Genomic DNA, 72,089 nt, shown 5'->3' with positions numbered 1-72,089 from the left:
AAGTGAACACATATCTGAGGAAACGACAAAAACACTAGAGAAAGACCTCCAATCTGTAGTGGAATGGGGACAAAAATGGATGGTCACATTCAATGCTGCCAAGACTAAGCTTGTTTCCTTCAATAATTACAAGAAACCTTCTCAACCACCAATAGCTATGGCTAAAGATACATTAACTGAAAGCATTTCTTTTAAACTCCTCGGCCTAATGTTCACAGGGAATATGAGTTGGAACATATGCATTGAGAGCATTGCCAAGGCCGTTGCAAAGAAGGTGGGCTCTCTCTACCATGCTAGAAAGCTACTTACACCTAAAAATATCTTGTATCTCTACAAAGCCATCATTCGCCCATGTATGGAATACTGTTGTCATATCTGGGTTAGTGCATCTGCTACTAGTCTCTCATTCCTGGATAGGATTCAAAACCTGATAGGTCTTAAACTGTCATCAAAGGTCCAACCTCTGTTCCATCGACAAAATGTTGCATCCCTCTGCTTGTTCTACAAGTATTTTAATGATGAATGCTCCGATGAACTACAAGCCCTTGTACTCCTTAGATGTAAATACCTCCGACAAACCCGACAAGAAGCAAAGTCTCACCCCTACATAGTTTCTTCCCAAGAATTGCTAGACTTTGGAAATCCCTTCTAGATTCCTGCTTTCCCAACTGTACTGACATGCAGAAGTTCAAGTGTAATGTGAATAGACATCTTGCCGCTCAACTCCTTACATAGTATTCATGCAACTTATGTCCCCGATAGTAGCTCCCTACATAAATGTGACACTGTGCCTTGTTTGGGGTGAAAATGGAGAAAAAAAAAATTTCAGTTACCCCAGATTTGAAACTTGATAGCACCTTAGTAATGGTGAGGAATTCCAAAGAAATCCGAACACAAAAGGAAGAAAAGGTAGACAACATTGACGAGGTACAAACTAAAACAGAAATTTTTGAAACATTAAAACTAACAGAAAAGACTACATTATTGTGGATGGTATCTACAAAAAAGGACAAGCTTGTAAAATATATAACTGCCTCAACAATTTTGTTGTATATATAGCAAGATCAAAATAAGCAATTCTTCAGAAATACAGCATGATAACGTGGAATATTCAACTCAATTTAAAGATTTGTGCTAGCCACCTGAAAGTTAAAACAGGCAGAAAAGTTGACACTATGATAATAAACTACCAAAATATATACAAATTTTCCTAATGGGCCGCCTTTAACACCTGCAGTTGGAATATGACAGATTATCGAGGGAAGGAAAATTTGGTATTTTTACAACACATTCAATTTTTTTTAAGTATGTATTTGAGGTACTAAATGGTCACAACATAAAAAAATTTACTGCCTAGAGATGTTGCCTATTTCATGTGCATGATTAATATGTCCAAACAATATTCAACCAAGACACCTGCTTTGGAGACGAACGTGTGAAAATTTATCTAAGAGAAGGTGCAAAGCCATACTACGACATGATAAGAAAACAAATATTCCGTATTATTTCTAATATTCAGACTACTGTTCTCATCTTGAGTGTTATTTTCACAATGTTTCAGTCGATGTGTAACATAGAGCAGATGGCTACATGCAAATACCGCGCCGTGAGTGAAATGACATCACGTTAAGAAGACTATCAAAAGGAGAGAGCATGTTCGAGAAAACAATCATGTTAGAGACGTTGATAACGTTCAAGAGCACGTTTGAGAAAACAATCACATGAGAGATATCACAACCATAATGAGGAATGACACGTGGCAGGAGAATGAGGTAATGAGAAGCTATGTGTGGTGGGAGATTAAGGAAATAAAGATCGCTGTACAACAAAAACATCTTTCCTATTCTTTGTCTACTTTGCGACCGGGGCTACAACGTGTTGGGTAACCTGACAGATGTGACCATTGGCCTTCTTCAGTTATATATTATCGAACTCGGGAAATTTTCTCTCAAACTCAGGAACCTGCACAGATTTTTGAATAGAACTGTTTATTTAATCCATGTAGGTAGAATGCTTTCATTCCATGACTGAATAGAAGTAGTACGTAATTTGCAATTGTAGAATTGAAGAAGGTCGGAGGTTACATCGACAGAAACATTGTGAAAATAGCAATTAAGATAAAAATAGTATTGGCATTATTTGGATTATTCAGTCTATCAAATAATCCAAATTATCAATCCTCATCTCAAAAATTGAAAATCATAAAACGAATACTGTTTCACTTTTACCAAAAGTTAGAATTGAACAGAAATATCTAGAAAGCAAGAATATAAAGGGAAAAATTCTTTCAACTATTAACTGGCGCATGCAAATTGTTTCAGAAAAAAAAAAATGGTTACGTCTCAACAAATGTAGAGAACAGGCTGAAGAATCAGTTTCGTGACCAAGAATATCGCCCAAAACTTGACGATGGTTCATCTCAGCATCCTTCTGGTAATAAGGGTTGTTGAAACATCAAACTCTTTTTTTAAAGGATGAGTTATCGTTAGGCTCGATGCAAAGAGGTGTACCTTCCCAGATATTACCTCCTCTTTCAAGGGGTGCTTTTTTTCTTATTATTGCAGATCGTCCGAGATGCCACAACCAGTAGTCTTGAGTGGAAAGTCATTCTTGTAATTGAAAAATGATGCAAAAAATGGATAACAAAAGGAATAACAATCGTAGAAAAAATAAAATTATCCAGCTGCAAATATTAAATATCCCAAGCAAAAATTAGCAATCCAGTCAGAGAAGTTTTTAATCATAAAGAATTTCAGGTACAGAATGGTAGTATTAACTCAGTCAAGGTTAACAGTCTTCCTCCTCTCATGTCACAACGAAAAGCTATGACTGAAAAATTCAAGGAGATTCAGTATATTTAATATCGCGATTTTGGTACCTGATTATTTTGTTTTTATCACCCTTTGCTATTGTCCAAATTCTTGTGATCATACTCAGTACAATTTTTTTTTTTTTTTTTTTTTTTACATAGGCGTCACCGCTTATCAAGGCCCAGATGCCACTCGAGGATAAGGGATGAAAAGCGTCACTGGGACAATATCATAGTAATCATTAGTAGTGGAAATTTGGTAATATCTAGAAAGCAAGAATATAAAGGGAAAAAGTCTTTCAACTATTAACTGGCGCATGCAAATTGTTTCAGCAAAAAAAAAAATGGTCTCAACAAATGTAGAGAACGGGCTGAAGAATCAGTGGAGCAGCTCATCAAGAACTTGTTTACATTGGATTTGAAGATGACCATATTGTAGTCAGCTGGAAAGCAGGCAAATGGAAGGCAGTTCTAAGAAAGAAACTTTGTTCATGGAATCTACGTTTAGGTTTAGGCACAGATAAAGAGTAGGGGAAATTATTGATAGTGTTTTCAGCTAGACGGGTGTTTCTTATGGAAGTTTGGCGAGGTGGGACCATAGCGTGGAGCTCAGACGAGCACTTGCCATAAAAATAACAATAAAGCAGAGACAGCCTTGCAACATCTCTTCTGTGAGAAAGAGGTTGCAGGTAAGAGAAAAGGGCATTCCCTACTAGGCTACGAAGTCTATTTTGAACTCTATCAAGGCAGGATAAGGTCTTTCTATCAGCTTCTGCCCAGATGTGGCAACAGTACTCCATCTTTGGACGTACCTGGCTATTATATAAGAGGTAGAGAATTGCATCAGTAATGAGATATCTACTGGATTGATAAAAGGATCCTACCATTTTTCCAGTGACCTTGACAATGGATTTGATATATGTGTTCCATTTCAGATCAGGAGTAAAGATCAAGCCCAGAAGCTTGTTAAAACATGAAGCCTCCCCAAGATGAGAGCCATTCATTTCAATTGATGCTAGATGGAGATCAGAGTGTTGATGATTTAAAGATAGAAGTTTGGTTTTAGATGGATTAAATGTAACCAGTCACCTCTTTCCCCATTCTACCACATGCTCAAGATCAGAGAAGAGAGAATCAGAGAGAACTTGGCCGTTTACGGTCTTTGATGTTCTACCATAGCTGGTAGTGTCATCAGCATAAATGTCTACGAATGATGTAAGGATGTGATTTGGAAGATCATTGATGAAGATCAGGAAGAGAGTTGAGCCCATGATGGACCCCTGAGCGACTCCAGCATTAATACTGTGAACTTCTGATTTCTGCCCATCAACCACTACTCTTATGAACCTATCAGAGAGAAATGACAATAATTGAGAAAACATTTCCAGCTATACAGTAGCTGGAGATCTTGTGAAGTAAACCTTTATGCCATACCCTATCAAACAACTTTGATATGTCAAGATCAATTGCCTTAGAAAGGAAGCCCCTGTCGAGAGATTGGCTAATCCTATGAGATATAACTGTAAGCACATCTGCTGTAGATCTAGCAGAATGGAAACCATATTGCATGTCATTAAGAAGATTATTTTTGCTGCGATAGTTGACTCCTTCTTTATTTAAAGCAGATTCAAGTAAAAAAATGTTGTAACAAAGATGTGGGTATGTGGAACACATTCGATTTGGTTTTAGACAATAAAAATAGCCGCTAAGGGGTCAAATTGAAAAAAAAACTCGGAACTTGACAGGCGTAAGTTGAATTAAAGTGCTATTCTATGCATGTGCAAATATACATTTATATATTTAACAACGTTACTTTTTACCTATTTAATGCATATAGGTGTAGTTTAGAGTGTAACAAATAAGATTGGAGAGTTATATGTTTTAGTTTCGATTCTAGCTGATGACATTCAAGTCACATTTCATTTGTTTTTTTTGTTTTTTTTTACTTTTGAAATCACTACTATACATTGGATAATCGATAGAGAATTGACACTATAATAATAAATATGAAATCTGCATGAATTAAAAAATCATAATCAAGCGTATATTATGACATGGCAACACCGAGCAGCCTGCTAGTATATCGAATCTTTCATTGCATCCTCTCATTACAGAATCGAAAAATCTCAATTACAAAATAATAGAAAATATGGCATTGTATAATTTCCAATCCAATCTTATAAAAGCGGTGATAAGCAGATCATGACATGGTCGTGAACAAAAGTCAAACTTAATATTAAGTGTGGTCATAATGGTACGCCACATAGACGCTCATGACTTATTGATCAAACTGATGAGTTTCCTATGTGAAGTCATTAGTCAAACAAATGGTTTGCTCTGCTCATCACATATGTTTTGATAAGATTAGATTGGCCATGTTGATATGTCATTTTCCATTATTTCTTTCCATTTTGTAATCTATCTATATACAGGTTGGAACAATAAAATTGTCACCAAAACTACAATTTATTTTAAAACTTTGATTGAAAAAATCGATTCAGGTAACTTGATTTACTTGATTATGTAGTAGAGCTGACATCTATTCAATGTAGCCGCTTTCAACCTCAATCACTACCTTGATACATGGCACTAAACTGGGAGCATGCCTTTTCCACAAGCGTTAGCACAGGAGCTCAGTGAATATTCAGTGAATGGCGGTGATCAGGCTGGCTTTGATGTTGTAGGCGGTCATGATGGTGATGTTCTCAAAAGCGGGTTCAGGTCGGGGAGGAGGAGGTCAGTGAGAGAAAGGTATAAAGTTATAGCACTCTTTCTGAAGCCAAGCCTGAGTCTCTGTTGCCAGGATCTGCCAGCGGCCACCTGATTGCATCACATGCTTCAACATACCCTGGTAAACTTTGGTGTTGACTTTCAAGCCAACTTCAAAGATGTGAGGTGGCATGATGTGACCCTCACTTGAAACCACACCAAAGACCATAAGCGTGGCTGAAAACTTTCTTTTCATCACCCTGAGCACACCCCTGTTATTCGTAGCAATCTAGCAATGCATTTTGAGGGTGCTGGCAATGGTCCTGTTGTCATAACTTTGATTGGTAGAGAGCATGAATTGTACACTGTATCACTTTCAGACATGATAGAAAGTTGCTATCGCTCTTGGGATTAGTACACACCTGGCCAACTAATAGATGGTCTGCAACAAAAAAAGAAAGCCAATTTTTATCAAACAGAACTGAATCATGTCGTCTTTTCTAGTGCGAAAATTTTATCATTCCACCCTGTAATTATAAAATTCTGTGGACTATCCGGACTTGCTTGATTGGGTGATTCCATTTTTTAAAAAAGGGATGACAAGTCATTTTTTTTTTTTTTTTATATATATATATATATATATATATATATATATATATATATATATATATATATATATAACATGTCATCCCTTATATATATATATATATATATATATATATATATATATATATATATATATATATATAAAGCTGAACATGTGCGTGTGCGTGTGTGTCTAGTCACGAATAGGCTCCTATATGGTTGACTATTTTAAAAAACTGATTACATATAATGATACAAGATGTATCGAGACACAGGAATGGTTTGATCTGGCAGAACAGTGGTTCATAAAAATTGTGGGGTCTGCGTTTGCACCTGGCCCCCAAAGTATGGAAATAAAAAATGAAAAAAAAAACATTTACAAGGGTTTTTGATATAGATGTAGATAAGAATATTTTGATAAGTATGTTTCAACTTAAATAGGGATGGTATAATAAAATTGTGCAGTCTGCGTTCATATCTATTTGCATAAGTATACTTTGATAATTATGTTTCAGTTTGAAGAAATATGGTATAATAAAATTATTGGGTGTTTGTTCGCGCATGACCTCCATAGAATGTAAATATGTTACAAAGTTTAACAAGGTTTTTTAAAAGAGGTGAGGGTCCACAATAACACCTTAACTTTAATCTTAATTCACGTTAGCTTTTATTTATTTTTTTTAGTTGAATCATATTGTGTCGAATAAATTCACGTTCTTGTTAAAGTGAAAGACAAAAAAAAGTCGGAACTTTAGGCAATTCTCGACACAAATTTTGTATAATTCTGTTTTTTCCTTCTCCACTTGCACATGGGACTCTTTCGAAAATAGATAAATAATAAAAAATAAGAACGTTACTTGCTATCGTGTCAAAAGAAGGAAAAAATCCTGCTCAAGTGATTACGTGTCTTTTTTAAACATTTACATAACCTTTTTATTTTTATTTATATATCTGTTTAAGCTTTTTTTTTTGTCAGTGTACTAGAAGGAATTCAGTTGATTACAACCCTTTCTGTGTATTCTTTACGGCACAATACTACACCATTCAATACTGTAAAACTGACGGGTACTTCTGCTAGTATATATATATATTTCGATTCTAGCAGATAGCACCCAAATCATACATTTTTTTTTTACTTTTGATCTCAGCACTATATATTAGGTTCAATATAATAGCCGATTAAGAGTTGTCTTTACAATAATATACGCATAATCTACATAAATTAAAATATCATATTTAAGTATATCTTACAGCCGGGTAATGCCAGGTCGTATGCTAGTTTTCTATATTATTACATATATTTGCCATTATTGAATAACTTCTCTATTTTTTCATTACAAAAAGTTTTCTTTAGGCAGTCTTGCAACTCTTGCTTACTTTATTTTGTTCTCTAGTTCTCTATGAGAGATGTGTCTGATAAACTGGGAATAATCAGTTTTCTATCTATTTAATGCTTATCATTGACTAATTTTTGATCTCAAAATAGTATTTTTGTTTTTAGCTCCTTACATCAAGTGGCTTCATTGCCTTGTCTTGAGCGATTTTCATAAAAAAAGGACGTTTCCAAAGTTACAAGCAGTGTTCATTTCATTATGTTAACAATGGAGTATTAGTGTGACATTATTATTGCATGTGTGTATGTAAAAACGCAGACTGAATTATCATTAAAGAAATTAGGATTTAAATTTGTTTTGGAAAATGAAACCAAAATATGGCATAGACATAAGAGTGAGTCCTCTATGAGATATATTTGGACCAATTAAAATTCAGCAAAAGTATTTCATCTCAGGAGCTGATCCTTGTGGTATTTGCATATGAGTCAAACACTTCTAATTTTAGTCTAATCAAAGATTAAAATATGTCAACACTAGAATCTGAGTGATCAATTTATGGACTTAACCCCTCATAAATTTAAACAGGTGATTCTCAAGATTATTTTGTGAAATTTAACTTCATTTTCAATCATCTATCACTCCAGAAGATGTCTCACTCCAGACATAATCCTCTACCTGTATAAGAGCCAAATACATCCTAAAATAAAGTGTTGTTGCCATATCTGGGGAGGAGCTCCTTGGAGCATCCTATCCTGCCTTGACAGAGTTCAAAACTGGCTTCAAAAGCTAGTAGGTGATGCTCTTTTCTTCTCTCTCTGACCTTTTTCTAACAGAAGAGACATTGCGAGTATCTCTGCTCTATCATTATTTTCATGGAAAGTGCTCTACTGAATTTCAATCTATGCCTGCATCCTACAAAACGTTGTTAACAAACACTCATCTAGCTACAACCACTGTCAACAATTCCACCCCACTCTATATCTATGCATACATCTAAACGTAGACTCCATGAACAAAGCTTCTTTCCTATAACTGCCCGCCGATAGAACTCTGTACAACAGGCCTGCTTCCCAGCTGACTAACACATGGTCGTCTCCAATGCCAATGATGTAAACAAGTTTTTGGTAAGCTGTCTCCTTAAATAATCAAATTCTACCCAATTTTCACCACTGCAGATTACTACACTGTTGTCTCATTGACTACCTTGCACTTTTTAACCCTTATCCTCGAGTGGCCTCCAGGCTTTTATAAATGGTGACCTTGTAAAAAAATCGATAATAAAAAAATGATTTAAATGAAGTGGCATGATTTATGATGCAGTATTTCACCTTGTTTTGTTTTAGATGATATTTTTCATATATTCTTAAAGAAAAAGTAAAGTAATCGACTTACGTTTGTCACATGTTGAAACTGTGCACGCGCGTGCGCGCACACACACACACATGTACAGAATTTTTAATGGAATCCTTTATTTAAAATGTGGATAGCATGCTCTTGTTCTAGGAATGTGGGTAGCATGCTCTTGTTCTCTCAGCCATGAGCGAGTATTAATTGTATTCTTAGTATCATCCATAATGAAGATTGAACCTTCAAACTCCAGAAGAATATCACTTAGATTATTATTTAGCACTTTTATTTGTTGCATTATGATAAGATATACCTGAAGGAACCATTATGATAATAACATCCTATATGAGAATGTATTTATTTTCATTAAAAATACAAAAAATACGAAAAAAGATGAGAACAATAGTCCGAATAATCAAAATTATCAAAATAATTCAAATTATCAATGCTCATCTAAAAAAAAAACACAAAATAAAATCATGCATGTTCTGTTGTAAATAATGACAATACGAGGAGTACATAATCATTTAACAGAGTCAATGATAGAGAATCTATATAAAATCTAAAAGTGCATTCTTATGTAAAATTTATCAAGTAGAAGTATTTTCTAATCTCTAAGTGCACTCCTAAGGTGTGATGCATGGAGGGCTTTCTTGTCGTCTTTCAACTCATCGTTATGACTAGACAGAGTGAGCACATCAATCCTATGATCCAAACCTTGGACATCAATTACTATCAATCGTGACAGTCTGGAACTCTACCTTCTGACCTAACAAATCTGCTACTGCAAGGAGAACAGCACATATGCATGGGCTACCTATGATTATGAGACAACAAAAAATAAACAGAATGCATAAAAATGTCAATTTTATATATATATATATATATATATATATATATATATATATATAAGAACAAGTAATCAATAAAACATGTTAAAAAACACTGAAAAAGAGTTAAAAAACATATTTAATTTTAAAAAGGAAACACTAAATAAATGGATAGTCTTTAATCCGCAGAGTTTCAAAGAAATACTTTCCTTCTCATCAGAGGGTAGGATTTAGCAAAATGCGGGATCGAATTTTGCTTGCAAATGTATTAAATGAAACTACAAGTAAGTCATAGATCTTATTTGATAACAAAAAGTGAAGCAGAGGGAATAGGATGAATAAAAAAGTGATTTCACGTGAATGGACAGTCTGATGAAAGGTAAAATATCCAGTGACGGTAAAATCCAAAGATGCAGAATCCAAGAAAGTTAGTTAAATTTCCATTTCGACAAGTAAAATCCAAGGGAACTGCGTAATTGGAAGATGATCCAAAGTAATCTAAAAGGCAGAAATCTGTGGAATAATTCACAAATAGGTACAATGAAATGGGAAAGTATTCCAATATATTATTAAAAGAAAGATAAAATGTGCGTAAAAAAGAAATGGAACAAATATACAGCTCGACTGTCGAGGCAAGATTGAATTAAGGAAAATGGGTGAAGAAGAAAGAAAAAGAAGGGAGAAAAAAAATGTTGAATGGTGATTGGAATAATTTTAAAATAGAAAAACCAATGTCAAAATAACCCAGACAAGATAACGTTAAAGGTGCCAAAATTTTAAGCAAAAATGAGGTTAACTGAAATTTACAAGTTATTATTTAAGAATTGAATTATCAGCAGAAATTTTTGAAGGACAACCAAATGAAATAAGAAGAAATATAAAATAAATACGTACATATGTAAATACATACATATATATGAATACATACAATTACAGACACACACACACACACACACACACACACATATATATATATATATATATATATATATATATATATATATATATATATATATATATATATATATATATATACAACAAACACACCCACATACACACACATACATACATATAAGTAAATAGATGAATAAATAAATAAATAAAAAGATTTTTTTTAAAAATTAAAGGGGAGAGAGAGGCCGGTATCTGCAAAATTCCGGATAAAGCAAGTAAGTATGTAAGTATGCAAGTAAGTATGTAAGTAAATGCATATAGTAAAGTATAAGTAAACATACATGCAAAATATAAAAGTGTTGGTAGATTAATATATTGATAGATAGGAATATTTGAACGCTAAAAACGGAAATTACAGATGAAAAACCGGCCAAACAAGGAAGAAAGAAAAAAGAATTTAAGTTGTAAAATATTAAGAAATTATGTACAGAAAACGATAATGTTATAGAAAAGAATATATATCTGAAAGATTAAATTAATGGCTATGTAATTTCAAATTTACCATAATTGAATTTGGACTTATGTTTGCAGAAAGAGATCAGTTCGTTTTTAGAGTTTATGATATTGCTACTTTGAGGGGAAGTAATTATAGTTATAGCTTCGGTTGTGCATGACTTAGAGCCTTATCTTCTATTTGGTTTTATCGAGCTTTTACATCTGGTTGAGATTACTTTATAAATATTAATTCTTTAATATTTATAATTTACTTTAGTTTTGCCATCTTGGATCATTTTGGTAAACTTAACTGCAATTCTTATTTTATATATATATATATATATATATATATATATATATATATATATATAGATATATATATAAGTGACCTTGTGGGGGGTGCGTGTGCAGAACGGTTTCTACCAAACTACTCTATTAATATTCGATCTACAGACTTGAAACTTGATATATTGAGGACTAGCAGGGTGCCCGGTGTTGCCTGGTCGTAAAATATACATGAATATTATATTTTAATTCATACAGAAACTGAGACATGTGCATGTGAGTATTGTTTTTTTTACAAAATAGTTTACTTCTTGTAAGTAAAAAAAAAAATGACTCAGGCTGAGATTGAAATCAAAACCTAAAGATAGTGAGTTAAGTATGACAACTATTAGGCCGGCCTGACACGATCTTTAAGATTTGTTTTCAAATTGTGTTTATTTTTAACATAATGAATCTGTCATGTGAACCATTCACGCATGCACATTCGTAAAACAGTTAGCAAATAGAAAGAAAAAGCCTGACAACCCTCTGTACCATTTAAATCCCTTAGCAGTCTTTTCTCCGGACAAAAACTGATTATAAAGTTTTTACATGTCTGAATATCCTATATATCAAATTTCAAGTCTGTAGTTAAAAAATCCGTTTAGTGTATAGATTGAGAAGTGTCTTCTTACACACACACACATGCACACATTCTTATTTTTATAGATATAGAGATTGGGACCTGTGGAACAAATTCGATTTGGGTTTTATCCTGTAAAAATATCTGCCAAGGGGTCAAAATTGAAAACTTGAAACTTGGCAGGCGTAAGTCGACATAAAGTGCTCTCCCATGCATGCACAAATATACATTCATACTTTAAACTGCATTAATTTTTGAAGTTTTGATATCCATCTGTCCATATGTCATATGGTAGTGAATACTGCTGGAGATCTAAATATTTTGTTTTCGATTCTAGCTGATGGCATCTAAGTCACTTTTTTTTCTTTTTAACTTTTGAAATAATTACTATATATTGGGTACAATATAAGAATCAATAGAGGATTGATTCTATAATAATAAATGCGAAACCTGCATAAATTAAAATAAAATATCATATTAAGCACATTTTATGACCGTGCAACACTAGACGGTGTGCTAGTATATATATATATATATATATATATAACTACTTCATTTACTCACATAAAATTAATATACGAAAGTATAGATTTATGCGTAAACTTTAAGTATTTACTTCAAAAGTGCTCAATACGTAGGTAGAGCTAGTTAGTAATTTATAAAATATATATGGCGATTAAGCTTAATCGCCATATATATTTTTTAAATTACTATATATATATATATATATATATTCTTTATTCTATTACTATATATTCTTTATTCTATTACTATATATATATATATATATTCTTTATTTGTTTTTACATAAGCAGTAATATGTTGCTACACAGCCATGAGCAGGTTTCGGTCAGCTAGGTACTAGTAACAAGAAACCTCGTCAGGCGATACAGCTTATATGAAAGCAAAGTTTTCACTCTCAGATTACCTCTGAAGGAAGAAATGTAGGTAAATTTTTTATCACATAGTTTTCCTTAAAAGGGAAATGGATTCCATATTGTCCATTAAAACGTGTTTTTTCTCAACATCTGAAGAGAGGCCGTTCTTGTGAATATTTTCAAACGATATAAGGTTTGAAATTGTCTGAATGGTCGCAAAACAATTGTAATGAACAATGAAAATGCACTATTTGTTGCTATCAATCCAATGTTTACTGTCTTGATTTTGTTAAAACAATATATATATATATATATATATATATATATATATATATATATATATATATATATATATATATATATATATATATATATATATAGCGTGTCAGGAGGTAATGAAAAAATCCAATAAAGTGCTCGATCGTGGATGTGAGAACTGAAGATACAATATTTATTACGACACTATATATACATATTTCAAAGTCGTACCATTAGTTTCATTACACCGAATCAACCATAAGAGGTTGGAAATAGTCAGCGTAAATTCATCAGCGACAATTGAAAAACTGAAAACAATACGAAGTCAACAAACAGAGAAAAATAACGTTAAACGAGCGTTTAAGACTCAGAGTTTCAAAGTTTAAAAACATAACGTAAATATCGACGCCAATAGATTATGAATATGGAAGCGCACGTGTATATGAGTGTGTGTGTGTTTGTGTGTGTGTGTGTGTGTGTGTGTGTGTGTGTGTGTGTGTGTGTGTGTGTGTGTGTGAGAGAGAGAGAGAGAGAGAGAGAGGGAGTGTGTGTGTGTGTGTGTGTGTGCGTGCGCCCACGCGTGTGTATATATGTATGTTTTGCGGGGGGGGCATGGAAAAACCTCTCTGAAAGGTCTTGTTTAAACGAACACGTAACTCCATATAAATAAGGGTATGACAATTAATAAATGTATAATGAAATAAAGCATGAATATATTAATTTAAACATAATTTAGGATGAAATTAAAATAAAAAGTAAAGATAAAATATAAAATACTAGCGGGGGTACCCGGCGTTGCCCGAGTGTTTGTTTCCGGGACGGGGGGGGGGAGTTTAAAAAAATGTTATGGTAGGTAAGTAGGAAGGATCAAACCCAGAGTCATGAGTAAAAGTAGGAAAATAAAGTGTGAAAAAAAAACAAAAAAACATCTGCAACGTTAACAGTTCGGCCACCAAGAAAAGTCCATTCCAGTTGTTTCGGAAAAAAAAAAAAAAAAAAAACGACTACGGTAGGTCGGTGCGAACGTGAAAATATAATGTGAATTGTCCAGCACGCTAACCACTACGCCACAGATCACTGCAGCTTAGTTTAGTGATTTTAAATAAGTTCACATGAAAGAACTACGAAGCCAAACCGGTGTTCTCTTCTCAACTGTTCCTTGTGAACGATCCCCAAACGGTGTTAAGTGGTGGCAGGGGGAGGAGGAATTTATTAGAGAGAAAATATTTTACCACTTCCATTGATCTTAACCGATTTTGGCCGTGACTTCTCAGCAGAAAAAGTATAGAAATCTAAGATTATCGAGGAATTTGAGAAATAATAAGCCTATAACACACCTCAGATATTGTTCTGCCGTTTGTGCATATTATATTTGCATGAAATATCTTGATTTTTAATCCTATTAATGTCAAAATCCCACGAAAAAAAATGAGTTAATTTTATTTATATAGAAGAGAAGATAAATAATAAAAAAATATAAATAAATAATAATAAATAAATAAAACTTTAAAAGAATTATTTTTTTTTTTAATTATTAAATTTTAAATTTAAGGGAGAAATTTAAGATAATTTTTAAATAATTTATATAATAGTAAATGACACTTAAGGACTATCAGCACATATAAATATATACATATATACACATACACACACACACACACATACAGACATATATATATATATATATATATATATATATATATATATATATATATATATATACATTCATACACATACATATATACATACACACACATATACATACATGCACACACATATATACACATATAATAATAATAATAATAATAATAATAATAATAATAATAATAATAATAATAACAACAACAATAATAACAATAATGATAAAAAATAATAATATTGATAATATCGATGATAATATATTAAGTAACAAATAAAGAAATAAAAATATTAAGGTAAAAAAGGTAATAAAGTAAAAATAAAAATCAAGTAAAAATAATATTATTATCACTAATATTAATATAGTAACAATAGTTATAACAATATTATAAAGAATAAATGTACGTATAAATAAATTAGGGTGGAGGGAGAAGGAATGGATTGATTTCAAGGTAAAAGGGTACTGAAAAAACGTAAAAGAAAGGGGGTAAAATTACGTAGTCTGGTAAGAGAACTGGAAAGGTTGCGAGGGCCGGTGGGAGGGGGAGTAACAGCTTCATAAAGGGTTATCCTTATTATCAGGGGGGGGGGGTCCTAATATGGTTAAGGAGAGGAGGTTAGGTAGCAAAGAAGGCTTAGATATGACTTAGAAGAGGGTTGGTTTGGAGTTTAGAGTGAGAGGTGAATGCGGTATTTAGGTGTCTTTGTGTTAATTAGGCGTCTTTGTGTTAAGGTTAAGTTATGCTGTTGTTAGGCCATTTGGCAAGGAGGAATTTCCTTTTGTGGGGACATTGTCTGAAGATCTCATTTTTAATGTTCATACAGGCTATGGATACCCATCCATAGCCTGTATGAACATTAAAAATGAGATCTTCAGACAATGTCCCCACAAAAGGAAATTCCTCCTTGCCAAATGGCCTAACAACTTATTGATAGCCTGGAGCATCCTATATTTTTCGGTGGTGCAGGTCTTGGAGGTTGGGTCATAAGATTTTTTAGCATCAATGATCGACCATTTTATTTTATATGAGGTGTTAGATTCTTTAAGTGACCAAATCTTGGTGGCTAAAGATGCATCAAATCTCTTTTCAGGGTATTTGAAGGTGGAGCTGTGTGCATACAGTCTCTGATTGAAGGTACCCTGAGTCATTCCAATGTAAATTTCTTCTTTACCTGGGTTATTTTCAGGAATGACTTTGGCTTGGTAAACAATAGATTTGATTGTGCAGCCTTCTCCCAAAGGACAGGTATCTCCTCCCCTGCATGAGCAGCGGGGGTTAGTGGGGGGTTAGTAGAGATTGGGGGTTTAGATGTCAGGATAGAGCCGACTGAAGGACAGCAGGAATAGCTAGTTTTGATAGTGCTTCTGTTAAAGATCTTATGGAGTTTGTTGGTGGGGCGAAAATGTTTATCTATTAGAAGGAGAAATTGTCTACCAGTATTGTACTTGACATTGAGGAAGAATGTTCCTGGATCTATTGGGTCTGCGCTGTCTGGTGGGTGGATTGGGTATATATGCGATATCTTCCTGATATCCACTTTCTCGGAGGGCCCTGTTGTGATATGGTGCAGCTTGCTGGAAAATCTCTCGACTGGATGAAAGGTTGGAGATTCTTCTGCTGATGCTGGGGACAAGGTTCTGGAACACACGGAGTGGGTGGAACGATTTTGATTGTGATTTAATTGTGATTTTCCATGTCTCACTGACTTTAGCAAATAAGGTGTGAACCATTATAACTATTTGCTAATATTTTCTCCTCTGAAGAGGTGGTAGACATCGAAATTCTATAGGATAAGGAGTTAAAATATTTTTAATGTATTCTTTGTCTTACATAGAATAATAAAAAATTTTTAGTCTGAAACTCAAACATTTTATGTTATAAATTTTTCAATTCATTGAATGACTAAAATTTAATTTATTTGCTCTGTCTTGTATATCGAGCAATTCTTATTTAGGCGGGATAATACTTATAGAATATTATTGCCAGTAATATCTTGTAAATCTTATAATCACAGGTTTCCATACCAGCTGATTGTTAGATAATTTTATTCTGAAGTATATATATATATATATATATATATATATATATATATATATATATATATATATATATATATATATATTGAATAAATGACAAAAGTCTAAATTCCAAAGTTCATGATGTTGACCATCTTACAATTTATTCCTTTAATTCAGTTGACATTCACACTTGTTGACAGCATCTGTTTCGTAGCACAAAATCATTCACTTAATTATTATATCAGTCAATGAATCTATTTTGTACTTGACTCATCAGAAGAAATTACAATTACCAATCCACCAAAAGGAAATAAAATGCGATTTCTACATTCAAAATGGCGTAATGTAAGCAAATAATAAGTTAATTGCAGCTTCTCTTCCAATTAGATACTGTCAAGAAGTGTAAATGTCAACTGAATTAAAGGAATAAATTATAAGATGGTCAATATCATGAAATTTGGAATATAGGCGTTTGTCATTTATTCATTATATGCTTTGTAATTACATTGAGCTTCTTAAATAAGGATTAGTATATATAAAAAGGAAATATAAGTAGTGCACAAAAATATTTCCACAGATATATATATATATATATATATATATATATATATATATATATATATATATATAATATAAAGCTGTGTGTGTGTGTGTGTGTGTGTGTGTGTGCGTGCGTGCGGTCACGAATAGGCTCCTATAGGGTTGACTATTTTAAAAAACTGATTACATATAATGATAGATGTATCGAGACACAGGAATGGGTATGTTTGATCTGGTAGAACGATGGTTCATTAAAATTGTGGGGTCTGCGTTCGCGCCTGGTCCACAAAGTATGAAAATAAAAAATTTAAGAATTAAAATTAAAACGTTTACAAGTGTTTTTGATATAGATGTACATAAGAATACTTTGATAAGTATGTTTTAACTTAAATAGGGATGGTATAATAAAATTGTGGGGTATGCGTTCGCGCCTGGCCTCCATAGAATGGAAATAGGTACAAGCTTTAATAAAGACTTTTCATATCTATCTGCGTAAGTATACTTTGATAATTATGTTTCAGTTTGAAGAAATATGGTATAATAAAATTATGGGGTGTTCGTTTGCACCTGACCTCCATAGAATGGAAATATGTCACAAAGTTTAACAAGGTTTTTTTAATATAGATCCACAGAATATTGTGATAAATGTTTCAGTGTGAACAGGTATGGTATAATAAATTATTGGGTTTATCTATTTTATTTTTGCTTTCATCATATTTTGCTTTAGTTTTGATACCCCCAAATTCGAAGCTATCTCATTACAACCCTTCCTTTTCCATAACCTCTCATACTTTAATAAATCAGAGTCCATTTTCTGGAGGCTGTTTTTAACCCCAGTCAACGACGGGTACTTTTGCTAGTATATATATATATATATATATATATATATATATATATATATATATATATATATATATATATATATATATATATATATATATATCAATCAAGAATGGTCCACTGACTTAGTCGGATTAAAACCTTAGAATTCACCTTTGTTTTTTAATTTTTCTGCTCAAATTTCATAGTTATAAATTCCGTTGACTTCGATGCTTTCTGGATTCATTGTTCAAAATTGCTAGTTAAAGAGTTAACGACTAACGGTTGTGACGTGTTAATTGCTTTCAACAAGTTAAGCCTTGGGATTTTAGCCTAAAGACATAACACAGATTCAAGTCTATTTTTCAAACAGCTGTCTATTGTTTCGCTACTCAGGTCACACTGCGAAGTCATGAACTTAATGAAAACTAAACAATGGCGGGTTCTTGCTTTAAATAGATCAAACTACAAAACTAACCTCTTCAAATCTGTCTCGTAATCATCGTAATGACATGACGTAAAAAAACAAAAAGAAACAAATGTGAGTCGAAAGATAAATTAATACAATCTTATTAGAAACTGATTTCCTCATTTCGCCTCCACTGCAATTAGATTTTCTTTTGTTGAAAACTAGTGTTTATTTCTTAAACAATTCTTTTCTTTCTGTTTTTTTTTTTTTTTTTTTTTTTTTTTTTGTTTGTTTGTCTTTCTTCTTAACACTTCTTGCTTTTCGTTTCGCGGGAAAATCACTTTAGCCTTGAATGTTAATCCTTTCGAATGTATTCTCTCTCACGCTTTTGTAAATTTGCACGAGAAAACATTTCTTCTTTTTATTTTTATTTTTTTTTTTTTTGTTCATCGTTAAATTTACTGGTTTATTTGTATATCTAGATTCTAAAGTATCCAAACACAACAAATAAAATGATTGAATTGTCTTCATCTTCCATATTTCGACGATTTAGTGAGCGTCATTTATGATAATTTGTCTTCATTTGATTGTGGTTGGTCATGTTTTGTGGAGAAGACAAACTTTCTTTAAACAGAGGCACGGTGTATTACGTGTCAGAAATCTGCATAGTTATAGGTGTTATTTCAACAAAGATTTCGTTTTCCTAAACTAGTTGCTCTCCCAGTGTTTGAGAGTTTAGTGCAGTCTCTCTTTCTCTCTTTCTTTATTTGCCAATTTTAAATGTGCTTTAGCCTAACCTGCAACATAGCGTTAGCTACTTATACTTTCTCTACCGCTCTCCCTCAACCTAGAACTGTACCCTAATCAACCAAGACTCTGACAGCATAGATGCCGCATTCTCCCTAGATAAATAAAGTTTATTGTCTGTGAGGTGACGGGCCAGTGCTTGATTAATTAAGGACACCAAGATTTTGGTGAAGAGAGGGAGGAGATTAATGGGGCGATAATTGCAAGTATCTGATGACTTTAATGTCCACCACAGTAATTGGCTTGGTTTCTCTACTTACACAGACGTAGCTGGTGGCATAACACATAGCTTCTCTCTATCTCATTCCCTATTGCAGACAGTTATGTTTCCAAGACATCTCCCAGATTGATAGGATCAACATTAAGTAATGCCCCTGACCCACTTCCAGTTGTCTGATCTAGCTGAAATTTTGCATTTGCAATGATTTATATCTCTACGGGTTATGTGGCAAATTACAGCTCTGAACTAATTGTGGTTTCTGTTTTGCAGGTGTTTGAACTGAGTCAGGTGTGAAATGGAGCCTGTTGAATATCGAGCAGTGATTCGGTTTTTGTATTTGAAAGGACGAACACCACAGGAGACTTTTGATGAAATGAAAGAAACTTATGGTGATAATGCCCCATCATATGACCTTGTAAAAAGCTGGCATCGTGAATTCAAACATGGCCGGAAGTCTGTGGAAGCAGCTCCCAGACCTGGTCGCCCCCCCTTCTGCCATTGATGAGGCATCTTTCCATCAAGTTGAGGCTGCCATTTTGGAAGATCGGCACATTACTATTCGCCAAATAGCCCAAGATGTTAAGATTAGTACAGGGTCTGTGGAAACTATCATTCATGACCATTTGCATATGCATAAGGTGTCTGCCAGAGGGATTCTCAGGTTGCTGACACCATTCCAGAAGCGAGAATACGTCGAGTGCTCGAGGATGAATTTGGAGATGTGCCAAGAAGATGAGTCAAAATTTTTCAAAAGACTTATTACACAGGATGAAACCTGGGTCCATCACTATGATCCAGAGACCAAAGCCCAGTCAATGCAGTAGAAGCACTTGGACTCACAACCTCCAAAGAAGGCAAGGTTGCAGCCCTCTGCTGGCAAGGTCATGCTCACAATCTTTTGGGACCAGAACAGAGTAGTGATGACATATTTCCTGGAAAAGGGTACCACAATTACAGGAGCCTATTATGTTTCACTTTTGAGGAAATCAATGGGGCAAGATCAGTAAAGGTACCTTCCTCCTGCAGGACAATGCTCCAGTCCACAACTCGCATGTTGTCAGATCAGAAGCGCAGGCGCGTGGTTATGAAATCCTCCCTACTCTCCTGACCTTGCACCCTCTGACTTTCACCTTTTCCCAGCCATGAATTTGTTTTTGAAAGGAAAGCGTTTCCCAGATGATGCAGCCTTGATTTCTGAAGTCACGTCGTGGTTGGACGACCAACCTGGGGTGTTCTACAAAAACGGTCTCCAGAGCTGCATCAAACGATGGGAGAAATGCATAACTCTGGGTGGTTCCTATGTAGAGAAAGACTAATAATTGTGCCAAGTTCCATTGCTCTACTGCTATGGGAAATGGGTCAGGGGCATTAGTTATTGCATACCCCTCGTATCACTCAAAGGCAGTGTGCATTCTACAGATTTATCCGACATAAGTCCAATACAAATAGGCAAAATTTTGTAAAAGCTATAAATAATTGTAAGAGAGGAAATAGCCACAGCCAAGAAAAGGCATTCTGAAGTCATCAAAAAACGCATTGAGTCGCAGAAATTAGGAACTTGTGATTTCTGGAAAATTTATAAAAGTGTAGTAAATTATAGACAGTCGACAGTTCCCCCACTATCCAACAACCTTACAATTGTTTGCACGGAAACTGAAGTCAAACCTATTTTTCTAACGTTTTGCCTAACATTCCACTTTAGACCCAGCAAGCCACTCTTCCAAATTTCCCTTTGTAGACAGCTGCCACACTCAAACATCTGAAAATCACCCCTTCCCTTGTTCATGATGCCGTAATAAATCTATGCATGTTGCCAAGACTAAGCTTATTTCCTTTAATAATTACAAGAAACCTTCTCAATTACGGATTGCCATGGCTATTGATACACTGCCTGAAAGTACTTCCCTCACGCTTCTAGGGTTAACATTCACAGACAACATGGATTGGAATAAATACATTGAGGCAATTCCCAAGGTAACTGCAAGGAAGATGGGCTCTCTCTACCTTAATAAAAGGCTACTCACACCCGAGCGTATCCTGTACCTTTACAAGGCCACTGTTCGCTCATGCATGGAGTATTCTTCTACATCTGGGCTGGTGCATTTGCCCCTAGTCTCTCGCTCTTAGACAGGGTTCAAAAAGGAGTCACCAACCTAAACTAATCCTGAACTATCAACTAAACTCCAACCTCTGTCCCATCACCGAAACGTATCCTTGTGCCTGTTTTACAAGTATTTCAATGACAAGTGCTCTAGCAAACTGCAAGTACTCCCTCAACGACAATACCCTCGACAAACCTGACAAGCAGAGAAATCCCACCCCTACACTGTAGAGATCCCTAGATGCGGTAAAGCTTTCTCATCAAATAGCTTTTACCCTCAGATTGCTGCATTTTGGAATTTTCTCCTGGGCCTCTGCTTCCCTGACTGTACTGACAGGCAGAAATTCAAGTTTAATATAAACAGATATCTCACTGCCCAACTCCCTAAATAGTATCCATTCAAATCTGGTCCCAAATAGTAGCTCCCCACGACTAAGTAGGTCTGTGGCTTTTTGGGGGTGAAATGACAATGAAAAAGAATGAAAAAATTTTATCTTGAAAACGAAAAACTGTGCGTTTTTTTTTAAGATATTTATTCAAAACAATAACAATCTTTGCTCTCTATAACTTGATTCCATCAGTTAACGAGCTTATAAAATAATAATGCCATTGTTTACTAAATATATCCCTAGGAAATTAAGTTTTTTTTTTTTCTCGCTTCTGACATTGATTTTAAAAGCCCACTTATTCTATTAGTATTTATTTGCTTCCCCACAAAAGAAAAATGTGACACAAGGTAATTTTTAATGTGGGGAAAACCAGCTCTCTCAAAAAGGGCACTCTGGAAGTAGGCAAAAATAAAATTGCCTCAGTATAGAGGGTTTCTCCTCCATTAACCAAGAACAAACTAACTCAAGTGCAACATCAGAACAGATACTACACTGTAATCCTATATATTTAGTTTTATTGCGACTCAAATCAAATGTATAATCTTGAAAACATGAAGGAATATAATTCAAAATGAATGACAAAAAAATTAGGCATGAAACCTTAAGAAAACTAGGGGGGGGCATGGTTTTTTATTGTCTACGAAATTTGAGATTACTGTTAGTCGGGACCTTTCACCACAATACCGCATTCACACCATGGAGTTAATCCTACTTAATGAATCCTGAATGTTTTTTTAAAATATGGTGAATATGTTCATGTGTGCGTGTATAATTTTATTTTTATATATATTTATCAACAAAATGTGGGATGTGAAAAAGGTCATTGTGTAAAGAAAAAAGTCTTAAATTTTCTAAAATAAAGTCCATTGAGTATGAATATATGTTGGATGAATGATGAGGAAATCTAGAAAAAACACCCAAAAAATAAATGTTGAAACCAAACAAAATGCCTATTGGGGTATTTTAACACTTGTTAGAATGCCCACTGTTTTCTGAGAAACCGAAAACAAGCAGGTCGGTCTCTAATTGGGAGTGGGGGCTAATAGGAGATGTGAAAAGATAGGTAAATTAGGAAGGAACGAGGCGGTGAAAAGTGACCTCTGAGAAACAAGACCTGTGAGGGAAGACTGGAGGCAAGAGAAATGTCGGGGTTGGGCGTTTTCAGAGGTTTTCTAGCACCAAAAAACAAAACAAGATCAGGATCTCATTTGTACCACCGATTAAGACTTTAGAAATCATACTAGTCTATTTCTACGGGATGGGTTCCAATGAAATCAGGACTGTGTGTGCCATGCCTATGGAGGGAACATATATTTATACCTGGCTCTTTGACGGATGCACAAACTAGTGTTATGCACCCACCTCTTATAGAAATCCACTCAAGGCAACCTCCTCCAATTGTTACGCTGGGCTTTTTGGCTATGATCATAGAAGAGTATCTGTGCTATGTTGTGGCGGGCAATGCCAAAGGTCTGAACGATTATTATTATGGGGAAGCAGAACAGTCAGTAAAAATCGGATTTCAAATAAACAGGCAGAACTTGTGGATAGCCGTACATATTGGCAAAATTGCCAGTAGAACACCAATATTAAAAATACAAACGATTACAAAAATGAAAATAAGATTGTAGATTCAAATAATGTAAAAAGTCACTCAGTGCGTTATGTTGTGCCTTTTGGCGGTGATCACAGCGTAGTATCTGTGTTATGTTGTTGTGGGCAATGCCAAGATCTGAACGATTAGTATTATTAATTTGTTAAGTGTCGTGTAGAAAAGGATATGTGGAGAGAATGACTTGAAAGAAAGGAATGTTTGGCTAAAATATTTGTGTTAAAATCTAACGGAGGAATTTTAACTTAGATTTAGATTTATAAACAATAAAATATTACAGAGATAGTTATGTAATAAAATGGATTTAGAAATTCAATTTTATATAAACAATGGAATTGATTTGATAACAAAGAAAGAATAGGTTTTGATATATAGACTAGAGATATAAGTAAGAGAGAGAGAACGAGGGGGCCATCCATGAGAGAAGGTTGACTTTGTCAGTTGTGAAAGCAGAAAGAGACGATGTAAGAACTAAAGGGAGAAAGCGTTGTAAATCCCTGAGGGAAACACCTAATTGTGAAAATGAAAATAAACGAGGAAAACCAAAAAAAAACAAGTCCTGTTGTTACTGCTTCACAGTGAAATGTTTTCTTGCAGTGTCTGAGAGACGAAGGAAGCCACAACCTAAGGTTAGTAGTCCGTCATCAAACAGCCATTTTGTGCGTATGTGTCATGTTTGCTGAACTCGTCCCGAACTGATAATTGTTGCATTGTCCATGTTATGCGAACTCTGAATATGTGTAAACACACATACACACACACCAGCATTTATAATTAGACAATACGAGCATCAGTTTCATACATATGTATAATTATATAAACTAAACGTGCATGAACGCATGTATATACACTCGTTATGCATACACCTGATCATATAACCCAATCGCATCTGATTTTCTCTTTGAGCAAATGTTTAAAGTAAACAACTAAATGACAATCTGAAACAGATGTTTCCTCGTAGACCTTTTTGTGGCGTGTAACCCATGTCATCATTCTTGCTACTGCCAGGATAGCTAGAAAACCCATTTTTTCTCTCTAGACAGCGGCGGATCAACATTGTCTATAACATAAGTAGCGTTCAAGAACAGCAGACGCTTAGCATCAATGTGAGTCATTACCTATCTGACATACTCCGTGGGGCCTCGAAGTTGGCCCCGCAATAGAAAAAGGCGTGCTTGGCTGTTTCAATTTCTCTGTCATTGCAGTGTGGACACCAGCGAACGATCTTTGAATCTTCTATGTGAAGTTTTTTTTTGTTTTTTGTTTTTTTTTACACAGTGATCACCACTTATCAAGGCCCGGAAGCCACTCAGGGATAAGGGTTATTGCCAGTTTGGCAAAGAGGAGCAGTGCATTTCAGACAAGAGTAGGTTTCTATATATTTTTATATATAGACTAGGGATACAAGTAAGAGAAAGAGAGGGAACGAGGGAGCCGTCCATGAGAGAAGATTGTCAGTCAACAGGGAAAACTCAGAATTATTGAGATAAGCCCAACCCAGCGCCCAATTCCACTCTGAGCAGATCTCCTCCTCCAACCATCCCAGCCACTTTCGAAGAGGATCTGATGTGGTACCCACCACTAGTGCCTGGCTTAGTCCATATAGACACAAACCATAAATCCTCATCGAAAAAATTCCAGTATGAAAAAAATATTATTTGAAATATTAAACCTCTAATTTGAAATATTGGTAAGGTAAGACGAAATGAATCCAAAGATTTTATTGTTGGTATTGGTTTTCCCATTTTTTTCTAGTCAGAATCCTTTCTAGAAAGATATTGGGTACTTACAGAAGGGATCACGTGAAGGTTACCAATGTCCTAGGTGAAAGTGATGTTTGTGGATTGAACTGGATTCGAGCTTGGAACACCAAGTCATCAGTCCGTGTTGTTAGCCATGGACAACTCACCTCTCACAACCAAGATGAGAATAGTGGTCCAAATAATGCAAAAATTAATTATGTTGCTGAATATTGAAATTTATTAAGGACATTTTTATTCCAAATTATTTTATACCTACTCACTATTCTTATATTTGAAAGTCGTGTCAAAAGTATGCAAACTCATTGTTTTTATACAATCCTTATTATGGGGCGCCTTCAGTCTTTGACAGACTATGGATACCCACGAAGGGGTGCCTGCATGTGAAATTTTTGTGGAGGAGGTGCACAATCTCCAACCACACCTCTGCTGAGTTGACATTGTTAAATACCAGTTGCAAGTGAAGTGTATGTACAGGACGACTGGAAACAAATGCTGAGATAAGCGGAGAGCATATACAGCACCTAGAATTCCCAAATGGTCACCCATCTGGTACTAACCAGGTTCAGTGTTGCTTAACTTGGGTGATCTGACGAGAACCAGTGTGTCAACATGATTATGCCGTATCAATCCCTATTATACAGTTAGACTAAATATACTCAATATGTCTCTATTTACATAAAGTTAGGTACATGTGTATACGTTTATGTATTTGTAGATACAGGATTGCTTTTTAAACTAATTAACCGATCATTATCAACTTTGGAACACAACTGCTAGGCGTAAGAGTGGATAATGTCGGCTATATTTAGTTTCATTTAGTTTTATGTAAAGCGGGTAAATAAAGAGTGGAAGTCCTTCATAAAAATTCAGATACATCCAACATTTTGTGGAATTTAAACGATAGATATTAGGCATCGATTAATAAGTATTACAAATTTTTCAGTTTCTTTTGAGTATTTTAAAAGAGTTTTAGGGCAGTATAATGCCACGCAACTCCCCCATTTGAAAATTCAAATATTTCAGATTTGCATAGCCATAAGACATCAATTATGATAGAATTCCCTGAGTTTTAATTTCTTCTTGAGACTTTTTAGCCCTTTAAGGGTATATAGTTCTCTCCCACTGCAAGAACTGTGACACCAGGGTCGGAAAGTGGGATTGAAAAGTCAGCACCCCCGAGGAGGGGCCCTCTGATCTGCAAAAAGTGCCTGGGCAACAACGTCAGCATTCCCCAGTAAGGGCGCCTCAGACGATTAAGCAATAAACTAACTCCTTCTCAAAGAAGGAAGACAAAGCCTGAGAGGGTGGGCCTCCTAGAACTGCACAGAACTAACACCCCCTCCCCCCGCAAAATCAACAGGGGCAAGATCATTATAGGAATGGTCTAATCTCTGTTGATTTTGTAGAGCTGAGAATAAAAATTTTAATTGTTAACATTTTTCTAGAATAAAAACCATATAATGGCGTCTGATTAAAATTGAAATAACGATTCACGATGTTATTTAATGGAATTATATCTTGATTTTAATTTTCTTAAGCGGACGTAAAAGGGATGAAAAATGTTGTGTTCGGGACGGGGGGGTGGGGTATATCCGTCCTGGGACGGGTGTTCTTCTAGTTTATCAATAGATTAATCTATCGTGTTTTTCTTTAAGGGTACCAAAAATCTTTTGTAGACAACGTTTCTGTATGAAAGGCGAGTATGAATGAGCGTTGTCGCTTCTAAAACGGCATCGCAAACGAGCAATTACCCTGAAATTAAATTACATGAAACCGTCTCTTGAGTTCTTCACTCTAATTGATCTAATCAGCGATTTACCAACTAATCTCTTTCACTCTTCGGACGGGACGTACTCGATGGCCTTGGCTAAATTCGTTTGCTCAATTTCAGATTGTCCACCTCTGCGATCGGTACGTTCGTTTTGTTGACTGAAATTAAATCTGATAGTCTTGTGAGACCAGGCAACACCTTGATCGGCTGTGGGTTTCTTTTTTCATTGTTGTGGTGCCTCTCTCTCTATCTCTCGATATATTTCTTCGCTCGGTAAAGTAAGTTCTCCAGTCGAAAACTAAATAACAACTCCACCAAAAACAAATATAGCAACCCAGCAGATTTGTGCTCGGTAGAAATAATAATATAATACAACAAAGACGCTGCAAAATGTACATCCAATATTCGATCTTGTTCCTATTTTGTCTCAACGTTGGTAAGTAAATTTCGTCTTTATTTGATGAACAATTTCCTTTGTTCATTCTGTTTGCATTTGACTGTTAAAATAGGGTCATACTAATGAGAGAGGTAACTGAGTCGGAGAAAGATGTCTTAATATTAAAGATGGGTTAACATTAACTTTAGGGTAATCCTTAAAATGTCTATTTCAAAGCAGCTTATTATTGAACAAAAGCATTATATTTACTTTTAGGGACAAAACCTAAGTGTCTTATAATTTAATGAGTCCACGCACTGCGTAAAAAAAAATGGCGGCGAAAAATATGCTTCGCCGGTGTTCGCACTAATATTCATATTCATATAAAATAATGGACCGTACGTTTTTTTTTATGTAGGATTTTCGAGCTAAATTTATTTCTTACAGTATATTTTGTTTATCAAAATAGTTTTTTTTTTAAGACCTCCTCCTCATGCTTAGTTAGAATGGCCTTCTAAATAATAACGTTATTTCAGCACGGTCCATAAACTGCACGAGTACCAAAATAACATCTTAATCGGGGAAGTAAAGTAAAAAAAAAGAAAGAAAACATCTTAAAATGGAAATTTTAGAAAGCATTAAAAAAATAGCCTGCTTCCCCTTATCCTCGAGTGACCTTCGAGCCTTGATAAGTGGTGACCCCCAATTAAAAAAAAGAAAAGCATATCAACCGGTATATAAAGAAGTAAAAAACAAAAACGTTTCATTATGAAAAATGAAATGAAAGATTTCTTTCTGAATTCATTTAAGACGGTGAGGGGGGGGCTGACTTACTTACTTACTTTTCCTTTTCTAAACAATTAAAATTATTTTACTCGCTAATGTTTGTATACCGTGATGAGTTTATATTTATAAATTTATTTAAATACAATACAGTTTGGTCTTTATTATTGAGCATACGTGTGAAGGATAAAATATTACAATGGAGTCTCCGATGTCGTTTCATCATTTTCAACATGGTGGACGTGGACGTGTCTTGTTTACAGCTTTTCTGATTGCACGATTTTTTACTCATACATTTGCAAATAAAATCATGCAAATTGATTAGGTAATTTTATTGAGAAAAAAAAATGTCAAATTTTGTGGATAAGCAACGATTTCGCAACGCCATTTTGATATTCATCACTGGTTAACTATCCTTTAAAATTGTCCCTCAGAAATACGGTTTAGAATCAGCCTCGTACAACATTGTAATGCCTACGAATTCCCATGAATTGCTTTAAAATAATTTTATTTATAAAAATAAAACTACTTGATCAAATTGAGTGATTCTTTGTGTCTCGTATTTTCTTCTTTTTTTTTTTTGTCACGATACGTATATCATAAAGATTTTTCTTTGTTTTTGTTTTGTTTTCACCTCTCCCTGGGGAGGGGAGTTATAGACAAGCATCAAGTATAACGTGAATCAAAATAAGCAACAAAGAAATCCGAAAATCCTCCGAAATTCTATCTGCATTCTTTTTCTTTTATGGATCTGTCTTGAAACTACAATTTCAAGGATAAAAAGAGCTGCAATGCCAACAATATCATAAATTATATCCATCAATATTTCTTTTCATACAGTGGCATCCTTGATGGAGCCTGGTTTCAATTTCTTTTCCCACATTGAACTACATGTCATCTATATAATATTCTGCTTGTTCCTTCCTTAGTTAGTCTGTACATTACACTTTGAAAAAGGCTAAATAATTTTTTTTCAAAAACAAACAACTATTTTAAAAAAAAAAAAAAGTCAAGTTCACGATATTTGGCTTTTTGGAGCCAAATATCGTGAACTTGACTTTTTTTCTGGCAAACCTGGACAAGAATATGAGAATGACCTCCTTTTGATGTAGCCTCGTTTTCGAATATCATTATAATAATATATGATCATTATTATAAAATGGTGTGAGAAAGGAACTCGTAGTAATTTCGATGTGCAGCGGTTCTTCATTGAAGAAAGAAATCAGTGAAACATTACATAAAAAGGGAAAATTCGAAAGAAACAGGGAAAAAAAAGAATATTGTCTGCTAAGAGGTGCTAGACTGAAGGAGAAATTATTGTTTCTTACAATGTGATTTTATTATTTGTATTGAACTATGTAGCACAATATTAGGTTCTGAGTATTTATTAGTACTTATTAATTTATCGTATTTTATATTTCAAATACAATGGAGACTGTTTTCATAGAAATGTTAATAAACTCGTATTTGTTATATGTTATTAGTTTTTCTGTCCAAAAAACTAATTTTTTGTGCCATCCAGAAAAATATCAGTTTTATGAAAACATATTTCTTGATTCGATTAATTTTTAATTCCATAGAATTTCCACAAGTCATGCTAGTATGCATTAATTTTTCAGCTCTATTTGGTAATAACGCTGTTTTTCTAAAGTTTTCTCCATCTTCTGAAAATCCCAGAGAAAACTATATTCCAAAAACTGAAATATTTGGTTATTGTCCAGAATTCAACCTAATTCAAAAAATAAAAATGCAGAAACATTTTTATGATGTACATATCCTGTCATGGAACGAAAATGTCATATTCCAAAAATTATGTAATATTTTTTATATATAGAAAATCATTTTTTTTGGTAGTAGTAGTAGTAGTAGTAGTAGTAGTAGTAGTAGTAGTAGTAGTAGTGATTTTAATAGTAAATCGTAATCATCACAAGGTTGATTTGGATCTTGATAATTCGATTTGAATTTTCTCCCTTTATTCATTAAAGATGACAGGGCGAGACACACTATCCTGGCTTTCTTATAAATTTTTATTTTCTCAGTAAAAAAAGAAACGTACTTGATCAATTTATATGATTTTTGGAATATGACATTTTCGTTCCGTGACGGATACGTACATGATAAGATTTTTCTGTATTTTTGTTTTTAATTAGGTTGAATTCTAGATAAGAACTAAGTGTTTATTTTGGCTTCTAATGTTATTTGAATTGTTTTATTTTCATCCTAGCAGTATTTTTTTTAAACATGCATTTCTGTTCCTCTATAAACACGTCAGCCATGTTAATAGGTGTAAAAAAAGAATGAATTACTTCGTGATTCGATGCAAGTCTATAAATGGGCCACAAGTAATCTTTTTTACTATAAAAATCTGAAAAAAATCTTCTTCCAAATTTAGAAGGAATTTCGAAGCATTTAAACTGTCGAATAGAAAATCATTTTAGGCTTTAAAATTCTAAGCCAATCCTGGTGCATTTAAAACATTGAAAGCTTTGGAAGCTAGTATTAATTTTATAGTAACATTAGCTTAATAAAATTATAGTTTTATAACACTTGGTTCACTTAGTAGGTCGATAAGAAGGTTCTTACAGAAAATTATGTATTTTCAAATAAGTTTTCGTTATAATACCTTTACTTTATACATCATTTTAAAGAGCATTTTTCGTTTTATTTAATCGTTTAAATTACAATCGTTTTAAAACAATTATGTCTTCTTTTCACAACGTTGAATACAAGATAGAAGAAAAAACAAATTCGCACAATTTTCTTATTTCAACTCAAGCTAGACCGAAAAGCTGCCGAAACAGCTTGCGATATAAAGGAAGCATTTAGCCCAGTAACCACTACTGAATACACAGCACAATGGTGGTTTAAGAAATTTTGTGGCGGCGACGAAATTTTTGAAAATGATGAGCGGTCGGCCATTGGATGTTGCCAATGATCAATTAAGAGCCTTAGTTGAAGTTGATCCACGCACAACTGTTCAAGAACTTGCTTCTGAATTAGATGTAACGTATACAACGATTTCCAACTACTTGAGAGAGACAAAAAACAATAAATAGGTGGCTCACCAATTGAATGGCAACCAAAAGAAACGCTGTTATGAAGTGTCATCTTCTCTTCTTTTATGCAACAAGAATGACCCTTTTCTCAACAGTGTTGTGGCTTGAGATGAAAAGCGGGTTCTTTATGAGAACTGGCAATGCTCAGTTCAGTGGTTAGACACTGACAAAGCTCAATGACATATCCTGAAGCCAGAGTTGCACCAAAAGAAGGTCATGCTGACTGTTTGGTGATCTGCAACCGGTTTCAGCCATTAGTCTTTTAAATGCAGGCAAAACCATTATGGCGGAAAAGTACTTTCAAGGAATAGATGAAATGCATCAGAAACTTCAACAACAACACTTAGCATTAGTTAATAATAATAAGATAATGCTCGACTACATGTTGCTAGAAGTTGAACGAATTGAGTTACGAAATTCTACCTCATCTGCCATACTCTCCATACCTCTCACCTACTAACTACCACTTTTTCAAGCATCTTAAAAACTTTTTGCATGAGAAATGTTTCAAAAACCTAAACGATATCAAAAACGCCTTCAGTGACTTCATCGCCACCAGAATGCAAGATCTTTGCGTTACTGGTATAAATACACTTGCTTTGCATTGGCAAAAGTGTGTTGATTCATATGGTGCTTATTTGGAACCAAAAACTTTTGTTTGAGCCAAGATATGTTCATCTGAATTTAAAAGTTAAAATCCACAAAACTTTTTTGTCAACCTGATAATAATTTTAGATATTGGCAGGCAACCCCAGGAAGAAAAATTATTCCACAGGTTGCACACATCGAAATGGATTCAATGTGAAGAATGCGGGATTTTCCACCACTGTCTAACAGAATGCATAAGTTGAGCCAGAAATATGTGAGAGGATATCGGTCAAAAGGTTGAACTAATAGGCAAAGGGAATATTAAACATTGCAATAGGAAAAGAATGCTTTTATAAATAAAATCGTCACAAAGAGAAAGAGTCAGTCCGTCAGAAGGAGAACCAGGCTCATCATTATTTTCTTCACTACCCGACAACTGTCTAAACCTGCACCACCCCATGCGCCTTTTGTCAAAACACCAGTAATAATTATAATCAAAAGCTGATTTGTCGATGTGAAATATTTTTGTAGATCAACTGTTTCGTGATTTTACTCACTGTCAGTGTGTATATATCTTGTACCAGCAAAAAAAGTAGATGTTAAAATTTATATAGACTGGACATTTTTGAAGACCCAGTGACAGCGAATAAGTAACAATAGTTTAATGATGAAACAGCCATAATAATTACATTTAGCTTTCAAAATCCTATTAGTAAACTGGTAATTTGATTTTTAAAAAAAACGGTATTTTTTAAAGTGAAACAATGGAAGTAAAAAATATTTCCGGGCAACACTGGGTAGAAACTGCTAGTAATTAATATCTTTGATATTCTTCTTATTCTTCTTCTTCTTCTTCTTCTTCTTCTTCTTCTTCTTTTTCTTCTTTTTTTATATAATATAATCTCGCTTTTGCTCTTGGTATTAGAGGCTAGAAACTTAACTGAACTCTTCGAAAACAAATCTTTCACTTTCACCATTTACAGAAATTTCTAAAGCGTGTTTATGAAACTATGGTACATTTCATCACCGTTTAATAATTATTACATTTATTCCAAACAAAATGTTTCTATCAAATAGGTAATCTCACAAAAACTGAAGCAAACACTTTCATCCTGTATCCATGAAGTTCTCCAACTCGCATCATGTCACTACTAGAAGATTATTAAAAAGTACCATTATTTACAAAATCACCTGCAGTTTCAAAACAATAACACGACCCGTAAACTACAATACTAATATATATATATATATATATATATATATATATATATATATATATATATATATTAAACTGTAGAAGTATCAAATATATTTTCGTAAAATATATATATTGGCAGACCGCCCGGCATTGCCCGGTCGTAAAATACGCTTAAATATGCTATTTTGATTAATGCAGATTTTGTATTTATCATTATATTATATTGAACCCAGTATATAGTAATGATTTAAAAAGTTTTAAAACAATGACTCGTGTGCCACCACTGAGAATCAAAACCAAAACGTTTAGCTTACGATTTACTTTTTCCTTTGACGTTAATGCCTTAGCTATGAAGACATGTTTGCTGCAAAGCTAAAAATTGAAACATCAGCCATAGTTATTACGTTACACACACATATTCGTAATGACGCCGTTCGACCTTCATCTGACAAATTCCATTATGTTAATTTTCACACTTTTGCACCGATTTTCCCCAGCTAAAACCCAAATATAAAGTTTTGCTTGGGTTTGAAGACCCTATATATTAAGTTTCATGTATGTAGACACAAAAACTGTCATAGGAGTTTGGTAGGCAAAATGTTTTAAACGAATATATATAAGCATACATCTATCTATCTATCTATCTATCTATCTATACTCCTATAAATTCGTTTTTCTTTTGTGTGTATTGATATTCATATTAAAAACCCTCTTTTCTATTTATTTAAAAAGAAAATACAATTTTCTTATATAATTTTGCCTACCAAACTCCTCCTAGAGTTTTTGGTCTACAGACATGAAACTTCGTATATAAGGTATTTGAATCCATGCCAAACTTTATATTTGTGTTTTAGTCCGGAAAAATCGGTGCAAAAGAGTGAAAATTTTTAAAAAATGAAATTTGCCAGGTGAAGGTCGAACGCCGGCATTACAAATGCATAACTTAGTAACTATTGGTTCATGTTTTAATTTTCAGCCTTGCAGCCCAGCTTCATAGCCCAGTAATTGACGGTGGAGGCAAAATAAATTGTGAGCTGAACATTTTGGTTTCGATTCTCGGTGGTTGCACATGAGTCTCTTTTTTTTATACTTTTTAAATCATTACTATATATTGCATCCTATCTATCTATCTATCCATCTATATCCATAAAAGTGAAAATATCTGTCTGTCTTTTTTCTATGGTAGTTAAGGAAAACTATTATACAGAAAGGCATTACTTTACATATTCACACTTTTTAATATACACATATGCAAATAACCTTATGAACAGTACATAGGGCCCGAGCAAAGCCGGGCAGAACTGCTAGTAAATATATAAAAATGGTTTGTGATTACTATAACCTTTTTATGCAAATATTATGCAAGTATAAATCATGTAGAATAGCTTTTTTTTTTTTTTTTTTTTTTTTTACAAAGGCATCACCACATTATCAAGGCCCAGAGGCCACTCAAGGATAAGGGTTAAAGAGTGTACAGTAGAAGTTGGTCAATATAGTAATCATTAGTAATGAAAATTTGGTAAATTTAATAACTTATATGGAACGGCTCATCAAGAACTTATTTACTTTAGACTTGAACAAAACCATATTGTAGTCAGCCGGAAAGCAGGAAAACGGAAGACAATTCCACAGGCGTGCAGTTCTAAGAAAGAAGCTTTGTTCATGGAATCTATGTTTAGGTTTAGGGACAGATAAAGAGTGGGGGAAATTATTGATAGTGTTTACAGCTAGACGAGTGTTTCTTGTGAAAGTTTGGCGAGGGGGGACCATAGATTGAAGCTCAGTTGAACACTTTCCATGAAAATAACGATACATCAGAGACAAACTCGCAACATCTCTTCTGTGAGATAGAGGTTGCAAGGAGGAGAAAAGGACATCTCCTACGAGGCTACGAAGTCTATTTTGAACTCTATCAAGGCAGGACAAGTCCTTTCTAGCAGCTCCTGCCCAGATGTGGCAACAGTATTCCATCCTTGGACGTACCTGGCTCTTATATAGATAGAGAATAGCATCAGCAGTGAGATATCTACTGGATCGATAGAAAGATCCCACCATTTTTCCAGCGGCCTTGGCAACAGATTTGATATACGTGTTCCATTTAAGATCAGGAGTAATGGTCAAGCCCAGAAGCTTGTCAAAACTTGAGGCCTCCTGAAGATGAGAGCCATTCATTTCAATTGATGACAAATGTGGATTAGAATGTTGATGATGTAAAGAGAGAAGCTTGGTTTTAGATGCATTAAAAGTAACCAGCCACTCCTTTCCCCATTGTACTACGTGCTCAAGATCAGAGGAGAGAGAATTGGAGAGAACTTGCTCGTTTACTGTCTTAGATGTGGTACCATAAATGGTAGTGTCGTCAGCATAAATGTCTACAAATGATGTAAGGATATGATTTGGAAGATCATTAATGTAGATCAGGAAAAGAGTTGGGCCCAGGATGGATCCCTGAGGGACACCGGCATTAATACTGTGAGCTTCTGATTTTTGCCCCTCAACTACTACTCTTATGAACCTATCAGAAAGAAATGATTTAATAATTGAGAAGACTTTTCCAGCTATACAATAGCTAGCTGCATGAATATAATTACATATAATAGTTAACTAAAGATGATCATATATAAGAAAACCGAAAAAACTAATAGGGAATAAATTAAAATGAATGTTTAAAAGAAAATGCAAATTAGCTAGATCTTTTGCAGATGAATGCGATTCTAAGATCCATATATAACAATGTTCTATTTTCTTTGTAAATAAATAGAAAAAAAGGTTTCTAATATGAATATCAATACACAAAAAAATTATAGGAGTGCATATATATATATATATATATATATATATATATATATATATATTACAATAGAAAAATGCGAGCATGGAAAGTAATATGGTTAAGCTTAAATATGGAAAAGTAAAGGACTAGTTGTTAAAACTGGAAAAGAAAAGGACGAGATATTTTAGTAAAAAATATTAATAAATTTATAACTTAAAATATTGCAGCATTAAGAATTGATTATATAATGTTATAAATATTTTTTTTTAAATTCTTAATGCTGCAATATTTTTAGTTATAAATTTATTAATATTTTTAATAAAATATCTTGTCCTTTTCTTTTCCAGTTTTAACAACTAGTCCTTTACTTTTCCATGTTTAAGCTTAACCTTATTGTAATCCATGATTTTTTCAGACTTCCAATAAATTCACTTGTCTTTTGTTTAATTTCAGTCTTATTTTTTTGCCCTCATAAACATAACATACACATATGTAATAACAATGTACGGCACTCGTCTGCTTTCAATAAAATCCCCTAATTATCTCCCTTTCATTCTTTCACTCTGTCTGTTTCACTTGTTACTTCTCTTTTCGCGACAGCAGTGAATTGGTAGCAACAGTAGTCGCAGAAGCGACGTGATTGCTATGGAAACCAGTCATAAAAAATATTGCTCACCTCCTTACGTTTTTTACGACTTTGACACAAGTAAATTCATCGTAACTTTTGTTTTACTGAACTAAAATTGAAAAAAAAATTCACAATATAGCTGAGAAGGTGTAATAATTGTTTGAAATTTGGTCGAAAAATGAGTGAGTGGTGAAGCTTTAAAACAGTTCTAAATGACTAAAACTGCCACTTAACCATATATTCAAGCACTGTTTGAATTATATATATATATATATATATATATATATATATATATATAAAATGGGTTAAGAAATTCCAACGAAAGAAAGATGTATATCTAAATAAGGGAGTAGTCACCAACAATGTCTATTTTTTAACATTATTTTATTATTCCGTGTCTTGGTTTTTCATTGAGAATTATGTTTGGGTCATTGTAATAATGTTTTTAAGTCATTGAAATCGTTTTTACGCGCGTTTCAGACGTTCTGTGAAGCGTCCTCGTCAGAAATTATTTTCATTTGAAGTGTCTGAACTGGCATGTGGTTAACTCTTTTGTTCAGGTCTTGTTGGTGACTCTGGCTAAGGTTGTAGGCCCTCTGGCTTTTATTCAATAGTTTACTTAATGGATCTATCATCAGGCAAAGGAGTAAAGAAAATTGGCTATAATGCATGATGAAATTTTGTGGGGAGTTATTCTTGTCTTTATCTTTTGGTGTTGTCTTATCTTTGAATTGTTTCGATGTGGTAGTGTCAATTTGTCTATCTAGTTTAATGCGTGCGTGTTTCATATGTGCAAACCTTGTACTTCTATAATTGTTTTATGCAACTGATCGAATATTATACAGAAATTCATCGGAACTTTTGTTTTACTGAACTAAAATTGAAAAAAAAATTCACAATATAGCTGAGAAGGTGTAATAATTGTTTGAAATTTGGTCGAAAAATGAGTGAGTTCAATTTTCTCTCCAAAATCGTAGATTCTATTTATAATTTAAGCTAAGAACAAGATTCCGAACATGAACACAATGTATTCAGTCAGTTTTGCCCTTTTCACTTTAGATCTGGAGAATCATTGTTTGCATTGATGACTTTGAAAATGCCAATTAAGGACAGATGGGCTATGGTTGATTGTGATTGATATAAGATCCTGTCTCTGATTTATATTGGGGTTTTGTGAGCTAACCGGTATAATTTGTCTTTCATTCTGTGATCGACTTTATTGTTAGCTAAGGCGATGTGCCTATGTACTTGTTGTAGAACGTTTATATGTATACCATAAGCTTCTGTTGTCTTCATGGAACAGTTTGTATAATCTGATGTTGGTGTGGTAATGCAGTGATGTGTCGATCATACTGTTACCATAGCATTCATTTAGGAGATGACGGATTCAAGAACATTAAACCATTTGCAGTTTCTCTTTTCCTATAATATATTTCATGGCAAGTGCTCGACTGAACTCCAATCTTGCTAAACTTTCAAAAAAATACTCGGCTAACTAGAATCACTATATATCATTTCTCCACTCTCTAACTTTGCCTAAATCTAAATGTAGATTCCATGAACAAAGCTTCTTTCCTAGAACTGTCTGCCTGTGGAACACCGTTCCGCTGGCTTGCTTTCTGGTTGAATACAACAAATCAAATCCAATATAAACAAGTTTTTGTTGATCTTGCCTCATAAATAATCAAAATTTACACTATTAACAATTACTACACTACTACCTTATATTCATTAACTTTTATCATCGAGTGGCCTTCAGGCCTTGATAAGTGGTTTGCAGAATGTATAGCAGTAAAATACTGACTAAATCTTATTCAGTGAAAATTAAGCTTTATACTTTGTGGGCACTAAGACATAATCTATGAAAACAATCTTAAATATTTTCTTCTTTGGGCTTGCAATGACCGATGAGGCACACGACATCTTTTCCAAAGTTACTCAAATATTTCATGATTACATGTTTCACATACAAGTGATACCAAAGTGGTTTATGCATTTGTGTGCTTAATGGTTTTATTCGTCATAGAGTTTGTATAGTACAATCAGTTTAGGTCATATTGGCCATCCCTGATCATGGAAACAGAATTGCCATATTCTAAATAGCAGAGATGTCTTTGGAAAATTGTGACCTGGTATTTATTGGGGTCGATTATATTAACGTCTGGTACCTCACCTTGATTAACTGCCTCCACAGTTCTTAATAACATGTCACTCATTTGACTGCAAGGTTCAAATGATCCATGATCTTCACGTCAAGGATAACTGAGGTGGTGTACACATATGTAAATTCAAGAAAGTCCAAAAAGAGTGTGTGCGCGTGTGTGTGTGTGAAAAAGTTGAGAGAATGTGTCTCACATACCTAGAATTTTGCACTTACGTCATCCACACATGTTGTTAAAGGTGCGAGTTACTAGGAGTGGTCCGACTGGCAGTCTTTCAGGCAGGGCAAAAAATAAAGGGAATCTTTTTGTGCTTTGGCTTTTATAGTTCCTGATCTTATCCCTACATAGCATGGGGAAAGAGGGGGTCATCAATAGTTTGAGTCCCCTCTAGTGTGTATATATGTGCATGAATTTGTGGGAAAGTAATTAATGCGATAGATTGTATATTATTAACGATTTTCATTTGAACAATTGTTGTGTGATTTGGAAATTTCCTCATAATTTATGTTTCAACTTTCTTCTCTCTTTATCAGTAAACTTTGTGCCTAATTTAAACACACACACACATGCTGACTATTATAGTCAGTGTTACAAAATTGTTAAAGGTTATCTGCATTTTGTGCTTCGTAATTGTCTTGTGTTAATTTTATTTCTGGCTTGTTTATTATCGTCTGCCTCTTGTTTTTTAAATCAGTTAACAAACCAGATAACACGATGCAAGATCTTTTTCCAAATAAATAAATTATTTATGTTTCTGATTTTTTTTTTAGATGAGAATTGGTTATTTGGATTCTTTGGACTACTGTTCTCATCTTGAGTGTTATTTTCACAACATTTCAGTCGATACAACTTCCGACCTAAAGAAGGTCGGAAGTTGTACTGACTGAAATGTGTATCTTGTTAAACTCGAGAATATTTCTGTCAAACCCAAGAATCTGCACGGAATTTCGAACGGAATCATTTATTTAATCCACAGGATAGCATGTCTCGTTCTGTCAACCATAATTTAGTAGAAATCCTAAGTAATTTGCAATTGTATTTTGAGTGTCGTCTGCACTGAGGATTGAATCTTCAATTTCCATAAGAGTAAAACTTACAACTGAATTTTACCAAGTACTTTATCTGCTATGCCACAGGTTATTGTGGGAATCGAATAAAATGTTGTGAAAATGACACTCAAAATGAGAACAGAATCCAAATAATATAAATTAATTTTTTTTTTCTATTTTAATCCAAATTTTCGGCGCCATGAACCTTTCTCTGAGTAATACAGACATTTTTCTTTCTTAACGGAATTTTCAAATTTCCCATTATACCAATTCTTCTACTGTGGTAAAATTGATCTCAAGATTTGTTCTTTTTTTATTTTCCAGTTATCTATGCCGTTCCAGCAACGACTGATGAACACGATAAGGTTAATACGGTTGCCAGCAACAACGTGTAAGGATGCATAAATGTCAATTCCAAGAATTAAGATGAAATAAATATAAACGACAGAAATGATAATTTTCACAAATTGGAAGTTTAAAGTTTAAATAAAAGCTTCAAAATATCTTTTCAATAAAAAAAAAAAATGATTGTAAAATTTAAAAAAATAATAATAATTTTATTTAATAACTCTCTGTCATTAAAAGATGCGACTTATTATATTTTACATAGTCTCATTTCTTGTAGTCATTAAATTTTAATCAAATTTAATCATACGTGTAGGTATGTTGTTGCTTTCTACCAAGAATTGAAGATAATCCCTAACTGCAGTCAAAGGCCGCCTATGTACTTTTAGAAACACCTTAATAGAATAAAAGACATTCTTTTCTTTATACAAAGAAGTCACCATTGAGGCCACTCGAGGATAAGGGTTAATGAGTGTATAGTAGTCAATGGGCCAATATTGTAGTAATTTTTAGTAGTGGAAATTTGGTAAATTGGATTACTTAAGGGGACGGCTCATCATGAACTTGAAGAGTGGGGGAAATTATTGATAGTGGTTTCAACTAGACAAGTGTTTTTTTCGTGAAAGTTTGGCAAGGGGGGGGCATAGATTGGAGCTCACACGAGCACATGCTAATTTACTTTGCTTCTAAAATCGCCCAATAAAATTAGATTTATATGTTTATTTATTTTCAGTTTTTATTTTTGCTCACTTGTGGCGCTTATGATGTTTCTGTTGATTGATAGTACACACACACACACACACACACACACACATCAACGCACACACACACACACACATTAACACACACACACATATGTAAATAACTATGGTCTTAATAGAGCTGAACGAGAAAAGATAACCAAGTACCAGGACCTCAAGAATGATGTAAAGACGACATGGTCTCTGAAAGAGATAGACATTATATGGGTTGTGAGAGGGCTCAGTAAAAAAGAATCTTAAGAAGTGGCTGGAAACAATCCCTGGAAGATCAAGCTGTAATGAAATACAGGTTGCAGTCATAAAGGGAACAACATCTATTCTAAAAAGAGCCCTCGGATATAAATACAAATCATAATGAAATCAAGTGTTAGCTCCAGGAGGGGTTAGCTCCCTTGATCTCTTAAAAAAATATTCAAATAAAATGAATATAAAAAAAAGAGAATGTATCCACATTGTTGAGATTAATTAATTCTTCAAAGTTGTAATGTAAAGTTCTCTCAATTCTCTTCAGATTGAACAGAACTATCTTGGAGGCGATGTATTGTACTAATCAGATGTGTGATAATATAACCCTTATCATTCGTACAGCTAGAACTATGGGTACATTAAGACGTAGGGTTATTAGACATGATCGTTTTTTATTCGAATAATTAAAGCAGAGAGAGAGAGTGCGTTACTTATGATTTAAGCCTATTGCTTAATTATTTATTGTTTCGTTGCACCAAATTGAAAACGTGCCTTGTCTTATTCAACCTCTCACAAATTTAAAATTAAATGGATTAAGAAATGATGCCTGTATTTTAAAGGTTTATCATCATCTTCATAGTTGAAGAGTAAAAAGTGGGTTTATTGTCAGTGATCTCGTAACTCTTGCTTCCTATATTTTGTTCTTCAATCCTCGTATTTCAAGAGTGGTGTTTTTGACAAAGACAGACGAATTGCTGTTATCTCAGTCGGAATCTATCCATACAACACTTATCATTGGCTAATTTTTAACTTGAAATCATATTTATTTTAGCTCTTTATATCAAGTGGCTTCATGCCTTGACTGGAGCGATTTCCATTAAAAAAATAAATAATAATAATTTTATTTAGTAATTCTCCACCATAAAAAGAAGCACCTGATTATATTTTAAATAGTTTAATTCCTGACGTGGGTATTCGGATAGTCACAAATTCTTATAACATCAGAGTATTTCAATAAAAAAGGTTTTTATTTTGATTTTGAATATCACTACATGATAACGATAAATTTTGGAGGAAAAAATACCGATCAGCACTGTTTCATGCCACTTTATAATTCTGTTTCTGAATCTTTTAGATTAGAGGATTGATAACTCACATTATTTGGATTATTCTGACTTCTTTCTTTATCTTGGGTGTTATTTTCACAACGTTTCAGTCGATGTAACCTCCGACCTTCTTCAGGTATATCGAACTCGAGAATCTTTCTGTCAAACTTAGGAATCTGCGTGGAATTTCAACAGGATAAACATGGAGTAGGTCGGAGGTTACAGTAGAACAGTAGTATAAAGAATCCAAATAATACACATTTTATCATTGTATATAAACTTAATTTTCGTTATGAAAATCATGTAAATTAATAAAAACATTGCTATTACTGTTTGATTGCGAGAGGCTATTTTTGTTGTGATTTGTTCACATAGTAACTGATGTATTATAATCGATTTTTTTTTTTTCGTGGAGACGCAAGTAAAGTGAAATTTAAAGTAAAACAGAAACAAATTTTGAAGCAAGGCTTCTCCTTAAAAAGTTCTCTGAAAAAATTTCGATCATAATGAAACAAGCAAAGTGTTTAAAAATGGTTTATGACAGTCAGTCATGTTTTTATCTATATTATACTAGCGGGAGGGAGCCCCCGGCTTTGCCCGGTCGTGAAATACGCTTAAATATGGTATTTTAATTTGTCCAGATTTCATATATATTAGAATAGAGTTGTGATTTCAAAAGTAAAAAAAAGTATCTGGATGCCATCAGCTGGAATCGAAACTGAAAGCAAAACTGTAGCATTCAAAGCTGGTTACGTTACCACTGCACCAACGTGACACGCATATGAAATGATTAAAAATTAAAAATTAAAAATAAACAGATGCATATACAAAATGTATAACGATTTTTTCAATTTTGATCCAATTTTGACCTCTTAAAAACTATTTTAATCAGCTAAAGACCCATAAAAGAACAGTCCATAAAAAGTCCAATCATTTGAAGCCCCTAGCGGCGTTCTGCAACTTTTACTTCCGGTAGAGATAGAGTTTAAAAATATGGAGACAGACAGACGTATAAGCTTTTATATATCATATTTTTTTTAGTTTGTTTGTCATCTCACATTTATCAAAAACTACTGGGCCAATCTGGGCTGAAATTTTGTTTAAACCTTTCTTATGATAAGGTGCAGTAAATTATGTATAAATGATGATGGGTATTTTTTCGTTTTTCCTTTTTTTTTTTTTTTGTCACTCCCACATGCATACCTACACACAAAAGCAGTGAAAGAAATAATAGTTACTTAATAAACTAAACGGAAACCATTTCATTTTAAGTAATTATGGAGCTATTAAACCTGACAGTCATATGTGACAACTTAGTAGAAGTTAGTGTCCCCCAATGATGCTGAGTTAAAGAGCTTAGAGGTAAAAGATAACAATATACCAAGGTCTTACGCACGACATGAAAAGAAATTGGAATCTTAGGAAGATCTCCATTATTCCAGTAATTATAGAAGCAACCGAACTCATGTAAAAAAAAAATTCAAAAATTGGTAACTATACCCAGTGAACTAAGTGTAAGAGAGATACAAACAATTGCACTTAAAGGGGCGATTAGAATCATAAAAAGACCTCTTGGTTGGAATGTCTGAGATAGTGAGTGAATGTCTGGCATCTAGTAGGTACCCCGTCCTCAATTAGAACAAAATGATAAGAAAATTGGAAACAAAAACAGTAATTTAGGAGGATGAAATAGGAATTAACTTGTAATATTTTAGTGTTAAAAATAAATATCAAAAGTCATCTCTGAAAAGATTGAATGTCTGGAAAACTGTTTATGCTGAAGAATTGTATAAAGATTAAAACAAGATTACGTTATGAGCGATGAGTTAAGCGTTTATAGCAACATAGTTTCACCATCTGCAGCATATTTGGTAAACACATATGTTTGAAAAGGAATATTAAGATAACGAAGCATAAGTTTGTAAACGAAAACTGGTTGTGTGTGTGTGTGTGTGTGTGTGTGTGTGTGTGTGTGTGTGTGTGTGTGTGTATTATTTTATTTGTAATCCTTTGAGATGAGACTTCATAATTTGTGTATTCATTTTTTTTTTTGTGGACTGTTCTCCTCATTTTCATAGTTCTTGTTTCACCATGTTTTGACCAACTAATTCTCTGGCCTTACGGGCCCATGGCGCAGTGGATAGAGGCATTGAGTTTCTATGGTTCCAGGTGAGCATTGTCTGAAGGTAGCGGTTTCAATCCTACCCAAAATCAGGCCAGAGGATTAGTTGGCCAAAAACGTGGTCAGACGACAACAACTACGGAACGTAGTAATTACTGGGGATACAGGTACAAGACTCAGCATTCCTATCTCGTCGTAATTATCCACCTGAAGAAGGCCAGAGGATGAATTGGCCGAAATGTGGTGAAACAACAACAATTATGAAGATGAGGATAATAGTCCACCAAAAGAATAAATAGGTGTGTGTGTGTGTCTGTCTTTTATAAGAGTTAGGTATGCATTCATGATAAAAGAAAAGTAAAACCGCAAATAAAATTAAAGTGCATTTATGAAATGTACGTTTGTATATATTAAGCAAACGAAAAGGCTTTCAAAGGTAAATTTCAACACCTGCAGCTCATTCAATAAACACATAAATATAACAAAGCATGTGAAGGTGCTGCAATGATGTATTTTTAATAAAGAATGAACTAAGTTTATTTTAGTTAGTGAAAAAGATGCATTTTTACTTCGTTTCTGGGAAGTTATAAATATTACTGAATTGTTCTCATTAATGAGTAATGAATTAACCAAATACATTTCTTTATATATACATGCGCATAGTGTTTATACGTCTTTTACATGTTTTCTTCTTCTCATTTTTATATACGGCATAATCACGTTGACACACCGGTTCCCTGAGCCCGGTCATTACTAAAATGGGTGACCAATTTGGTACTTCCAGGCACTGTATGTAGGAGGACGTTGACACCTCCTTGCACCGAATAGGGTTAGTGCTCACACACACACACACACACACACACACACACACACACACACACACACACACACTTCTTTTCTTGATCGCTGTCCCATCTAATGCTTGTTGCATGATTCCTTTTCTGCTGGCTGTGATTCGTTATTAGCGTTGCTAGATGAATAAAACATCTTTCATGTAGGAAAGAAACAAAGGAGACGTTTGCTGAGATTCTTCAAGGTTTTATTTGGAGAGACTTTACTCCAGAGATAAACTAATATTATGTTAGTAATTATTTACTTCTTAGACTTGATTTTCTAACTTAAGAAATGAGTGACGCAAACGGAGAGATATTGAAGTAACATTCGCATTAGATCATTTTACATTATTGTCTGTGTCTCATTCACGCAGCTTCTTGAAAAATTTTGTTTCCTCTCGCTTGAAAATGCGTCATTCGTCATCATTCAAGTTTGTTTTGTCTGTGGCGTTTGAGCTCTGCCTTCTGCCTCTTTTCGTCATCTGTCTCTGGGGTGATTCTGTTTGCAGATTTACATCCTGACATGCACCAATTGTGACCCCTGTTATAATCTGTACTAACTTAATCGCTAATGACATAACATTACCTCCTTTATATTTCTTCTGTGTTTATTTCAGAAATATCAACATCATAACAACATTAGGAAATATATGAGGGTCGTTCCAAAAGCAAAGCCTCCTATTTTTAACTCAAAACGTTGAAGAGCTACGAAGACGGGAGTGGTACCATTAAAACAGGCGACCGTTTGTCCTCCAGAATTTATTTTTCAACATAGTTACCGTCATTCTCTATGTACTTTTACCAGGAATTCAATGATGTATCTCTGCTTCTAACACACGTCTATGACAGGGGTTGCTTTCTTAGAGTCTCACACTGCCAATACCTGCAACAGAGAGATGAAACTTTCAGGTCATGAATGCATAAGATCAGTCATCATGACAATGCAATTTGCACTCTCCTTTGATCCATTCTGGCGAAATAAAATAAATAGGAGATATTACTTTTGGAACGTCCCTCGTAGCAGTAATATGTAAACGTAAGTATATAATGTGAAACGTTGTCATTTCGCATTTGCATAAGTTCAAGTTTTATGTCGTTAGTCTACCGGAAAACACCGGAAAGTAAAATAGTCGATTATTATGATGAGTATTCTAATAGTCAATTATTATGATTGTAAAAATAGAATGTCAGAAGGAATGTTATCGAAGCGAAAAAAATATTTACTGTTGAAATATGTATATTTAATATTTAATAGTTTTCAAGAATGTTAACATAGGAATTTGTTTACGTTGGATTTGAAGACATCCAAGTTGTAGTCAGGTGGGAAACAGGCAGACGGAACAGAGTTCCACTGGGGTGCTGTTCTAAGAAAGAAGCTGTGTTCATGGAATCTACGTTTTGATTTAGGCACAGATAGAGAGTGGGGAAAATTTTTGACAGTGGCTTCAGCTAGATGGGTGTTTTTCGTAAAAGATTGGCGAGGGGGGACCAGAGATTTGAGCTCAGACGAGCACTTGCCATGGAAATAACGATAAAACAAAGACAGGCTCGCAACGTCTCTTCTGTGGGAGAGAGGTTGCAGGGAAGAGAAAAGGGCATCCCTCACTAAGCTACGAAGTCTGTTTTGTACTCTGTCAAGGCAGGATAGGCTATTTTTAGCAGCTCCTGCCCAGATATGGCAGCAGTATTCCATCCAAAGTGAATTTTAATTTCACGTAGAAAATAGAGTTAGATTAGTCAGTCTGCAATTGAGAGTTGTGTAGTAGATGGAAGTCATGGAAGCACTGGACTGGATAAATGAACATATATAGATGTGGAGAAGAAAAGGCATGCCACCTCGCAGCCACAATAAATGTAAATATGAAACAACCATAAATATTTATTTCGCTTTGATAACATTCCTTCCGACATTCTACTTTTACAATCATAACAGTCGACCATTATAATACTCATCATAACAATCGATTATTTTACTTTCCAGTGTTTTCCGGTAGACTAACATGATAACATAAATCCAAGTTAGTAGCTGTGATCCATTTGTCATGAATAAAGAAAAGTCCCTTCTATCCTTAAAAATAATCTATGCTTGTATATGTAATATAAACACATGTGTCGTGGAAAGTAGTGGAAAATATTTACCTATTATTATCATAAACAATTGACAGCAAGAAATAACTATGTGGCATTTTCAATAATGAACTTTTTTTATATATATATATGGAGGGGAGTATTTACGTGTGATCTCTTATTCTTATTTCTGGTATAGTCGTTCCTTTTCTTCGTCACAGTTTCGTCAAGTGGTTGTAATGTAAAAAAGATTCTTTTCATGCAGGAATGACACAAGAAGACGTGTTAAAACTTCACACGTAGCTTTATACTTACAGCAATGTTAAGGATCCGTTTATAGGCCTAATGGATTACATTTAACGTATTTATAATTTTTGACGTTTCTCACCTAAATTATTGCACGTTCATTTATTTTAAAAAAATATTATAGAATGAAATACTGTTACAATAGTATCTTTTAATACATGATGACGTCCATTAATGCACAGGATTTTATTTCTTCTCAAAACCTTTTTGCTATTATATGTAATACACTTTTGATAATATTTTTTCAAATAAACAATGGAAATTAAAACCTGTATGAAATTGGCTTCTTTTTTTTTTTTTGAGAAAATTGACTCAGGAGAGAGAGGCTGATCATGTACTTATTTAGTTAATTTCTAATTACGTCTAATTATCTGGTTATTTGATTAATTTCTTAACTGAAATGAGTGACACGCAGACAAAAACATCAAAGTAACATTTTGCACTTTAATTATCAAAGATTTTTACGTTATTGGTGATATCTTCTTCACATAGCTTCCACAGAGAAACTGATTCGAAAAACCTTTGTTTCTCCCCCCAAATCGTTAAAAAATTGTAGCATCATTTGTCATCTCACTTGGTTTTGTCGTTTAATATTGACTTTACATGTTAGCCATATTTGATTTAACCCTAGGAATTATTCTGCTTTTGAAGATCTGGATTATTATCATGTACTCTATGTAACCTTTGTCAAAATTCACAGTAGCTAACTTAATCGCTACCGATGTAGCGTCTATAATGTGTAAGTAACATTTTAATTGCAGAAATATGTAGAGGAATGTGGAAACTATTTTTAATTAGGGGCGTAATCATGCACTTCAGTTTAGGTATGTAAGGCAAAATATTGTCACTCTAATAGTTTTCTAAGAGTCAATGTGACAACAGATTTTGCCCATAATGAAATTATAATTTGTTTTTTTTTATTTAAAATTAGTTTGAAAATTAAACTGATATTGAAATATAAATAAGAATTTGTAATAAGTCTATGTTGATTATATTTACAAGTTAGAACAGCATTTCTTGCAAGACATGAAAATGGTTAAACAAAATGTTTTTTATAAACATTAAAAATAATAAAAGTACAAGATTTAACCTGAAATTTATCAATTTTCAAAGTGCATTTTCATAAACTTTACAAAGTAAAATATGAAAATTTAATCTAAATTTAATCGAAAAAGTACCTTGTATTTATTTTATGCTATGTACATTTTATTGCACTTTAAAAAATGAAGTGTATTATTATTTAGCAATTAATGATATAGATATATAATTTTAAACTTTGCCACCTTCTCATTGCATGTAATATCTTAAAAAATAAAATCTTAAAATTTCAAAGCAGAAACTTCTATATAACTTTTCTCAGAGGCAAAATTTTGAAATCGTGTAAAAACAAAATCTCAAAAATTCAAAATCTTGAAAATTAAAATCCAATTTTGTCTCCAAAGAAAATGTGTAGCAATTTCAAAAATACAAATAAGAATTGATTGTTTTTTTTTTAAATATTTCAAATTATTTTCTTTCAGCCATGAATCAAAAGTTTCAAATAATCTGCCCTTGACAACGTAAGTATTTATCGTTTTTAAGAAATCAATGTGATTGTCTATTTCCCCATGTATATATGCATATGTGCCTCATCTGAATCAATGAATTAAACTTAAGTTTCTTGACCTCTAACTCTAGAATGACCTTTATAAAGAAGTTCAGACTCCACTATTACCAGCAAAGTTGGTTCGAAGTAATTTTTCGCCACAGATCTTGTAAAACCATAATATTTTACTATTTTTTTTATTGAAGCGATATTGTCTTGTTGGGTGTACCATCTACCATCTTTAATTTGTCCAGTGCTTAAATTTCCATTAAATATGACCATAAAAGTTTATTTAATGGCTAGATATAAAAACTTTCTTGTGAACTTCAGTGCCTGAACATGTATCCATAATGGACAGAGACAGTCTTCCTGATGTAAGTGACAAAAAATAGCCTTTGTCGTGCATAATAGTAAGGAAGGGAAATTTTCATAATGGCCAGGTAAACTGATAAAACAGGTGATGTAGACAGTAATAGAAGTGGTAGTCACAACGGTTGATTGTTAAAAAATTGTCCCAGATTGTGTGTGTGTGTGTGTGTGTGTGTGTGTGTGTGTGTGTGTGTGTGTGTGTGTGTGTGTGTGTGTGTGTGTGTGTGTGTGTGGTGACTGGAGATTGCAAATGCGGTTCAAACGAATGCCAAAATGCGACTGACTTGAACAGCCACCTAGTTTCTTTCTTTCTTCTCTTCCCTTCAAAAAACAAGTTAGAGTTTTCACAGAAAAGTGCTAATGAAAATCGTTTCAAACCCAAAATGTAATAAGCCTATGTCAAATTAACTCCTTATAAAAGCAATGACCTGGTCTCTGAAATTAGAGTTCCTCTGGGTGACACGTGACATGCCTTGACTCTCAACATCAACTATGCCCATCTAAGAAACATCAGCTGGAGCGTCTCATGGTGAAATTCATTTAACTCTTCTGCTATCTCTTCAGTAATAGTTCAACTTCCAAGAAGGTAATCTCTGTCTCTCACACACACACGCACACATGCACACACACGCACATGCACACACATGCACAAACACACACAAACACACACAACAGAAATTTGAAACAAACTTTGTAGCGCTCATGTTTATTTCTTATTAAAGAACTTTAAATCTTCTCAAATAACTATGGTCTTTCAAATAAATTTCATGAATTGTTGATATATAAATATATTTTGTTTGTTAGCTCATGTTTCCTTGCTTTCATTCACAAAACTCTGTTGTTAAATTTTACACTTGTTAAATGGTGAGCCATTCATAGCATTCATGTTTTTATCTATCTTATTCATTCCACCATTTGTATTAATTGTTAGCGTTGTTCCTGGCAATTTTTAAAGATGTTACTGCTGACAAAATATATAATCTGAAGCCATGAGTTACGTCACACCTTTTTCTTTTTGAGCTATTTTCAGCTTCACAATAGCAGATAAGATTGATATGAAGCTAATACCGAAGTTTATCGAGGCAGATTCCAGCCAATCCATTATTGAATGGATTAAGAAAGTTAAATTTGTGCGTTGGTTGTAAAGAAAATCAAATGTATAATTCTTGTGAGTTTGATATGTGTGTCTTTGTGATCTATCAGCAGTTGAGGAAAAAAAAGGAGGATTATGCCTCCATAAAGAATGCTTTGATTACAGCATTCGTCCTAGATTCCTATGTGAAGCACCCGGCTGCAATTGTAAATGTTTTTATAGCAAATCTGTGGAAGCTTTTCATGCTATTCGATGATATGACTGATCAGGGTCTCAAAGCTTTGCTCGAATGGAGGAAATAAGCATTTCTGGCTTCAACGAGAGCCATACTGAAAGAGGACCCACCTGGACATGCATTAATTATGACAGCTGTGAGATCAGTGCAAACCAAAGAAAGCCAGATCAAAAACACCAGGATAAGGTGTTTTGAATGCAATGGAATTAAACAATTACCTAGGAATTGTCTCACTTGGAATGACTGATTTAGAGCTTGAGACCCCAACCGCAGAAAAGTGGTGCTTGTTGCCATGATTAAATGATTTAATTTGTAACAAACTTGTTCTTTCTTGTGCAGACAGAAAGTGTGCAAATAAAGAACAAAAATTGTCCGTCTTTTTATATGCTTGGTCAATATGCAAATGAGACACTTCCGGATGGATATAAAAGAAAAGCCTGGTTTTTCAGAAGAAGTGGATTTGGAACTTGACTATTTAAGTGGCAAGTTGTGTCAGCTGCATTGTGTTTTGCATTTGGGAGGTTCTTGATAGCAGACTGTAGAGTGTTGGCAGTGTGGCATTGTTGTCCCTTGAGTTTTTTTTTTTTTTTTACCACAGTTGTTACTAGTGTGAAGGACTAGGCCACATTTTTCGGATTGTCCAAGGAAAAGAATCAGCTATGCAAGATGTGAAATCAATGCTGTGAACTGTAAGAAAATCTGTGAGCAGAAAAGAAGGTGCTTTATCACCATTTTAAGCAAAAAAGTGTGTTGGGCGTTGTGAAAGTAAACTATCAAGATGATTACTATCAGCCAGAGATAGGTGGTGTTGGATCGGTCAGCCTAAAACTGAATGGTGAACATGTAATTGTAATTGAAGTTCTAATAATGGTGCAGAACCTGCTTGTGTTTGATCTCTAGATAGAAATAGATGCAGAGTATTTATTTTGAAGTTAGAGAAGATTCAATTTCTTGATGAACCAGTTTCTGCATAAGTATTTTCATCAGAATTTAAGCAGTTTGACCAAAAACGAACTGAATGGACTGCAACATAAAAATGGGCGGATTACAAGGCACCTGACAAGCTGCAAAACCGTGTCATGGAGTATTTGGTGACGGCACCAGTCAGGAAACTATTCAGGGATGAAATTTGAGCAATGGATCAAGAAAGGATGGCTTGCTCCTCATGATGAACAAAAGCTTTGATCTTTTTCTTTTAATTCAATTTTCACCCCAAACAAGGTACAGTGCCACTTTGAAGTAGGGTGCTACTATTGGGAACATAGTTGTGGGGGTATTATGAGGGGAGATGAGTAGCAAGATGTCTGTTCACATTACTCTTGAACTTCTGCATATCAGTACAGTTGGGAAAGTAGAATCCCGGAAGGGAGTTCCAAAGTCTAGCAGTTCCGGGGAAGAAACTATTGAAGTAGAATGCTTTCTTACACCTAGGGATCTCTACTGTGAAGGGGTGGGATTTAGTTGCTTGTCGGGTTTGTCGCGGGTATTTACATCGAGGGGGTACAAGTGCTTGTAGCTCGTCAGAGCATTCACCATTAAAGTACTTGTAGAACAAGCAAAGGGATGCAACATTTTGTCGATAGGACAGAGGGTGAAGCTTAGATGACAGTTCAGGACCTATCAGATTGGCGACTCTCTTTTGAACTCTGTCAAGGAGTGAGAGGCAAGTAGCAGATGCACCAACCCAAAGGTGACAACAGTACTCCATACATGGGGAAATGGTGGCCTTATAGAGGCACAGGATACTTTCAGGCATAAGTAGCTTTCTAGCACGGTAGGGAGAACCCACCTTCTTCGCAGCAGCCTTGGCAATGCTCTCGATGTATCTATTCCAGTTCATGTTCCCTGTAAACGTTAGGCTGAGGAGTTTAAAGGGAGTGCTTTCAGGTAATGTGTTTTTGGCCATTGCTATTGATGGTAGTGAAGGTTTCTTGTAATCATTGAAGGAAACAAGCTTAGTTTGGGCAGTATTGAATGTGACCATCCATTTTTGTCCCCATTCCACTACAGATTGGAGGTCATCCTCTAGTGTTTCTGCCATTTCCTTAGATATGTGTCATTTGTTTTCCCCTCATGCTTGTTATAAAGAGTGGTGTCATCAGCAAATATACCCATCTCAGAAACAATTTTATCAGGGAGGTCATTTCTGAATATCAAGAATAATAAAGGTCTGAGGATGGACCCCTGAGGTAATCCCGCATTTATATCATATTGTGTAGATGTACGACCGTCAAGGACAACCTGGAGTTTTCTCTTACTTAAGAAGAAATTAATTACTTTATGAATTCTTCCAATGATACCATATGATCTCATTTTCCTTAGAAGATCATCGTGCCATACCCTGTCAAAAGCCTTAGATATATCGAGGGCTACCGCTCTAGCCTCCCTTGTTTTTTCCAGCAAACGGTATATACGTTCAGAGATTACAGTTAGGATATCTGCTGTGGAACGGGCTTGCCTAAATCCATACTGATTGTCGGTCAGGAGTTTAGCAGCTGTAAGGTGATTGACTAGAGCTTGATTAATTAAAGACTCAAATATTTTAGCGAAAAGCGGGAAAAGGCTAATGGGGTGATAATTTAATGGGTCAGTTCTTTCGCCAGAATTCTTGAAAACTGGTACCATAGAAGCAGTTTTCCGGCAGTCAGGAAAGCAAGCAAGACGATTGTTCCTTTTGATGGCTGTCGTCCAGAAGGAATAATCCAAAGTACACTCTATAATGTAATACAATGAACTCAACCTCCATGTGGGTGCATTCACCAGAGGCATCAATGTTTGTGCCAGCAAACTGAGGTAATGAAGACAGCAAGGATCAAATGCAAAGTTGCTGGATCCCTGATCTTCTTATCTGCAAGTGTGCATCACTGAGCCACTTTGGTACTATCAGACCGTTGTTTTCCACGGTAAAAGGTACTGTTTAACAAGGTCAGAATTTGGTCTAAATATAGCTCCACAATTAATTAGGTTCATTGTGAATAAAGTCTTATTACAAAATGATCAAATGAAGGAGGCAACTTCGGTTTACATTGATGATGTGCATGTGGATGAATGTGTTGTATCTGTTGAAAAATTGTTATGCTTTATACTGACCAGTAAAACTCCAGAGCAACTGAAAGATTGGGTCTGGGTGTTTGACGTGATTACCTGGAAAACAAACAATGCCCTGCTTTGTAAATGTGAAAATGAATTGCTGGATGTCCCAGAAACTATTACCAAAAGAAAGGTCTTCTTTCTATGTTAGGCATTGCTGACTGCAAGTAGCAATAAATGTCATCAACCAAAGAGCAAATGTGGTGAGCAAATGATGGGATGATCGAACCAAAGATTCCTCATTGAGAAGTATACCAATGGAAACCATTGACAGAGTGAGTCAGTTCAACCTATTCAAAGGTGAATAGTGTTTTAATGGTGAGGAGCTTGTCATGTAGGTTGATGAAAGTCCCTTATCCACAAGTGTTTTGTTGAATTACATGTCACCACAATTGAAGGTGTATGTTGGGTGTGGCCAAAATTGGACACATGACGCACCAACTTTGCTATTATAAATACATTAGCTGGTCCCATAAATTCATGAAAATCTACCTCAGGTAATCTCTGAGCACTTAATATTTATTACAAAATATAGCTTTGAAAATAGGTCACAGTAATATGACGGCCGTGCAATAAGTAATGCCGCTGACCCACTTCCCATAGCAGTAGAGCAACGAAATTTGGTACAGTTATTAGTCTTTCTCTGCATAGGAACCACCCAGAGTTATGCATTTCTCTTATCGTTTGATGCAGCTCTGGAGACCGTTTTTGTAGAACACCACAGGTTGGTCCTCCAACAGCGACATGACTTCAGAAATCAAGGCTGCATCATCTGGGAAACGCTTTCCTTTCAAAAACAACTTCATGGCTGGGAAGAAGTGAAAGTCAGAGGGTACAAGGTCAGGAGAGTAGGGAGGATGGGGAGGATTTCATAATCACACGCCCGTGCTTCTGATCTGGCGACATGCGAGTTGTGGACCAGAGCGTTGTCCTGCAGGAGGAGGGTACCTTTGCTGATCTTGCCCTGCCTCTTGATTTGAATAGCTTTCATTTATTTCCTCAAAAGTGAAGCATAATATGCTCCTGTAATTGTGATACCCTTTGCCAGGAAATCTGTCATCACTACTCCATCCTGGTTCCAGAAGACTGTGAACATGACCTTGCTAGCTGCACCCTTGCCTTCTTTGGAGGTGGTGAGTCCAAGTGCTTCCACTGCATTGACTGGCTTTGGTCTCTGGATCATAGTGATAGATCCAGGTTTCATCCTGTGTAATCAGTCTTTTGAAAAACTTTCACTCATCTTCTTGGCACATTTCCAAATTCATCCTCGAGCACTCGACACATTCTCACTTCTGGAATGGTGTGAGCAACCTGGGAATCCATCTGGCAGACACCTTATGCATATGCAAATGGTCATGAATGATAGTTTCCACAGACCCTGTACTAATTTTGACATCTTGGGCTTTTTGGCGAATAGTAATGTGCCAATCTTCCAAAATGGCAGCCTCAACTTGATGGACAGATGCCTCATCAATGGCAGAAGGGGCGGGGGGGGCGACCAGGTCTGGAAGCTGTTTCCACAGACTTCCGGCCATGTTTGAATTCACGATGCCAGCGTTTTACAAGGTCATATGATGGGGCATTATCACCATAAGTCTCTTTCATTTCATTAAAAGTCTCCTGTGGTGTGCGTCCTTTCAAATACAAAAACCGGATCACTGCTCGACATTCAACAGGCTCCATTTCACACCTGACTCGGTTCAAACACCTGTAAAACAGAAACCACAATCAGTTCAGAGCTGTAATTTGCCACATAACCCGTAGAGATATTAATCATTGCACATGCAAAATTTCAGCTAGATCAGACAACTGGAAGTGGGTCAGGGGCATTACTTATTGCACGCCCCTCGTATCGGAAAATATGGTTATATTTACGATTACTGTTTCTACTTTACTTCCGGTTGCCCCTCCCCATATTAAGAATTTGTTTTCTAAATAATAAGGTTATTGATTAGAAAAGCTCTTCTTAATATGTGGTCGGGGTAGGGCTTCCTTTATCTATTCTGTACTTTCATCTAACAATTTAATATACAAAAGATACTGTAAAAATCAATTAAAAATTATTAATTTCTATAGGGCGCTAGTGTCCCTAATGTAGATAAAACGATCACCTCGTGTGTGTGTGTGTGTGTGTGTGTGTGTGTGTGTGTGTGTGTGTGTGTGTGTGTGTGTGTGTGTGTGTGTGTGTGTGTGTTATGGAAAGCATGTCTATGTTTTCTATTGAATTTATCCTCCAGATTTTGGTTTCATTGATCCTTGAATTTATAAATCAGGTTGGTGTAAAATTTCATCTTAAAAGAATTGTGTGCTTTTGAAGATCTATCTCCATAACAATTACATTTACTCGCTATAACTCGATTCCATCTGTCAACAAGATTATAAATGCCTCGCTAGTAAACTTCTTTAGATTTTGATGTGAAATATTAACCATATTCGATCTCCTCTCGTCGTGTTAATCTAAGGCCATCTAAATTGTTTTGTAATCCTCAAAATAAGCGATAATCCATGGGAGTTAGTTCAAGAAAATATGCAGGATGTGGCAATATTTCCCAACCAAATTCTCCTAGGAGATCTTTTATGTGGACGAGCATTATCATGATGGGAGATGACTTCCTTTCTGTTGACTGAAGAAGGTTGTTTTCAAGTCAACATGAGTTAGAATAGTGCAGAGAAATATTAATGATGCTTTAATAATCTACAAGGAAAGGCTAAAGGTGATGTTAATGTAAGGTTATCTGAATGGTTTTGTAATCCTCAAAATATGTGATAATCAGAGAGAAAAAAGGTGAGGAAAATATGCAGGATGGGACAAAATTTCCCAAACAAATTCTTCTAGTCAGTAGTGCTGTGTCAAGACGAACATTATCATGATAGGAGATGACTCACTTTCTGTTGACTAAAAAAGGTCGTTTTCGGGTCAACATAGGTGAAAATATTGCAGAAAAATATGAATGATGCTTTAATAATCCGAAAGAAAAAAGTTATAAATTAACCATTGTAATATATTTAAGTAATAACAATATGCATGAAATGAATTACAATCGTTTAAAACCTCTTAAAAACCAACAAAACCTTTCACAGTGACCCGATATAACTGTTACATTTGTAATTGTTTTTTTGTTTTTTTTATCATCTTTTTTTTTTTTACAGAAATGCTCACACTCCTGTGACAATTGCTAGCACAGCGAAAGGAACCATAAAACAATCCGAAGTATTTGCTAGTTCAACCCCGTATGATTATTATGACGAAGATTACGACAGGCCTTTCTTCCAGTGTCGGGAATTGGGAACGCGGTGTAGCTATGTGCAAAGATGTTGCGGTTCACTGCGCTGCCGTCGAGAGAAGTTCTACTATTTCTTTGGACGTTGTTACTAATAGTCTTGTGAATACATTCAGATTCAACAATTGTCAAAACTATTGATAATGATGATGACTGTGATGATGATGATCACATGGGTTATACTTAACACGTGGCTGATAGCCATTGGCTTATCTGAACACAAGTGTCAGCCCAAAATCTGGTCGCTCTCGCTTTTCTGATTCTTTCCTTATCCTTCTTTTCTTAATAGTCTCAATGATTTCATCTTTCTCTTTCTATAATTCTTTTCCTCTTCTTTTTTCTCTTCTTTTTTCTTTTTTTTAACTCCACTAAAGAAACAAAAAAAAACTTGTGTTAAATCATCATTTTGATGTTTAATAAAATTGTGTTTACAATCGATACTTGTATAGAATTTGATTTGTTTTTTTCCACCCTCTGTGTCGGCTGGCCGTTTGTTACAGAAACATATTTAGTTAAGTGCCTTGCTGTCATAGTGTCCGACTGAGAGGTCCGGGTGGCAGTGTGTGTAAATTGAATATGCATTATAGATATCTGTGTATATTAGCTTGACTGTTTTGTCTGTGTGTCTGTATGAACTAGCATGTACATGCATTTACTCTGTGCATACAGTAGTTCATCACAAGTGACGTTGGTCTAGTGATTAACGACACAGACTGACGACTTGTGTGTCACAAATTTGAATTCAGTTTGTTCCACAGGAAAAAAAACACTTTCGCTTAGGATGTTGGCAACCTCCACGTGGCCCTTCCTCTAATTATCCGATGTCTTTTTAAAAATAATTCTGACTAGAAAAATATCGGGGAAAACAATAACAACAATAGAATCTGTGGATTCATACAATGATAATGATGATGTTGATGATGATGAATAGTTCGTAAAATTTTCATTGCATCTGCCAAGGGCTTTTAGCACGCAAAAGTCTAAACTGGATTTCTGATGTATAAGCATCATTATGTATTTGTATGTACAGAAATACTACCTAAAGAGAAAGAAAGCTGTGTTCTTTTTATTTTATTACGAAATTTGGAGGTGAATATTCTCATGATTGCAATTGGTTGAAATAAACTGCTGATTTGAGTTTCCCAGAACTGTATCCCTACTTGATTTCAAAGACGAAATATTGCCTTTTATTTGTATTATAATACTTAGTGACAATCTTTTACTAAGAGATGATAATGTTCGTCCATCGCTTGCAAAACTGACCATGATCATGCGATTGTTCTGTGGCTCATCAGTCCGATCTGAGGTTTGCAGTATCTCCTGTATATAGAGTACTGTGAGATGATTCTGTAGCAGAGATGCTGGTTCCTTTGTTTTTTTTCTAATAGTACGTTTCCCTTGGTTTCCTCTCACATTCTTCAATGTATCTAGATTCAGTAGTCGTGGCCTCTTTGTGGCTTGCAGTATGCTATGAACATTAGTTTTGAGCTAGGTTTTCTTAAAAACGTCAAAACAACCAAATTCTTTGAGGGGCACTTTCAAGCTGTTCACGAACCATTTCTGCTATGCTCCTACGGTCACCATAGAGGAGGTGTTTTGAGAGTCTTGAATCTAACATGTAACATACATGACCCACCCAAAGAACCTGACACTACTGCAGTATGGTATGTTCTGACAGGAGGTTTAGCTGGGCTAAAACGTCTGTGTCTGGTATCATTTCTTACTACTTGATTTTCAACAGTCTACAGAAGCAGGTCATGTTAAAATGGTTCAGTTTCTTGGCATGTCTGGCATATGCAGTCCAAATTTTACAGGCATAGATGATTAGAATCACAGCTCTATATACCTGAAGTTTGGTTTGTAGGCAAATTCTTCTATTCTCTCATCAAGTCGATCAGAGAGATCCAAAGGCAGCAGTAGCCTTGGCTATCCTACAGATGGCTTCATCGTTTGTGTACTTCCCTAGACAGTAAATGAACTTGTTCCCGGCTTTTAGGTTGGTTCCACGAATTGAGATAACACTTGTGCAATCAGTAAATAAAGCTAACAAAAAGGAGATGCATATTTTTAATCGGCTCCAAATTCAAATAATATAGATTAGAATATATATTTTTCAGCCAATGAAAAGAGCTAAAAAATATTTGCATCTAATAATCCATTAAAAAATTTGAGCTAAGCTGCTGGGAGACGATGCTCAAAGTATAACAGATTATTTGTTGTCCAGTATCCATTCACATATTACTATTGACTTCTAGCAGTTTATACATTAAAGTAAGAATAAAAATGTTAAAGGTGCTTAAAGCAGGGATTTTTGTGAAAACACTGAGTGTGTCTCAGGGGTGTTAAGGACTATAAATTTATCGAAATTTATTTCAATTAATATGACTTTATAGCTGTAAATGCGTTTAAAATGACGTCACTAGTAAAAAAAGCCTATAAAATAGAAAGATAATGATCCCATGAGAGACATGTAGCACAAAACAAGATAACATTCGAGATCTCATGAGAGGCGTGTAGGACCTTCAAGATCATAAGGGTGACGTCATGGCTGTAACAATGAGGAAATAAATGTTGCTATAAAGAAAAAGCAAGTTGGAGTTATTTCCTATTCTTTCTCTTGATCTCCTTTGCGGTTGAATAAGAACTCTAGACTCAAGTTTACTTGCATGATCTCTGATCTCTTGATTTTAATCTGATTAAGACTTAATAGTTTTACAAAACTGGTTTGAGGATTAATTAATTGGATTGGAGAAATATTTTTACCTGTCCTGGGACTGGTATATTTCTAATATATATATATATATATATATATATATATAACGGATTTTCTCATCGATTTTGATGTGTGAGATTCACAAAATAACTAAGTTGTCCAAAATCCATGGATGAATTGTTTACAGTGGTAAAGGCTTGTGTAGAATCATCCACAATTTTTGGAGTAACTGCTAATCTCAGTCGGTGCAATTGAATGCCACAGGACAGAGCAGACAGTAGACCTCAGGTTTTTACATCAAAGTTTTCCTTCTCCTAGGTGCATATCTCAATGGAGACTGATGCTGTATTTCTCACAGTGGTTTTTAAATGCGACCTCAGATACAAACCTGGCAATTTCTACATCCTGATGCAGCATATACAGTGCCTAGCATTCCTAAGTGGTCACCCGTCTGGTAGTGGCCAGGCTCATTGTTATTTAAGTTTCGTGATCTAACAAGAACCGATGTGTCAATGTGATTATGCTGTAATCCGAGATTGAATGAGGATCAACAAATATTCCACCCTCCCATACTTTTATTGTCATCAAAATAGGTGAAATCGATCATTTTTAATCAAATCGATTGATTGCTTGCTTTAGGTAGAGAACACCCCCCCCCCCCGCAGTGTACCAGAAGGAAGCTTAACATGCCTTCTCACAATGACATAGTCCACAATATATTTTAGTCTACATTGCACTGTAAAGAATCTACTGTTCATTCTATAAAATTATCTGTAAATAATGGCTTCATCTAAAGTTTATAATGGCAAAGTCAAGTATCATGGTTCAGTTGTGCTCTAAACAAAAACATTCATTTCGAAGGTGCCCTTGTCTTATCAAAGAACCAACTGTTGATTTTATGAAATTATTTTTACATAATCACTTGAATTAAAATTAAATGTACAAAAGTCAAGTATCATGGTTCAATTGTGCTCTAAAAAGATACATTCATTTTGAATGCGTCCCTGTCTTCTCAAAGAATCTGCAGTTGATTTTATAAACTGGTCTTTCTGCTTGTGCGGTGATAAAACTTCTCAAATGCACTTGTGATGTTAGGTTGTACAAAAGTGTTAACTTTGGTCGAAATCAGTAATCAATCAATTTGATTGAAAAATTGTCGAGCTCACTGATTTCGATGACAATAAAAGTATTCAAAGTGTTGAACATTTCATTTGTTGATCCTCATTCAATCGGGTCTCCTGACAAGTATATATATATATATATATATATATATATATATATATATATATATATATATATATATATATACTAGCAGGAAGACTCGACGTTGCTTGGGATTGAATGAGCATTAACCAATGTTTTACATTTCTAACACTATATATATATATATATATATATATATATATATATATATATATAGAGAGAGAGAGAGAGAGAGAGAGAGAGACAGACAGACAGACAGACAGACAGACAGACAGACACAGAGAGAGAATATAGGTATACAAATAAATATTTTTACAACATCATAATATATGTGTGTGTGTGTGTGTGTGTGTGTGTGTGTGTGTGTGTGTGTGTGTGTGTGTGTGTGTGCAAAATTATCAGAAGCAGCTAACAGTCTGATGATCACGATAGCAAAGGGTATTGAATTTATTGAAGCATTTTTTAAAATATTTTCAGATCTTGACTAAATTGATGGCAGCACTTTTTTGTTTCAGACTATGCTTTATTGTAATCTTGTTGATCTGCAAATTGAATTATATGCAGATTGGTTGAAAGAGATGGTCAGATAAAAAGATGTAGTAATAATAGGTAGTAATAAATAGTAATAATATATATATCTATAATATAAAGCTGAATTTCTGTGTGTGTGTGTGTGTGTGTGTGTGTGTGTGTGTGTGTGTGGTCGCGAATAGGCTCCTATATGGTTGACTATTTTAAAAAACTGATTACATATAATGATAGAAGATGTATCGAGACACAGGAATGGGTATGTTTGATCTGGCAGAACAATGGTTCATTAAAATTATGGGGTCTGCGTTCGCGCCTGGTCAACAAAGTATGGAAATAAAAAATTTAAAGAGTAAAAAAAAAAGTTTTTCATCTCCCCTCGCCAATCTTTCACGAAAAACACCCGTCTAGCTGAATCCACTGTGAAAAATTTCCCCCACTCTATATCTGTGCCTAAATCAAAACGCGGATTCCATGAACAAAGCTTCTTTCTTAGAACTGCACGTCTGTGGAACTCTGTTCCGTCTGCCTTCTTCCCACCGGACTACAACTTGGATGTCTTCAAGTCCAACGTTAACAAATTCCTAATGAACCGCCCCCTTAAGTAAACACTTCATCAAATCTCCACACTAACGTAATGTACTTGCAATAACCCTTATCCCTGAGTGGCTTCCGGGCCTTGATAAGTGGTGATTACTGTGTAAAAAAAAAAAAAAAAAAAAGTGTTTTTGATATAGATGTACATAAGAATACTTTGATAAGTATGTTTTAACTTAAATAGGGATGGTATAATAAAATTGTGGGGTCTGCATTCGCGCCCGGCCTCCATACAATGGAAATAGGCACAAACTTTAATAACGACTTTTCATATCTATCTGCGTAAGTATACTTTTATAATTATGTTTCAGTTTGAAGAAATATGGTATGATAAAATTATGGGGTGTTCGATCGCACCTGACCTCCATAGAATGGAAATATGTCACAAAGTTTAACAAGGTTTTTTAATATCGATCCACAGAATATTGTGATAAGTGTTTCAGTGTGAACAGGTATGGTATAATAAATTATGTGGTTTATCTATTTTATTTTTACTTTCATCATATTTTGCTTTGGTTTTGATAGCCCCAAATTCGAAGCTATCTCTTTACAACCCTTCCTTTTCATAACCTATCATACTTTCATAAATCAGAGTCCATTTTCTGTAGGCTGTTTTTGAACCCAGTCAACGACGGGTACTTTTGCTAGTATATATATATATATATATATATATATATATATATATATATATATATATATATATATATATATAACTACTTAATTTATAAGTAATAAGCCTGAGGAGTCTTAGAGTGGAGGAAACGCCGAATATTCAGTGTAGCTTAATCGCCATATATATTTTATAAATTACTATATATATATCTATATATATATATATCTATATATATATATATATATATATATATATATATATATAATTTTAGTCATTCAATAAATTAAAAAATTTATGACGTGAAATAATTAAATTATAAATCAAATAGCAGTAGATGTGATAGTACTTATAGAATATTACTGCCAATAATATTTTGTAAGAGTTATAATCACAGGTTTCCATACCAGTTGATTGTTAGATAATTTTATTCTGAAGTATATATATATATATATATATATATATATATATATATATATATATATATATATATATATAGTAATAAACAGCGATATATAGTTAGTTGGTTGTTTTTGTTTTACGACATATCACCCTTTTTCAGGTTATTTAATGCCGAATCTAGTGATTTTGAGGAACGATTTTTTTTTTTAATGGAGTATATTTGTTTTTTAAGTCGGATTCTATTCAACCCAGAGTTGGAACCCTAACAGGTACTACCACTCCGGGTCAGAGTGGACCTGGGAGCAATGGCAATTAAAGGGTGGCTCCACACTCCCCAAGGCCCGCGAGCTGGGGCCTTACCATCGGATATAGTTTTAGGTCATATCCAGGACCAGCGATATATAGTGATACATAGGAAGATTGTATATCTTGAAAAGAAAATAGGTTTAAGGCTCCTGAAATTCATATTAGAATTGTCTGCAAGGACCCGTGGTATCGTGGATAAAGTACTTGGTAAAATTCAGTTGTAAGTTACATTCTTCCGGAGGTTAAGAGTTCAATCCTTAGTGCGAGCAACACTCAAAATACACTTGCAAATTACTTGAAACTTGAACTAAGTTATAGCTGATAGAACAGATTAAATAAAAGGTTCTATTCAAAATTTAGTGCAGAGTTTCAACTTTGATAGAAAGATTCCTGGGTTCGACAAGATACACTTGAAGAAGGTCGAAAGTTACATTGACTGAACCATTGTAAAAATAACATAAGATGAGAATAGTAGTTCAAAGAATCCAAATAATACGAAAAACATTTGTTGAATTATTATTTTTTATCTGATGTTGAGTTTCCATAATTGAAGAAATTTGCTGTTGGTATAGTATCATCGTTACAAACACTGTGAAAAATTTCCCCCACTCTATGTCTGTGCCTAAATCAAAACGCGGATTCCATGAACAAAGCTTCTTTCTTAGAACTGCACGCCTGTGGAACTCTGTTCCGTCTGCCTGCTTCCCACCGGACTACAACTTGGATGTCTTCAAGTCCAACGTTAACAAATTCCTAATGAACCGCCCCCCTTAAGTAAACACTTCATCAAATCTCCACTCTAACGTAATGTACTTGCAATAACCCTTATCCCTGAGTGACTTCCGGGCCTTGATAAGTGGTGGTCACTGTGTAAAAAAAAAAGAAAAAAAAAAAAACTTATGCACATGAGCCAAAAATGTTCTCAAATGAAGTATGTGAAGAATGAGATTGACTGAGTAGCATTGGAAATCAATTTAAAAAATACGGGTAATTTAGATGGAGATGTTATAGAAGGCCAACACTATGCATGAAGTGGAAATACAACAGCGTTGAGAAGGACGAAAACGAAGTGATTTTTTTCATGTATTTTTTTTTCTTACTTCAACTGTTGATGATTGAAAGTGTGTAACCGTGTTTCATAATAGACTAAAAGAAAATTTCTAATTAAAAGAAATCACTTCTTTTTTTATTCTCTTTCTCCGCATATTTCTCCTTTTTGCGTTCTGATAATCTTGTATGACTTATCTATTGCACACAATGCTACAAGAGAATTACATCATCTTGTTAAATATAGGTATTGTTGAAGAGAAATGCATTCGAATTGATGATCAAATGTTAACAACTGAGCAAGACAAGAGTAGAAGCTTGGAAAAAATATTACGAGAATAATGAGTTTTCATGGGATGAAGAAAATCTCCAAATTGCAGAAGCAGTTTTTGTCCCAGTTATAAGAATTGAAAAAGAAATGGTTTCAGAAGCTGTAAGATGAAGAATGATACGGCTGCAGAACCTTCAAGTGTTGTTTCAGAAATGTTGAAGGCCGCAGTTAAAACGAGATGATCACGGACTTAACGAATAAGATCATGATAGAAAAGCTTGTTCTGAAAGATTAGAATCTTAGAATAAATTCTGAACCGGTACAAGAGTAAAGGAGAAGCTCTATATAGGTATGTGAATTGTTAAAATGTAACAATATGATTGAATCGAATAAGGGTTGATGTGAAAACGAAACTTGAAATTTAATTAGTGAAAAGAGAAATCAAGTTAGAAGAGAAAAAACAAGTGAAGCATGTATGGTCCCCGGTGAGTGCACAGTGAACAAGGCATAAAAAAATAACTAAGTTCAGCATTTCCTCCCTCCCCCATTTGAACAAATATGGTAAAATAGTCCCAAAAATGGAGTGTTTTTATTAGCCCTGAAAGAGTCTCTGGGGCATACCCAAGAGTTATCATGAAGTACAGACAAACAAAATTATATAGAAATCAGTTAGTTACAACTTTTCAGAAAGTTTTATAAAAATCAAAGGCATCAATTTTTTTAATAAGCACAGAAGTGTTAATTTTAGCCATTTTAATCTGAAAGGCAACCCTAGGGGAGCAACCGGAGTTTTCCCGGAAAATCCGTTCTGTTACTTTTTTTACTCATATCATGTTTAATGTTTGTGCAAAATTTCAAAAATTCCAAAGCGTAGTGTTAAGAAAAGTGCAGACAGACACACAAACAAATGGACGAGGGTAAATTTACAGGTCCACCCTCCTTTTGTCGGGGGACCAAAAATGTTTTTTTTTTTTCATCATGTGCTGGTTGCGTGGATCACCTAGGGTGAGTAAATGGCAATGATTGACATTTTGGAAAATTGGAATAAATTCTATTTCACAGAGAGAGAGAGAGAGAGAGAGAGAGAGAGAGAGAGAGAGAGAGATGATGATGATGATGATGATGATGATGATGATGATGATGATCTAATACAATGAGGAAGGAGAGCCTACCCGCTCTCCTGGGTTAGCAGTGAGAGAAAGAAACCGATGATGTAATAATTTAATAGAGTGAGAGGGGAGGATTTTTCTCTCCTGAAGAAACAGAGAGAGTGAGTTTGGAGAGGATTGGACAGTTCCAGATTCTTCTCAACACGATAAAGTCAGCTTCATTTTGTAGCTAAAGAGACTTCATTTCACTTACAACTGATTCCCACATCATTGAAAAACAGACCCCGGACTTATGGGTTGAACACGTCAAACTTAAATCCAAATCGTTTTAAGTAGGAAGTGTATTTAGAAGTTTTGTTTTTTTCTACATAAAAAAGAACACCCTTCAAATTGTTATTTTTTTTTTTTTTTTTGTGCTTGAAAGTGACCGCTGCTGCCCCTGAGTGGTACAACTCTGATGACCAACCCAGGATGATTGCCCATATAATGCTTAACAGTGTAGGATGAGTGGTAATTTGACAAAGCAGGACCTTTCAACATCTGTGGTCTTCATCATTTGTGATCAGGTACCAAGTGACTACCCAGTTCTTTCTGATTCTCTCTCCTTTGATCTTGAATATGTGGTACAATGGGGAAAAAAGTGACTGGTTACTTTTAATGTATCTAAAACCAAGCTTCTATCTCTACACCATCTACGCTCTGATGTCAATCTGGCATCAGTTGAAATGAATGGCTCATCTTGGGGTGGCTTAATGTTTTGACAAGCTTCTGGGCTTGACCTTTACTCCTGACCTGAAATGGAACATATATATAAAATCCATTGCCAAGGTCACTGGAAAGATGGTGGGATCCTTCTACCACTCCAGTAGATATCTCACTCCTGATGCAATTCTCTACCTATATAAAAGTCAGGTACAGCCAACGATGGAGTACTGTTGCCACCTCTGGGCAGGAGCTGCTAGAAGCAGCTTATCCTGCGTTGATAGAGTTCAAAATAGACTTCGTAGCTTAGTGGGAAATGCCCTTTTCTCTTTCTTGCAACCTCTTTCCCACAGAAGAGACGTTGCGAGCCTGTTTCTGCTTAATCGTTATTTTCATAGCAAATGTTCAACTGAACTTCAATCTATGATCCCCCCTCGCCAAACTTTCACAAAAAAAACACTCATCTAGCCAAAACCACTATCAATAATTTCCCACATTCTTTATCTGCGCCTAAACCTAAATGCAGATTCCACGAACAAAGCTTCTTTCTTAGAACTGCACACCTGTGACTACAATCTGATTGTCTTCAAGTCCAATGTAAACAAGTTCTTGATGAACCATCCCCCTAAGTAATCCAATTTACAAAATTCCCACTACTTATGCTTACTATGCTATAATCACATTGACTCATATATACCTATTAACCCTTATCCTCAAGTGGCCTCCGGGCCTTGATAAATGATGATTCCTGTGTAAAAAAAAAAAGAACCCAGGAACAATCAAAGTTGGAGACATCACCAGGAGGAGTAAGTGGTACAACAAGGATAAAGAGGAAGTACTAGATAGAATTAATTGCAGAGGCTTAAAGTTAATGGATTGTATCTTTAAAATGGTTGAGAGAATAATTGAGCAGAAAATAAGTCAGATAAGCATAGATGAAATACAATTTGGTTTTATGTCTGATTGAAATACCACAGATACTTTATTTATCCTGCCACAAATACAAGAAAATTATTTAATTAAGAAAGAGAATCTGTATTTTTCTTTTGTGGATTTGGAGCAGACTGTTGACAGAATACCATAGGTTTGGTGGGGTTTGTGTAAATTAGAGACAAGCGAGCGAACATTGTTCAAACAATTTACAGAAATGCTTAGTCAGAATTAGCATCAAATATAGTGATAGTATAATGATATAACTGGAATACATTAAGTAGTATACATGCTTTTCATTTGTGTCTTAAAAGAATTGTCAAAGGAGTTTTGTACGGATTATCAAAGGGAGGTAACTTATGCTGATGATTTATACTTGCATGTGAAATAATGAATGATCTATTTGTTAAGTTGAAGATTTGAAAAAAGGCTATGGCGTATAAAGGTCTGAGAGTGACCACTGCGATGATTATTAGTTGTAATATTGGAAAAAAAAAAGAGGAAATTTCCTTGTTCAGTTTGTGGAAAGAGAGTCCGGTACGATTTAATTTTTGTGCTACTTGTAAGCATTGGCTACACAAAAAGTGCAGTGGAATTACTGGTGAGTTGAGAGAGGGTAACCAGTTTGTATGCGAGAAGTGTAAGACAATGAAAACAGATGAGAACTCAGATGTGGAGAAGCTATAACTGGATGATGAAGCTATTGAAGTGGTCAAGAAATTTTGTTAGTATAGTGATACAATTGAAACACAGGATGGACCAGGTGTTAGTGTGATTACAAGAATTAAGAGTGGATGGAGAAAATTCAGTGAATTTCTACTTGCCATTATTAACTGCTGTTGATCAAAAAGAAGAGTTCTTCAAGCATTTGTAAGCAGTACGATGATGTATGGAAGCAAAACCTGACCAGTGAAAGTCGAGGACATATGTTGCAAGGTGAGAAATGATATAAGAATCCTACAATACAAACTCCAACAAAACTAATTCACCTCCTCCTTGCATTCATGAATATCCACAGGCTTAGAATTTAATTTAGATGATGTTGGATCATTTCTCCTAGCAAACACTCCAGATACCTTGGTGCTAAGTGAAACTAACATACACCCCTCCATCCCTCTAACCACTAACATGTTTGGTTATCTCCCACTTTTCCGTAAGGACTCAGGCAGACATATACACAGATTTGGAGTCTATATTCGAAGCACTTTTCCCTTGACTAGAGAATCAAAACTAGAATCAGACCACCAGGCCTTCATGTGCTTCAGACATAACCTGCAACATAGCGTTAGCTACTTATTTTTTCTCGACTGCTCTCCCTCGGCCCTAATCAACCAAGTCTCTGACAGCATAGATACAGCACTCTCCCTTGATACTAGCGCACAAGTATATGTATTTGATGACTTTAATGTTCACCACAGAAATTGGCTTGGTTTCTCTACTTACAAAGACGCAGCTGGTAGCATAACACATAGCTTCTCTATATTTCATTCCCTATCACAGACAGTTACATTTCCAACCCGTCTCCCAGATCAACAGGACCAACAAGCCTCACTTCTATATTTCTAACCACAGTTCTGGATGACTGTGTAACGAATTCATATAGCCCACTCAGGAATGCTGACCATGTGATAATGGTAGATATCACCCTAAACTCTCAACCCAAAGCTGAAGAACCATTGCTCTAAACGACAAGTTACTATAAGAAGGTAAAATTAGAAGCCATCAAGGATCTCATCAGAAATGCCCCATGGGAAGATATCTTTTCTCTTCCTGCAGAACAGTGCACAAATGAAACCAACAAATGGTTCAAAGCAGCAATTGAAGCACATGTTCCCATATGGAAGTTCTATAGAAAACCCCACTCTCCCCAATGATTTACTTCTACTTGTGCAACTGCCATTTGTCAAAGACAGCATCCATACCACAGATTTATTCAACATAAGTCCAGTACAAATAGACAAAGGTTTATAGAAGCTAGAAGTAATTGTAAGAAAGAAAAAGCGACAGCTAATAGATAATATAACGAAACCACCAATAAATTCATTAAAGTGCAGAAATTAAGAACATGATTTCTGGAAAATCTATAACAGTATAGTAAATAATGGGCAATCAACAATTCCCCCATTATCCAACAATCATGAAGTTTTTTGCACGACAACTGAGAAGATTAACATGCTTGCCTGTCAGTTTTTCCTCAAACTCTACATTGAACCCAGCAAGCTACTCTCTCCTGATTTTCCTTTGCACTAAATGATGTGAAAATCACCCTTTCTCAAGTACATGATGTCAGAAAAAATCTAGACACCTCAAACTTTTTAATAAATGCCTTAACGAATCTTGCTTTCCTGACTGCTGAAAAACTGCTTCTGTAGTACCAGTTTACAAGAATTCTGGCGAAAGAACTGACCCATAAAATTATCATCCCATTAGCCACCTCCCAATTTTTGCCAAAATATTTGAGTCCATAATTAATTAAGCTCTAGTCCACCACCTCACAGCTGCTAAACTTCTGTCTGACCAACAGTATGGGTTTAGACAAGCCCATTCTACTGCAGATATTCTAACTATAATCTGTAAACGTATATACAATGCATTGAATAAAGCATGGGAAGTTAGATATATCTAAGGCCTTTGATGGGGTATGGCATGATGGACTTCTCATGAAAATCAGCTCCTATGATATTACTGGACAAATACTTAACATAATTAAATCCTTCTTAAATAAGAGAAGAATCCAAGTTGTGCTTGATGACCATATGCTCAAACAATATCATATTAATGAGGATGTACCACAGAGGTCGATCCTTGAACCTTTATTATTTATGATATTCAGAAATGACCTCTCTGATAAAATTGTCTCTGAGATGGGTATATTTGCTGATGACACCACACTCTATAACAGGCATGAGGAGAAAGCAAAGGAACATATATCCAAGGCAATGGCCGAAACCCTAGAGGAAGACCTCCAGTCTGTAGTGGAATGGGGACATAAATGGATGGTAACATTCAATGCTGCCAAGACTAAGCTTGTTTCCTTTAATAATTACAAGAAACCTTCTCAACCACCAATAGCTATGGCTAAAGATACATTACCTGAAAGTACTTCTTTCAAACTCCTCGGCTTAACGTTCACAGGGAACAAGAGTTAAAAAAGATATATCAAGGGCATTGCCGTGGCTGCTGCAAAGAAGGTGGGCTCTCTCTATCATGCTAGAAAGTTATTTATGCCTGAAAGTATCCTGTACTTTTACAAGGCCATCATTCGCCCATCTATGGAGTATTGTTATCACATTTGGGCTGGTACATCTGCTACTAGTCTCTCACTCCTGGACAGGGTTCAAAAGAGAGTTGCCAACCTAAAATGTTTCGAACTGTCAGCTAGGCTTCGGCCTCTGTTCCATCGACAAAATTTTGTATCCCTCTGCTTGTTTTACAAGTATTTTAATTGTAGATACTCTGATGTACTACACGCCTTTGTACCCTCTCAACGTAAATACCCCCAACACACCCGACAAGCAGCAAAATCCCACCCCTATACAGTAGAGATCCCCAAATGCCGGAAAGCCTTCTACTCTAATAGTTTCTTCCCCAAAATTGCTAGGCTTTGGAATTTCCTTCCGGGCTCCTGCTTCCTCAATTGTACTGACATGCATAAGTTCAAGTGTAATGTGAACAGACATCTTGCTGCTCAACTCTCAACCCCTGCAACTTATGTCCCTGATAGTAGCACTCTACATCAAAGTGGCACTGCGCCTTGTTTTGGATGAAAATGCAATAATAATAATAGTAATAGTAATAGTAATAATAATAATAAAATAATGGATGTGTAATGTGAGTTTTAAAAATAGGTTAGCTTTGATAATCTGAGAGGAAGATTAAATCTGGACAGTAGGTGTGCAAACAGGAAATTTTAATGATATGGCCATGTTAAAAGACTGTATGAGAGTTCTTGGGTTAGTACAGAGGAAGGCAAAAAAATAAAATAAAAATAAGGCATAGCAAAAAGTAAAAATGGATCTGAGGGAAAGAAGGATAAACAAAGACCTGGCTAAATTTAGCTTATTTTGGAAGTCAATTTCTAAAAGCCGCCCAACGGCGTTGGTTGGGCCCCAACGCATGCCAACATATAAAACAGAAACCAACGATGGAGGCGGCGACGACGACGATAAAGAAGGAATAACTGAATATTTATTACAGTGAAATACAGTCGCACTGAAGGATTTTGCTGAGAGTAAGTTGAAGATAAAAAAAAGAAAACTTTTTTCCCGGATAATGGCAGAGAAAATCAAATCAAATTAAAAAGAAATAAGTCGGGAAGTGTCGTTTCGAAGGGAAGTAAATATATAGTTGAATTAAGGAGTTATTCCCCTTTGTATATTACGCGCAGAATAATATCCTTTTTTTTTTTTCAATTTGGACTGTTGGCTAGAAGCAAAATGTAATATCGATAATACTCTGAGACTACATTTCATCTTTTCTGTCTTTGGTCATTGAATGAGAAATCCTTCTAGATTGAGGCAATTTTAAATTTTGTCCCAATTCAG

General features: G+C 34.7%; 1 protein-coding gene and 1 pseudogene across 1 annotated transcript; one reads left to right on the top strand and one right to left on the bottom strand.

Annotated features, from left to right (window-relative positions):
* Window positions 1-25,873: 25,873 nt before the first annotated feature.
* Window positions 25,874-25,990, bottom strand: LOC145280401 (5S ribosomal RNA; annotated as a pseudogene).
* Window positions 25,991-27,247: 1,257 nt separating this feature from the next.
* Window positions 27,248-57,563, top strand: LOC145279718 (uncharacterized). The gene is made up of 4 exons (XM_080131006.1): window positions 27,248-27,571; window positions 40,073-40,139; window positions 48,995-49,033; window positions 56,997-57,563. Exons 1-4 carry the CDS (start codon window positions 27,526-27,528, stop codon window positions 57,220-57,222), a joined length of 378 nt encoding a protein of 125 aa, XP_079987132.1. The 5' UTR covers window positions 27,248-27,525; the 3' UTR covers window positions 57,223-57,563.
* Window positions 57,564-72,089: the final 14,526 nt, after the last annotated feature.

This window comes from Euprymna scolopes, chromosome 7 (genome assembly GCF_053919585.1).
Source record: "Euprymna scolopes isolate OS-2025 chromosome 7, ASM5391958v1, whole genome shotgun sequence".
In the NCBI taxonomy this organism is placed as follows: Eukaryota; Metazoa; Mollusca; class Cephalopoda; order Sepiida; family Sepiolidae; genus Euprymna; species Euprymna scolopes.
This window is presented reverse-complemented; position numbering and strand designations above follow the sequence as displayed.

Excerpts from the sequence above, each read along its gene's own strand:
- LOC145279718 (XM_080131006.1), top strand. The coding sequence starts at position 27,526 with ATGTACATCCAATATTCGATCTTGTTCCTATTTTGTCTCAACGTTG. Across the intron at positions 27,572-40,072 it reads CCTATTTTGTCTCAACGTTG|TTATCTATGCCGTTCCAGCA; the intron begins GTAAGTAAATTT and ends TTTATTTTCCAG. Across the intron at positions 49,034-56,996 it reads AATAATCTGCCCTTGACAAC|AAATGCTCACACTCCTGTGA; the intron begins GTAAGTATTTAT and ends TTTTTTTTACAG.